General features: G+C 52.6%; 3 protein-coding genes across 3 annotated transcripts; 1 reads left to right on the plus strand and 2 right to left on the minus strand.

Annotated features, from left to right (window-relative positions):
- Nucleotides 1-2,099: 2,099 nt before the first annotated feature.
- LURAP1 (leucine rich adaptor protein 1) lies at nt 2,100-9,149 on the minus strand. Its single transcript, XM_043963635.1, has 2 exons — nt 8,668-9,149; nt 2,100-3,562 (listed from the first exon to the last, which is right to left on the minus strand). Exons 1-2 carry the CDS (start codon nt 8,869-8,871, stop codon nt 3,035-3,037), a joined length of 732 nt encoding a protein of 243 aa, XP_043819570.1. The 5' UTR covers nt 8,872-9,149; the 3' UTR covers nt 2,100-3,034.
- A 4,278-nt stretch (nt 9,150-13,427) lies between these two features.
- POMGNT1 (protein O-linked mannose N-acetylglucosaminyltransferase 1 (beta 1,2-)) lies at nt 13,428-32,071 on the plus strand. Its single transcript, XM_043962881.1, has 22 exons — nt 13,428-13,567; nt 13,752-13,931; nt 14,592-14,706; nt 14,800-14,918; nt 17,334-17,399; nt 17,486-17,599; nt 17,747-17,864; nt 18,095-18,193; nt 18,710-18,837; nt 19,608-19,678; nt 20,072-20,147; nt 22,660-22,743; nt 22,847-22,888; nt 23,011-23,069; nt 23,491-23,563; nt 23,660-23,788; nt 23,995-24,120; nt 30,180-30,244; nt 30,385-30,429; nt 30,505-30,640; nt 30,882-30,991; nt 31,362-32,071. Exons 2-22 carry the CDS (start codon nt 13,812-13,814, stop codon nt 31,453-31,455), a joined length of 1,989 nt encoding a protein of 662 aa, XP_043818816.1. The 5' UTR covers nt 13,428-13,567; nt 13,752-13,811; the 3' UTR covers nt 31,456-32,071.
- A 9,377-nt stretch (nt 32,072-41,448) lies between these two features.
- Nucleotides 41,449-52,495, minus strand: TSPAN1 (tetraspanin 1). The gene is made up of 8 exons (XM_043963246.1): nt 52,327-52,495; nt 52,076-52,140; nt 46,273-46,479; nt 45,856-45,930; nt 42,851-42,949; nt 42,254-42,397; nt 41,810-41,893; nt 41,449-41,511 (listed from the first exon to the last, which is right to left on the minus strand). The coding sequence occupies exons 2-8, from the start codon at nt 52,130-52,132 to the stop codon at nt 41,458-41,460; spliced, it is 720 nt and encodes a 239-aa protein (XP_043819181.1). The 5' UTR covers nt 52,133-52,140; nt 52,327-52,495; the 3' UTR covers nt 41,449-41,457.
- Nucleotides 52,496-68,848: the final 16,353 nt, after the last annotated feature.

Consider the following 68,848-nt stretch of genomic DNA (forward strand, 5'->3'; position numbering starts at 1 on the left):
GCCCAAACCTGAGCAGGATTCCTCCCTGTGACATCCCAGGCCACTGGGCATCCTGCCTCTCCTTGGAGACCTGGATGGAGCAGGGGCTCACAGCCTCACCTCCAAGAACTTGCAACTTGTACCAGTTTGGATAACTGTAATTCACTATAATAGATCGACTTCTTTGGTAATCTTACATATTTCACTTTGTGCCTTAGAAGACTTTCTTCTAAGGACTCTAAAGGCTTCACCAGACTGCTCAAGGTATAGCACAAAACCGGTGAAAAGCCTCTGCCCTAAAGGGAAGCTCACTACCTCTTTTTGTGGGGAGGCAATTGGGGTTAAGACTTGCTCAGGGTCACACAGCTATTAAGTATCTGAGGTCGGATTGGAACTCAGTTCCTGGAAGCTCACTACCTTTTAAGGAAACCTGTTCTACTTCACTGATGGCCAGGACTAATTGGCACATTTTTCCTTGCTTGTGCCTCTCTCTAACTTCCCCACCTAGTCCCTGGTGTCGGATCTGCTCTTCGAAGCCAAGCAGAACAAAGTTAATTCTTCTCCCACATGACAGACCTTCAGATATTTGAAGCCCCTCCTCCTCCCCCACCTCAGCCCTTCTCCGAGATGGCTGAATGTCTCTAGTCTCCTCCCCTCATAGGGTCTAGTGTCCAGCCCCCTCCCCATCCTCGCTGACTTCATGCCACTCAAATTTATCAAAGTCCTTCCTAAAATATAGAGGGTGGACTAGAGTGGGGAGTAGTTTAAGGGGGGTGGGGAAGGCAGGAGATGGGAGAGGGGAGGTAGGAAATGGTTGGGGGGAGGAAGCGGTGATATCACAAACTGTCTGTCTCCCAGGCTCTGACCCCAAACTATTGCTCAGAAAAGATAGCAAATGGTGCCTGCCCCCTGGTGGCCAGACTGTGCCATGGCAGGGGGAAGGGGGACGGAGTTAAAACCCAGCCGGGAAACCCCCCTGACACCCACAGGCTGACAAGGGAAGGGAAAGGGAATAAGCATTTTTATTTTTATTTTTTTGGCAGGGCAATGAGGGTCAAGTGACTTGCCCAGGGTCACACAACTAGTGTCAAGGGTCTGAGTCTGGATTTGAACTCAGGCCCTCCTGAATCCAGGGCTAGTGCTTTATCCACTGCGCCACCTAGCTGCCCCCTGGAATAAGCATTGATATAGCACCCACTTTGATATAAGCACTGCTATAGCACTGTGCTAAGTGATTTTTACAGCAATTATTTCATCAGATCCTCACAACAGCCCTGTGGTGATTGGGGCAGTTATCACCCCCATTTTAGAGTTGAGGAAATTGAAGCAGAGGTGAAGAGACTTGCCCAGAGTCACACTAGTCAGTATCTGAAGCTGGATTTGAACTCTGGTCTTCCTGATTCTAGGACCAGTCCTCTATCCACTGGGCCATCAGCGGCCTCTCCTGCGAGCTGAGGCTCTTGTCTGGGCCCTGTTGGGACTGATGGAGTCAGAGTCAGGCTTTACAGGAACTGAGTTCGGTCCCATGGCCAGAGGAGTCTCCTCTATTCTCTTCCCCTGCCTATCTCGAAGATGAGGTGAATTGTCTAGGCCACTTCCCCTCTTGCACAGTGCCAGCCTTCCTCATGGGCACTAAGCTCAGGTCTGCTCCAAATTAGCCCCATATACTATCAAACAAGGAAAGGGGGAGGGGGATCTAGGCCCTTGAGTCCTGGCTTCCCATCCTCCCTTGGGAGGTGTGAGTTCAGCACCTTCCCCTGCCTCAGTCTACTTTTTGTTGGGTCCCCATTGGAAATTTATGGGCAGAGGTTCTTCCTTCAGGGTGTGGTGCTGTCCCAAACATCCTACCAATCCTGAGGAGGGGACTCAGAGTCTCCACCCATCAGAGAGACAGAGACAGATGGACACACTGACCAGAGACAAAGACACACACAAATCAGAGGATAAAAAAACAGATGTGTTAAACGGACCCGAATCACAGAGACTGAGACATCCCATCAGCCTCAGCTTTGAGAAAGTAGACAAAGAGTCTACTGACACAGAAGGAGACAGAGTTGGAAGTGCACAGCAGACAGACAGACTGGGCAGTGGGCAGCTAGTGCCATGTGGGCAGAACAGGCTCAGGCAACAATGGACTTTATTGAAACCGAGGATTGTGAGCCTTGCTCCCTCCCCTCTCCCTCCCCCCACCCTGAGGCTCAAGATCCATGGTACAGAGATTGGACAGAGACACCAAGGGTCATGAATTGGCATACAAATGGGGGGGAGGGCCAGGTTAGGCCAGCCTCAACCACTGAGGCAGAATCCTGCACCTCTTCCCCACCTTCAGCAGGAAGAGGGGAATAGCAGCACAAGGTTCCTTCCCATCTGCTTGTGAGGTTGAGACCAATAGAAAATGAGGCCCCTACCAACAGCAAGCCCTGTGGCATTACTCCTAAGAAGATGGAGCCCGTAGGAGGCAGAAGAGGCCTGTCATTCCCAGGAAGGGTCAAGGAGAAACTTGACCACCAGGAAGTGATGTTGACCTAGTCAACTGTCCCCATCTTGCAGTCAGTGGGAAGAGGTAGCCCCTGGGGGTAGGTTTGGGAGGTGCCCCCCAACTCCTCCAGAGACAGTGATGCTATCCCTGATGCAGGGAAGGGGTGAGTCACCACCCAGTAATCTAGGTGACTTTGTAGAGAGTGGTAAAGAGCTTCCACACTGGCTCTTCCCACCTCCCACTTAGAGGAGTCTAGTTTGGGGGGGGCAATATTAACCCATCTCTGGCTCCCATCCCACCAGCCTCCCCTAAATCAGGCAGGGCCCTTGCTAGACCAATGTTGCCATCCCTGAAGGAGGGGGACAAGACACAGGAGACAGTACCTCTTGTGAGGGAAGAGTTGGGAGGGAGGGAGGCTGGCCTGAGGAGCATCTTAGCGCCTAGTTTCCAATCTCTTCCCCCAGGCCTTCAGGTCATAAATTTAAATCTGAAGGGACCTTTGAAATCATACTGTCTCCTCATTTCAGAGAATGAAAGGAAGGGGACAGATTGGGGCAGATGAGAGGCTTAGAGTTGCTACAAGAATGTCACATCATCTTGACACTGTCCCCAGTACCAGTGGGTCCCATAGTTGAAGCCAGACCTGGCATCCTCAGGTACCTCCTCTCCAGGAGGTTTCCTCCCAGACTTGACCCCCAACGCCATGTCAGTCTCTGTCCAGGGCCTCTCCTCTAAGGGAGGGGCCTTTGCCCAGGCCATGCCAGGCAGAGGATGTTGGGTGCCAGCCTCAGAGAGCCCCTCCTCATCTGGCTCGGGCCCTGAGGCCAGGGTGTCCAGGTAGCTGCCAATGGAGACGCTGTCCAGCCGGTCCACAGCTGCAGCTGTGGTGGTGGTAGGGGTGGGGTCGGGCAGACTCTCCCAGCTGCCCCGGTGGGAACAGGCCCCTGGGCTGCCCCCTGTCAGGCTGTACTGGCTGCTGGTGAGGCTGCTGCAGCGGCTAGCCAGTGCCCCTCGTTCCTCCAACAGCCAGCGGACAGCCTCAATGCCCTCATTCACCGTGACCAGCTGCTGCAAGATCTTCACATCGATGGCTCGAAGGTAAGCCTGAGGAGGGAGAAGAAAGGAACTACAGTTGAGTCCAGCCAGGGTGGACAAAGCCAGCCCATGGGGCAGGTCAGGAGTCAGAATCACAAGTCTGGAGGTCTAGTTGTGTGACCTTTGGGCAAGTCACTTCCCTCTCCCCCTTCCTACCCCGTGACTCAGTTTCCTCATCTGCAAAATGAGTGGACTGGGGGCAGCTAGGCAGTACAGTGGATAGAGCACTGGAGTCAGGAGGACCTGAGTTCAAATCCAGCCTCAGACATTTAACACTTACTAGCTGTGTGACCCTGGACAAGTCACTTAACCCCAATTGCCTCACCCAAAAACTTAAAAATTTTAAAATGAGTGGACTAGGCCAGATGGTCTGCAAGCTCCCTTCATGGCCTGGCATTCCATGAATCGAAATCACAGTAACAGCAGCTTGGAGATGGAAGGCACCTTTGTGGTATCTAGTCCAATCTGGGCATCATTCCTTACAAGTGGTCAGCCAGCCTCAGTTTGGAGACCCGCAAGGAAGGGGAGCTCACCACCAAAAGCCACCTCCAAAGGCAGCCACTTTGGGACAGTCCTCAGGGTTAGGAAGTTCTTCCTGCCATCCAGCCTCCCTTGGCTTGTTTGGGACCCATCCTTGTTTTGTAGGCCAGTCCTTCATATATTTGACAATAGCTCTTCCAACAGTATCACACAGATGGCTAAAGCAGACTCCTGAGGATGGGTGATGACATGTCCTATCCTGCTCTGGCCAGACCCTCCGCATGCCCAATATCCCACCTGCTGCTGGGTCAGGACTCAGGGCTGGTCATCAGGTCCAGGGAGTCTAGGGAAGCGTTACTGTCTGTCCATTAGGTTAAGGTTGGAAGTGGAGGCAGGGGAAGGAGGAGTGGGAAAGAAAGAGATGAGCCTAGGTACCAGAAGTGACAGTTACATCACTGAGACAATTGGGATCTGTGAGGGGCAAAGGCCTGGAGGCTGCAGTTCTCAGAGCAGGATCTCTGCTCTTCGGGTCTGGTCTTGGCACATCCCTGGTGACTGGGCAAGGGCTGAGGTGGGATGATGAATGCTGGGCACTGGAGAGGATAAGAGGAGGTGTCTGAAGTTGAAGAAAGAGAGTCTCAAAGCGTTATATCAGCTTGGATATGATCTCCCTGAATGTAGCAAGGATGGGATAGAAAGGAAGACTGATCAAGAGCCAAGTTGTCAAGTCAGTGAGAAAGTTGGGGCAAAAACCAAGAGGTTAGTAGGAGGGGCACCAAGAATGGGGAGAGGGTAAGACAAGAAGATTGGTGAGACCTCCAAAGAGGGAAGGTCAGCTGGGGCAGGGGCAGAGGAGGGGGCTCCCAAGCTTCGGCAGGGGCAAGGCCGTGGAAGACTGGACACCTGTGGAAGACATTGTTAGGGACTGGGCATCTTCAAAGGAGAGCTGGAGAGTGAAGCAAAGTGGGTAAGAAGCTTCAAGGAGGTCCCAGGAGAACCTGTCATGCACCACAGAATGCATGATGCCCAAGGCAAGCTGGACGGGAGTGGGCAGTGTGGTGTGTCCATCCCCCTCCTGCCCCCAAGACCAGCATGGATGCTTGAAATTGGGACTTAACATGCGGTGTGACAGGGGTGAGTGGGGGGAATGGTTCAAGCTGTGCTCCCCTCACAGACAGAGGGAGAGAAGGGCCCAGTGAAGTCACCTTTGTGGTGACCCAGGGGCCTGAGTCATGTCTAGGGCTCTTGCGTCACTACAAAGGGAACTTCATTGGGCCCTTCTCTCCCTCTGTCCGTGAGGGGAGCACAGCTTGCACCATTCCCCCCACTCACTCCTGACACACAGCATGTTAAGCTGTCAGGGCTGTTGTGGGGAAGGGGAGAGAGCTGGGGCTGAATGAGAGGCCTCTAGTCTCAGGACCAATCCAACTGAATCAACATTTCTCCAGTGGCCCTCCCTGTGCCAGGTAGGAATATTAGGCTCATGAGGACAGCCAGGGCCACCAGTAGGTGGTCAAGCCTGGAGCAATGAGGACAGGACTGAGAGCCAGGTTTCAGGTAGGCAGAAAGGAATAACTTCCTCACTCTCACAAAGGGGAATGGGCTGCCTAGGAAGGTAGTGAGCTTCCCCTCACCAGAGGTTTCCAAGCATTTACAGGGTCAGAAGAGAAGGGATTCTGGTTCAGGGCCAGACTGCATTATGAGTCCTTCCTTTCCCCCTCCCTCCACAACAAGAACGTTTCTTGAGTCCTGGACCAGGTTCTGCCCCATTTGGAGTTTTCTTGGCAAAGATACTGGAATGGTTTATGATTTCCTTCTCCAGTTCATTTTACAGATGAGAAAACTGAGGCAAACAGGGTCAAGTGGCTTACTCAAGGTCACATGGATAGGAAGTTATCTGAGGCCAGATTTGAACTCATAGGAGTTCCTGACTCCATGCCCCGTGTTCTATCCACTGCACCACCTAGCTGCCTAAAGTCGAACACAGTACCTATATTTCTTTTCTTTTCTTTTTCTTTTTTTGCGGAGCAATGGGGGTGAAGTGACTTGCCCAGGGTCACATAGCTAGTAAGTGTCAAGTGTCTTAGGCCAGATTTGAACTCAGGTACTCCTGATTCCAGGGCCGGTGCTTTATCCACTGTGCCACCTGGCTGCCCCCAGCACCTATATTTCTAAGAACCTCCACCCCAAGGAAAAGGCAACCTGAACCAGCGAACACGTATGAATATGTATGGATGTGGGGGATGGAGGGCAGAGAATGACGTCACTGCCCAGGCCCCAAGGGAAAAAGCAGGAGTCTACACATCCTGGCTCCCAGCCCCCTCACCCCCACCTGGAGGCATTTGGAGATTATCAGAAAATGTAATAACATAGAAAGTCCAAGCTCAAAGGAACCTTGGAAATCACCTAGTTTGACCCCATCATTTTACAGAGGTCCCTCAGGTTGGAAGGGGCAGGGCTGGAATATACCCAGGGGTTCTGGTTACCATGGCAACAGCAGGAGGCCTCCAAGAGAGGGAAGAGAACTGCCCCACCCCCAGCCCCTCGAGGGGCCACTTCTGCAGCAACATTCGAACTCTGGGTCCGGAGGTGAAGGTGGTCAGGAAGGGGGGAGGAGGCTGGGGCTTTCTGAGCCTGTGCCATCCCATCTTGAGTGGGACAGCTGGGTCGGCAGATGGAAGCAGCAAGGGCAGAGCCATCCTCCCTTCCCACACACAGATTTGATTTTAGGGAGGTAATGGGGAAACTTAAAGGGCCAGGGCCCTGAGTAACAGAATCTCCAAGCTGGAAGGGACCTGATAGAATGGTGGACTGCCTACGCTCCTTAGACAGAGAGGGAAACTGAGACCTGGAGAGTGGTACTCACACACAGCTGTAGTAAGGGACAGAGGAGGCACTGGAATTCAGGCACACGGTAATTGTAGGCCCCAGCTATTCTGCCACCCCAGGGGAAGAGAGACAATGAGTAGGTGAGACTGCATACCAGAATGCTCCCTGGGGAGCCAGACTGGAGGCTGTAGGAGAAACTAGAGGGGCATGGCTCCCCATGGCACTCCCCATCCCAGTCAAGCAGGCTTCCTCAGGAAGGGTGAAAACATCCCTTTCCCTAACACTACCTCCTCTGCTCGGGTACCCTGAACCCTCCACTTTAGCTGAGAGAGGGAGAAGTTAGAAAGTGTTAAGGCTGAAGGAGAAAGAGCCTGGGACAGCATTTCTAGGCCTCCAACTAGCTGTGTGACCTCAGACAAGTTCCTTCTACTTTGGGGCCTCGGTTTCCCCATCTGTAAAGTGGGGTAACAGCTGGCTCTTAGAGAGGTGAGGTGGGGAAGAGCTTTGTAAACTTTTTTATAGAGAGGGGGCCAGAACTATTATTAACCCCATGAGGTCATCATAGATTGGAGCCCAGCCATTCCATCCCAGGTAGCCTTTTGAGTTTTAGCTGAAAACAATTCACCTCCCTAGTGGAAAGCCTTGCAGGCTTCTGTGCACTTAGCCTCGGACAGCCGACCCACAGTTTACTGATTGGTGGAGAGTTCTCTAGAGACACCGTGGGGCTGGATGGCTCTGCGCCGGCCTGAGAGCTCTCCCCTCTCCTCACCTGAGCTCCCTCCGAAAAAACTGCAGGATCGCATAGAGGCCACCAGGAGGCAGCATATGAAATCATCAAAATAAGGTTCTCCCCATTTCCCCCCAAGTTACAGAGTGGAAAACTGAGACTCATAGGGTTGAAGGGACTTGCCCAAGGTCACAACGAGGACGAGTGGCCTCCACTGCTGTCCAATTCAGGGTCTTCTCCACCATGCTCCACCTGCCTGTTTCTCACTGGGCCCTAAGATGTTGGGGAGGTCTTTGGCAGAGCCCGGGTCCTCCAAGACGTCAGTGGCAGCTCTGGGAACCTTCTGCCCAACACAAACACACCCAGGAGTGAGCAGATGGCTCCTCGGAGCCTGGCTGCTTTCGCCGCACCCCGCCCCCTCACCCTAGTGCAGGGGCACCAGTGGATAGGAGGTCACCAGGGTCTGATAAAGAGGAGGGCTGGGGAGAAGGGAGGGCGATTTGTCGCAACGCGCGCAGTGGCTTCCCGGGAACCTTGTCTAGTGAAAAGTATGGGGTCGACGGATAAGAGATGGAATGGAAGGTGTCCGTGCACCCCTCTTTTCCAATCCCTTCTTTGCACAGAAGAGACCGGGTCCCACTGGGGGAAGGGTCGTGTCCAGGGTCCTGCAGCCTGCTGACCGTTAGCGTTAGAACCGAGGCCAAAGCAGCGGTGGTGTTGGATCAGGGCGGGCGTCAGGGGTGTGAGGCAGATCCCAACATTCCTCACGAAAAAAAGAAAACAAACCTGACCTTTTATTCTTGGAACCAGATGGGGAAAAAATAGCGACGGAAAAAATCCCAGAATGTCCTCTGCCCGGCCCTGAGGGTGGAGGCTGGACCAGACTCGGGCTTACAGCCCCCCAAAGCCCCATCCAGAGGTTCAGCTCCCGCCTAGCAGGGATTTAACCCGGAGGGCGGTGGGCGGTGGGCGGTGTAGCTTTATTTAACCCTCCGGGTAGGGGGAGAGACCGCCTGGAGGCGGAGACCAGACTTCAATCCAGGCGGGGGAAGGGGGGAAGGGGGAGGGGCTCACTCACCAGCTCCAGCCTCAGCGCCGTGACCTTGTCGCCCAGTCCGAGGCCGCGGCCGGCTTCTGGCGGCTCTCGGGGAGGCGGCAGCGGCGCGGAGCCCGGCTCTCCCTCGCTCCGCAAGCTGCGGAGCAGCCCCTCGGGCGTCTTCCGGCCCACCTTGCCCTCCACGTCCCTCAGGTCGGGAGCCGAGCACTCCGGGGTCCCCTCCATGAGGGGGCACGAGGGGCCCAAGACGCTTGGTTTCCCCCGACCCCCCCCCCCGACCTCTACGGGGCGGGGCGCCTGGACGCCTAGTTTTCACCCCCCTAGACACACTTAATGGTTCTGACCCCGCCGCAGAGGAGCTTCAGATCTGCGAGCCCAGGAGAGGTCCGGAGCCGAGGGGCGGGGCCTGAGCAAGGGGAGAGGGACGGCTTCGACTCCCGGCTCCCTCTCTCCCTCCCTGTGGGAGCAGCCGAACCCGGCAGAACCTAGCTTGGAACTGCCAGCCCGGGCTAGGAGCGGGCGCGGGGGCGGACCCGACTGCGCCGTAAATATCTGAGCAGAGCTCAGCCCCCTGCGCAGTTACTTTAGAAGCCCAATGCCCCTTTCCCGCGCCATGAGACCCCGCAGACGGGGTTCTAGTCTTCTAGCCTCTGAGGTTTCCTAGCTGGAAGGCTAGCCATCTGTAAAGGAGGGTCGGAAATATGGATAGGGGACTGATCCTGGAGTCGGGAGACCTGGGTGCAAATTTTGCCTCGGATAGGAGGCTGCGGGACCCTGGGCAAATCCCTTCTCATTGGAGCCTCACAACAACTCAAGTGACGTTATCTCCCTCATTTTACAGTTATGGAAACTGAGGCAAACAACGGTTAAGTGACTTGTCCGGGTCACGCAGCTAAGTCTAAGATCGAATTTAAACTCAGGTCTTCCTGATTCCAGGGCTATGGCTCTAACCAGTTGCACCATCTAGCTGCCTCAATGAAGCTAACAATAATTACTGGGGTACCTCTTGCTTACTTGGTTGTTAAGGTGAGGCCCCAAGGAGATAGATAATTCTGGAGGGGAAAATAGAAAAGGAAAGAGGTCTATCTATGTCTGTATAAAGGTCTACCAGTGGTAGTGGGCAGAACATGCACTAGAGAACCTCTAAGGTTTGTTCTAGCTCTGACTTTCTCTGTTCTCTATTCTAAGCTCCCTTCCAGCTCTGTCCTCGGTTCTCTATTCCAAGCCCCTCCCTGCCCCACCCCAGTTCTGTGGTTCTCTATTCCACAGCTTCTTAAATTTTTTCCACTCGTGGCCCAAGAAATTTTTACCCATCCCTGGGAAGATAGGTATATAAAATAGGTATCCATAACCTTTTCCTGTTGCCTAATTTTTCACAATCCCCACATTCACGTATGTGACCCCATATGGAGTCTCCACCCACAGGTTAAAAAGCTTTGCTCTATTCTAAGTCCCATTCTCTCCCCATCACCAGTTCTGACATTGTTTTCTAAGGGCCCTCCCAGATCTGTCTTATATTCTCATTACTACCTTGTTACATTTCCTTCAATTCTACCATTCTCTCCTCCATGTTCTAAGATTCCTTCCAGCTTTCACATTCTGTGTTCTATGTCCCCAAGAGTACAAAAGTAGAAGTGGAAGATTCCACAAGCCTTTGATTCTAAGTCTGAGGTTCTAGCATCCTCATGGGCTGAGTCCTCTGCTCTGCAGTGCTGAATATTCTAAACTTCTAAGAAATAGATTCTAAGGTTTTGAGAATGAGTCTAATCTAGGAAAAATCCAAGATTTCCCAGTCTGCCTTTTAGCTTGGATACTGATTTCCTTCCCCTCCTCCCCCCCAGTCCCCCCCCCACACACAACATGGACAAGACTGGAGCCTTTGGGACAGGACAAGAGGCTCTGAACTTGATTCCAAGGGGCCTCTGGATATAAAGAACCCAGAGCATAGATCTCCCTGCCCCCACACCTATTCCCCACCCCCTCCTGTCCCTCTTTTCTCTCCCTAAAATTTAATTGGCCCTAGAAAAGGGAGTAGCTAAGCAACAGCCTAGAGGGGGTGGAGGAGGAAGTGTTGACTGTGGAATCCTCTTCCTTCTTCCTCCTCCTCTTCATCATTTAAAATATGTATACCCCCTGGATTCCTGTATCCTACTCTAGACCCTGGGGTACCTAGCCTAGGACCCAAAGTCCTTCCCACTAAGGCCATGAGGATCTAAAAATAATGAGAAAAGCACCACCAACTGTCACTTGTATATCTACAGCCTAGCTGGGAGTGGCAGGGAGGGGTTGTGGGGAGAGTACTGGGCTGAAAGTCAGGAAATCTGGAATCTAGTGTGACCTGGGCTAAGTCACTTTAGCTCTCTGGGCTCTTTCAAGTAAGAGTAAGTCTACTTTATGCTGTCGCTATAACACTGTGAGAGAAGGAGTCATAGCACTTCTACCACATCTCTACAATTGGACACAGTCCCTTTCTCAAGCCAAGTGGACCCTGGATAGTTCAGGCCCTCATCACCTCTTCCCCAACAAATAACAGTAACATTTACAAAGCACTTACATATCTTAGTGGGTCTTCACAATGACCCTATGACTAGGTGCTCATATAATCGGTACACCTAGTTTACAGATAAGGAAACCGAGGCAGAGGTGGTAACTTTGTGACTTCCCCAAGTGTCTGAGATTGAGATTCAAACCCAGGTATTTCTGACTGCAGATCTGTGAACTCTACCTACTACTTTATGCTGCCTCAGTTGCTTGAATTTCCTTGTTCTCCCTGGCAATGTTCTCACCCCTCTCAGATCCATTCATGAGTAGACATCATTTTGTAAAACCCTCACAGGTTACTCTCCATCTTAGTTCTCGCAAAGTCTTTTCCCAACATAAAGATTTTTTTTCTGAAGTAAGGAAAATCAAATTAATTCCCCCCCACCCCCCCCACCCCCGCTCCTCCCCACCAGCTTCCAGAAACCAAGGGTGCTTGGGGCCAACTGCAAGTCACCTTCTGGTGAGAAGTCAAACTGCCTGAATAAAAATCATCACTTAGGGCACCAAGGCAGGTTAAACTAATTCTTGAACAAAAAAAAGGCTTAAGAATTTTGTAAAATGATGTCTGCTTGTTAAAATTGTGTGACCATGGATTGAAATATATGCACACACACATATGTATATTTGGTATTCTGTGCTTGACAAATACCAATTAAAATGAACATTCTGTAGGCAAAGAGGATTATATATGAATCAATGAATCTCTAGAACAATTTAAAAAAATAATTAATTAATTAATTTTGCTGGGCAATGAGGGTTAAGTGACTTGTCCAGGGTCACACAACTAGTAAGTGTCAAGTGTTTGAGGTCACATTTTAACTCAGGTCCTCCTGAATCCAGGGCTGGTGCTTTATCCACTGAGCCACCTAGCTGCCCCCTGCTATATAACAAATTGGTGCCTTTTTAAAAAGCACAAACAAAATTCCCATTGTGAGATCCTTCTGTTGCTGTCCTGCTTGTCTGTGATGTCCTCTGGACCTGGTGCTTCTGATGTTCCCTGTTTTTTCTGTGTTTTAGCCTGCTTCAATGACCCCCTGTTTTTTCTTTTCTTTTTTATTGATATCAGGATTGCTCCTTTGCAACCCCCAACCCCTTAAAAAAGAGAGAGAATCCTCCCTTATGATAAACATAGACAAGTAAAACAAATTCCCACTTGAGAAAATGTAAATCTCTTGCATGGGGTAGGGGTGAGAGGGGTGGGCATGAGATGGGTAGTAAGTGGGATTCTGAGCTTGCACCTTTCTATCTCAGAACCCTAATAAGCGGCATATCGAGTTTGTAGGACATGGCATCTACACTGGCATTTCCCTTAAGTCGAATTACTCCCCAGTACTCTTGGTATTTTCTCTATTTGATAGCCGATGGGAGGCTCAGAGAGGACCAGGGACTTGTCGGCATAGTTTGGAAGTGACCCTGGGTAGGATTCAGACCCAGGACTTCCCTGACTCCAAGGCTAGCACTTTAGCCACTTTAGCTGCCCCCACTGCTCTCCTCTTCCAACTTGGAGCCCCTAAACCTCCCTTTGAAGATACGCTCCATCCAACCCGGGCTCTTTTGTGGAACTTTGGGCAAGTCATTCTCCATCCGTGGGTCTCCGGTAGGCTCCCCTCTCCAATGGAGGGAGGTAAAAATACCAGTACGACTGACGCTTACTATGGGTGTGACCTTGAGCAAGTCACTTTCCCGCGCCAGGGAAGCCTGCGGCTCTCCCAGGAATCCCCATCTCTAGATGTGTAAAAGGGGGCGGGGGTGAACGGTTCCAACTCTCTGGGGTGTCAGGGCGCCTCGGCAAGAGCCGGGATCCTGGCTCGGAATCAAGCGTTTAAATGTGGACAATAACGGACACTTGGTTACTATGGAAACCAACGCCGGTGATGCAGTCAGTCCTCTCAAGATTTAAAAAGCCCGTTCAGGAGGCCAGGATAAAAGCCCTCGGAAGCCTCAAAGACGATGATGCCGGTCCAGGTCGCTCCTCTCGGAGCTTCTCCCTCCCCGCACCCGCCTCCTCGAGCCTCAGTTTCCTTGTCTGTAAGGCTCGGAGTTCCAGGTCCCCGCCTCCCCCGGCCCCCAGGGGCGGGGCCGGGGTCTTGACAGCTCGTCGAGGCTCCTCCCCCTCCCCCTCCCCCTCCTCTTCTCCCGTCCCTCCCGCTCCGCGGCCCCTGTAAGCCCCGCCCTCCTCCGGCCTCCGACCCAGCGGAGACCGGAAGCTACGGGACGGGACGGGGCGGGGCGGGGCGGGGAGGGGCCGGGAGGCAGCATGGAGGAGGCAGCCCGGAGCGGGCCCACCCGCTGCTGCTTGTGCCGCCGTCGCTGCCGCTGCTGCCGGCCCTGAGCCTGCCGGGGCTGCGCTGGGCAGGTGCCGCGGCGCCCCCTGACGGCCGTGAGTGCGCGAGGCGGCTATCGCGGGGGCGGGGCGGGGGAGGGGTGCTCCAGGAGGGGGCCATGGGGGGCGGGGGCCCGGCCCGCACCCACTGCACCCATTGCGAGGGGGCCTGAGCTGTCCAGCGCGGGGTGGGGGGGGGACGCGCTGAGCCCCTCACGGCTCCCCCCTCCCATGTCGCCAGGTGCAATGACGGGAGCCCCCGGGAGGCCCCAGTGAGGAGCCGGGCCCGGCGGCTCCGGGCATGGACGAGTGGAAGGCCGGCCCCTCGGGGAAGCCCTTCGGGGCCAGGAAGAAGCGGGGCTGGTACCTGGCCTGGAAGTACCGGCTGACGAACCAGCGCCTTGTGCGGCGCCTCTGCCAGGTGAGGGTGCAGCCCGGCCCGGTGCCCCCATCTCGTTTGGTCTCCCCCTCCCCGAAGAGCCTCCTCTCCAGGCCCCCCTCTCCCGGGAAGCCTCCCCGGCCTCAGTCGTGCCCTCTTAGTGTGGTCCCCTCATCTCAAGTGTCCTCACATCTCCCCAGGGGTTTGGGCTGTGAGACAGTGTCCGCCTTGGTCCCCATCTTTGTTGAGCCGCCCCTGTCCCATATGGGCCCAGCTGGGTTCCGCTTGGGCTTCAGGGAGCAGCGGACAAGAACAGCCTCAGGGCCCTGCCTTCTGGAGGGCTGGGGAGGAGGGCAGGGGAGTACAGAACCTTTCCCTCATAGGGCTGCCAGGCTGGGATTGGGGGGTAGAGGAGGAGCCCCCAGTCTGGGCAAGGGGACCCAGGCTCTCTAAAAACCAGTAAAGCAACATTGTAGCAGCTGAACCGTTCTGTCTGCCCCAGCATGGCCCTGGGGCTGCTCGGCTCTGGGTGCCACCCCTGGAGGGTTGGTAGGGGCTGCCTCCCAGTCCTGGACTCCTCTATTCAAACCTAACCACCCCTCTCGGCCTGGCCTTGGGGTTTGCCCGAGCAGTGATAGCCCCAGGGCCCGGGGCCTTCCCTTCTGTCTGACCCTTGGCTCCAGCTGCCCCCTTCTCCTGCAGACAGGGGCCGTGCTGTTTTTGCTGGTGACCGTCCTTGTCAACATCAAGCTGATCCTGGACACACGCCGAGGGGCCGGCGAGGATGGCGAGGACCTGGAGTCAGAGCAGGACTACGGTTTGAGGGGACCTTGTGGAGAGGGGGGCCAAGAGCTCAGTATGTGGGCCAGGAGAGGAGGGGGTGATCCTGACCTCTCACCTTATCCCCTAGAAGAGACTCTGCAGCACCAGGAGCCGCCAAGGCGGGGCGCCCCTGGCCCCCACAGGGTGGTGGATGTTGAGGTCTACTCCAGCAGGAGCAAAGTATATGTGGCTGTGGATGGCACTACGGTGAGTGGAGAAGTAACCTCGCCACCACCCCCCTTCCCATGGCCTGGGCGGATCTTCTTGTCCCCCACTTCATCCAGGTCTTAGGTTCGGGGCCAGCTGCCTTCCCCACAAAGGTCCACAGGCTGCCTGGGAGGAAGTTCGTTCAGTGAAAGAGACAGACCTCGGGTTAGACCTTGGGACCAGGAGCCCAGCTGGCCAGGGTCCTGGCAAGGCCTAGGGGAGTTCCCATTCTGACTAAGGGCACCCAGGTTCTTTATAAAAACCAGCAAAACAACATTGAAGCAGCTCTGGAGGCAGAGGAGGGGCTTCTGTCTGCTCAGGAGAGCACCATCTGGGAGACCTTCCCAAAAGGACTGGGTGGGCAGGAGGAATGAAGGATTGAGTGTCATCCCTGCAGCACCTTGTGAGGGTTGGGGGGGCAGATGGGGAGAAGGCCTAGGCCTGGCCCTGGAGGAGCCTGGGGGTAGGCAGGCCTGCGCTCTGACCTGCCTGGCTGGCTATGTCACTCCAAAGCAGGCCCTTTCCCTCTGGGAACCTCAGTTTCTTCTTCTAAAAAAAAGGGAAGGATGAACAAGCGCATTGAACCAAGGAGGGGTTGCTAGAGCTGGAGCCGAGGACTCAGAGACAGAAGTGAGAAGGAAGTGTATTCCAGGAATAGAAAGCAGCCTGGCAAAGACCTAGGGTTGGGAGTGGAATGGCATGCCCAGGGAGCAGCCAAGAGGCCCTTTTGCCTGGAACATAGAGCGTGTCAGAGCAGTGACAGGAGATGTTTGCAAAGGTGTTTGGGAGCCAGGAGGATTTCAGTGTCAGAAGTGTGTGTTTTCTTCTAGCAGTGGTAGGGAGTCACAGAACCTTCTTGAGCAGGGGAGTGAGGTAGGTGCTCAGGGGAATCTCCAATAGGAAGATTGTTTTGGCAGCTAAGAGGAGGTTGAAGAGTCAGTCAGTCAGTTAATAAACATTGATCAGGTGCCTTCTGTGTGCTAGGGAGAGAGTGGAAACAGGCAGACTAATTAGAAGGATATTGCAATAGCCCAGGTTGAGGGGAGGGAGAGGCTGTGAAATTGGAGGAGAAGGGACAGGTGGGAGGGGTGCTACACGGAAGGGATTGACCAAACTGAGCAACTGATTGCCTTGTCCCTTGCCCTGTCGCTGTCTCTGAAGTTGAAGGGGTGGCGGGGAGGGGGGGGGGCACCACATGGTTTGATAAAGATAAGCAAGCTTTGAAGAGTCTGGTGTTATCTGTAGTGCTCCTCACCCTTGGTCCTCCACCTCTGCAAGGGAGGGAAGGAGGGAGGCAGATGCCTTGTCACTGCCCAGCTTTGGGGCCCAGCGAGGCCAGCTGTTGTAATTGGGCAGCGCCTTATTTCATTTGTTCCATTTATGTGATTCCATTTGTGGGCTGTGGTGTTTGCCTGGTCCTTCAGACCCACCCTGCATCGGTCCATAGGTGTCTTCCCACAATTATCTACAATGGATGTTTCTCACCTTACAGGGCAATAATGTGCCCTTAACATTTACATGACAAGGTGGGAGCAGATAGTGAGCTCCCAACAAGAATCTGGGTTCAAATCCTTCCTCAAGGGGGCAGCTAGGTGGCTCAGTGGATAAAGCACCGGCCCTGGATTCAGGAGTACCTGAGTTCAAATCTGGCCTCAGACACTTGATACTTAACTAGCTGTGTGACCTTGGGCAAGTCACTTAACCCCCATTGCCCCACAAAAAAAAAAAACAAAAACAAAAATAAATCCTTCCTCAATCTGCTCTGTACTAGCTGTGTGTCCATTTCCCCACTGGTAAAACAAGATAGATAGCTTCTCGTCAGTGCTCCCTCTCTCTTGGAGTCTGGGGTTCCGAAGCTCAGTTCTGTCCCCTTTTCTCCCCTGCCGTGTCACTGGCACAAGGCACAGCCTGGTCCCCTTCCCTGTTGGTGTGCAGGCCAGACAGTTGGTTGGCTTGCTATCCTGGCTCCAGCCTCAAGCTCCCCAGTGGAGGCCCCCCCAAAGGAAATGGGCCCTAAATTTGCCCAGGGTCACACAGCAAATAGAATTATGATGGTAGCAGCAGCAGTAGGAGTAGTAGTCCTGATGTTTACAATACTCCTCGCCATTTCCACGGCACTAACACATTAGCAGAGTGCCTTTGTGCAAGTTATCCCATCCCCACCCCCAGTCTCACAAAGACAGTGGTGTCAGGCAAGGTGGTAAAATAGTAAAGGACAGAGAACTGGAGACAGGAGATCTGGATTCAGATCCTGATGCTCCTGCTTCTCACTAGCTGTGGGACCTCGGGCAGCTTACCTCAGTTTTCCCACTCATGAAATGGGGTGGGGGGCAGGCTGGAGGACCTCAGGGGCCCTTCAGCCTCAGCTGGCATCTGTCTGGCCCACCTCATTGGTTCCCAACCCCTCCCCCCCAGGTCCTGGAGGATGAGGCTCGGGAGCAGGGACGAGGCATCCACGTTATTGTTCTCAACCAGGCCACGGTGAGACCTGGGTCCGCTGGGGGCTGGGGGGCCCCGGGGCTGGGGGCTGGAGCCTCACTGGACTCTCTCACCTCACGATCCCTCAGGGCCACGTGATGGCGAAGCGGGTGTTTGACACATATTCCCCCCACGAAGATGAGGCCATGGTTCTCTTCCTCAATATGGTGGCACCTGGCCGGGTCATCATCTGCACTGTCAAGGTCAGTGTGACTGCCCTGACCTCGGTCCTGACCCTGTCTCCTGCTGGTCCTGGGCCTCTGCTGGGCTGGGAGCAGGGAAGGAGCCAAGGCATGGGACGGGCTGTCTGAGACTCAGGAGATTCTTGCCTGACCCCATCTGACCCCCAGGATGAGGGCTCGTTCCACCTCAAGGATACAGCCAAGGCCCTCCTGCGGAGTCTGGGCAGCCAGGCGGGGCCAGTGCTGGGCTGGCGGGACACCTGGGCCTTCGTCGGCCGGAAAGGAGGTAAGGTGCAGCTCTTGCGGTACTGTGGTCCCCCCACCCTTTCCTTTCTCCCCCACCTCTGGGGTCCAGGGCCTTGGCTGGGGGCAGTTAAGGTTGCAGAGAAGCATTGGGTTTGCCCAGAACAGGGTGGGGGGGCTGGGGGCAGGGGGACCAGCCTGGAAGGAGGCCCCCAGATGCCTGGGCACCTTTTCCCTCTTACCCCCTGCCCACACACTCCTTGCCCCCACCAGGTGCCGTCCTTGGAGAGAAACACTCCAAATCACCTACTTTGTCCTCCTGGGGAGAGCCCATCCTGCTGAAGACGGATGTCCCGCTGAGCTCAGCTGAAGGTAGGGCTTGACGGGGCGGGGGACGGGGGGAGGTGCAGCTGGGCTAGGGCTGAGATCGGGGTGTTCAAGGCTGGAGCCTGGGAGATGGAGGAGGATGATGGGGAAGGAGGACCTTGCCTAGAGCAGGGCTTCTTAAACTTTTTCCACTTGTGGCCCCTTTTCACATTTTTACATGACCCCGCACATAAAGGGATATAAAATTGGGATACAAATCAGACGTTACTGCCAAGTTTTTCACAACCCCCACATTTAGTTACATGGGGTCATGCCCAGCAGTTTAAGAAGCTTTGGCCTAGAGGACCGTCAAGAGCCTGGGAGCTAGGAGGGTTACTGGAGCTCCAGGAGGGTGTGGGGCCCCGGGAGAAGAGAGAAGCTCAGAGCCTCTAGGGTGCTGGAACCAGGCCTAAGGGTGTTGGGGGCTGGAGAGTCACTGCTGCCTGGTCTGAGGAATGGGAAGAGGAGAGGGGGAAGGGGGGCAGAGGCCAAAATCCCTTCCATGCTTCCCCCCCCCCCCAGAGGCAGAATGTCACTGGGCAGACACTGAGCTGAACCGTCGTCGGAAACGCTTCTGCAGCAAAGTGGAGGGTTATGGGAGTGTGTGCAGCTGTGGGGATCCCACACCCATTGAGTTCAACCCTGACCCGGTGAGTGAGCAGGGAGTCTGTGGCCTAGATCTTGGGCTGGGCTGAGCCTTGGGGCAGGAGCAGGGGCAGAGGGTTACCTCAGGAGGCAGGTGGGGGGGAACGGGCTTGGGCCAGAGAAACAAAGCAAGGCCACCAAGGCCAACCAGAGGACCGGGTACTACGGATATTTGAGGGTGGGATATTGGAGGGTGGGTCTGGGCCCTCCCTGCTGTGGACCTCCCCTCTGACAATGCAGATCTCACCCCATCTATTCCTGCCTAACCAAAGCAGGGCCCTCCCATATGCCTTTCAGGGGCCCACTGCACATGGAGGCAGCTCCCAGTGGACCTCCCGGGCTGGCCACCAGTGTTTGCTAGCTATCACTTTGCATGATACTTGCTGTGTCCGCTGTGGTGACCACGAGTAAAGGAGAAGCCTAGGAAAAGGGAATTTGAGGTTCACAAGAAGCCCAGTGACATGCAAACTATGGGCATTATGGTTATGCCCATCTTACAGAAATGGAAACTGAGACCTGTAAGGGCAGAGTGACTTGCCCAGGGTCACATAGCTGGGGCAAAGGCAGGGTCTGAAACCAGGTTTTGGCCCCAAGTCCTAGATCATAACTGACACCACTATCTTTAGCGAAGTGTTTCCCCTCCCCTCTGAAATGAGAATAATTCACCCACATCACACCCAAAGTTCATATAAGACTCCTTGAGGCCTTTTCTCTTGGGAAGGAGAGGCCTCAATAGGAGCTGGATTGTATTCATCTTTTCACTCCAACCCCCTAGCTTCCCAACAACAAGGTTGCTGATGTGCCTGTGGCAGTCATTGCAGGGAATCGACCTAACTACCTGTACAGGTGAGCCCAGGGTGACAAGCTGGCCCTCTGCCTATACAGGTAAATTCTAGGAAGGGAAATGGGCCTACCTACCTGAATACCTAAGTCCAGAGTGAGGGCATAGCCTCCTTTACCTATACAAGTTAAGTCTAGGGAAGGGGGATGGGGTCCACCTACCTGTCCAGGTGAGCTCAGGGTGTTTAGATGTCTTACCTTACCTGTATAGGTGAGCCTATGGAAGGAATAGGGATCCACCTACCTGTATTGGGGAGTCCAGGGTGAGGGGGATTATTATCCACTTTATTGTGTAGGTGAATCCTGGGGAGGTATCCAGCGTGCCTACCAGCACAGGTGATTTAGAAGCATATTGGGTGGAGCCTTGATGTCTGTTTCCCGTGTGCCTTGTTTCCCTAGGATGCTGCGATCTCTCCTCTCTGCTCAGGGTGTGAACCCCCACATGATAACGGTCTTCATCGACGGCTACTATGAGGTAGGTCCTGGGGCTGGAGATGGAACCAAGCTACTGGACCCTTTCCCCACAGCAGCCTGACCTGGTCAAAGAGTCTGCTCCTGACTAGCTGTGTGACTGTGGACAAGTCATTTCCCCGTTGGTAAAACAGAATCGCTTCTTTTCAGAGGCCCTTCTCACTTGGAGTCTGGGACCCTGCAGCTCAGCTCTGTCCCCTTCTCACCTCTAGACTGGGCTGGTTATGTCACTGACACCAGGGACAACCCGATCCCCTTTCCTTCCTTTGTGGAAGGGTGTTGGATGTACAGACTTAGAATCCCAGCTTCCAGACTCAGGCTCCTCATCCCCCCACTCCTCTCTGGTGCTGCTGGGGAGAAAGCATTCGGTAGCCCTCACGAGGGGCAGGGGCTGGGCCCTGGAAATACCGAGACCCCATCTCCTTCCTACAGGGAGCTTGTATTTCCCATGAGGTGATGTAGCCAGGACACAAATACAACTCAGGGGGCAGCTTGGTGGCACAGTGAATAACACACTGGCTCTGGATTTAGGAGGACCTGAGTTCAAATCCGGCCTCAGACACTTGACACTCACTAGCTGTGTAACCCTGGGCAAGTCACTTAACCTTCACTGCCCCGCAAAAAAAGTACTGAACAAACAAATCCCCCAAATACAGCTGAGTCAGCAACTGTCTGTGGCTAAGTCTTGGTGATCCAGTCCCTGCCTTCAAGGAACTTGCAGTCGAGGCAGGGGAGACAACAGACACACATGTATAAGCAGAGGCAGGATAATCTTAGGAGGAGGCAGTGGCTGCTGGGGGACCAGGCAAAACCTCTCGGAGAAGGGAGAGCTTGAGCTGAGCTCAAGGGATGCTGGGATACAGAGGGGGAGAGGTGAGAAGGGAGAGCATGTCAGGCAGGGGGGACAGTCAGGGCAAAGGCACCCAGGTGGGAGATGGGGTGCCCTGTGAGGAACAGCCGGGAGGCTAGCTTGACTGGACTGCCGAGTGTGGGGATGGGAGTGATGCGTGACCAGGCTGGGAAAAGACATTTTTGTTTGATGCTGGAGGTGATAGGGAGCTACTAGAGCTTACTGAGGGTTGGGGGTGACATGGTCAGATCTGCGCTTTAGGGAAATCACTCTGACAGCTGAGCAAGGGTGGACTGGAGTGGGCCCCCTCAGCAGCTACTGCAATAGCCTGGTTGTGAGGGGATGAGGGCCTGTACCTGGGTAGGAACAGTGTCAGAGTAGAGATGTCAGGAAGGCAGAAGAAGAAAGATTTGGAAGCTGATTGGATGTATGGGGTGAGGGAGAGGGAGGAGTCAAGGATGATACCAAGGTTTCAGGCCTGGAGGACTAAAAGGAGGGCAGTGCCCTGGACATTGTAAAAGGGATGCTGGGAAGAGGGGAGGATTTGGAGATAGCCCCACATTTGCTTCTTGGAAGCCTCATCAACCTATTGATTCATAGGGAGCTTTTGGTTCACTCAGACTCCCAGATCCTTTTCAGAACAAAGGCTGTCTGTCTGTGCCTTCCCCTTCTTGCACCCGTGTTGCTGGTGGTGTGTTTTTTTTTAATCCAAGTATAAGACTTGATATTTATCTATAGTAAATTCCATCGTGTTCGATTCAGCACAGCACTGTAGGGGGTGGTGGGCCCTGTCTTTTTTGGTGTCAGGGCCCTGGAGACAGCGGTCTGCAGCAAAAGTTTCAGGACCTCTTATTATCAGAACCGTGTTGTGAAATGCAGAAGATAAAACTCACTCCCTTAGAAAGGAAGCCAATTCTATTGGAATGCAGTTGGCATAGTAGAGTTTTTTAGAAAGCCCTCAGCCCCCAGGTTAAAGAGCCCTGCCGGCTTTAGCCTGTTCAGGCCCTGCCGGCTTGGGTCCTCCAACAGACTTGAAAAGCAGCTCAGGCCTGCCTTCGGCCTGTAACCAAGTCACTAGGGAGTGTTGAGCTGCAGAGCCCCCCATCAGATACTCCAGCCTGACACAGAACTGGCAGTGACCACTCCTGCAGCATAGCCAGCTCTGACTGAGTCTCTCTTTGGACTTTTATCCATCTCATCTTAGTAGGGAGCCACCAAGGCTTCTTGAGCACAGGAGAGACCTGGTCAGAGTACTGCTTTAGGGAGTTTACTTTGGCTGCAGGGGGGAGGGTGGGGTAGGAGATGGGGGAGAGGAGAGACGTAATTAGGAAGCTGCTGCAGCCATCCGAATGAGGGTCAATGTGGCTGGGGGGGGTTGTCTGTAGGTGTGGGGAGCTCCAATTGAAGGTGGGAAATGTGGAGGTTAAATCACTAAGACCTGGCCTTGTATGGGACCCAAAGGAGAGGTGAGGGAGGATGCTCCCGGGACTGGGGTTGGGGTTCGAGATGTCTGTCCCTTTGGAGAGCTCCAGATTGACACCTTTAGGAGTCTAGAGGGGTCTTGGACCTGGGAGTCAGCTGGGTCTAGCCCATGATTGGAGGTTGGAGGCGAGGTCCCAGGGTTGGGGCCACTACTCAGTGAAGTGACTGCCACCTCACCCACTAGGAGCCCATGGATGTGGTCGCCCTGTTTGGTTTAAAGGGGATCCAACACACGCCCATCAGCATCAAGAATGCCCGAGTGACCCAGGTACTACTCAAGGGAGGGCTGTAATGGGGGGATGGTTGGGGTTAGAATTGGGGCCCGGGGCCAGGTTCCCACTCAGACGCTTCTCCCCTTCCTCCCCACCCAGCACTATAAGGCCAGCCTTACCGCCACCTTCAACCTCTACCCTGTGAGTATGGGCAGCTCCCAGGAAGGGAGGGCCTGAGGGTACCGGGGAGCTGGGGACAGTGGGGCCAGGATGGGGGTCACCCCCGCTCTACTGTCCCATTGCATCTCCCATCCTGTCCCCAGGAGGCAAAGTTTGCTGTGGTCCTTGAAGAAGACTTAGACATTGCTGTAGATTTCTTCAGGTAAGGACTTAGGGGCCTCTGCACATGGCCCTGCCTGGCCTGGGACCCTCATCAGGTCAGCCTGGAACCGCAGGCCTGGGCCAGGGCAGGAGAAATCCCAGAACTGGGCCCAGGCTTGGCTCCAGCTGCTTCACAGAGAGCAGAGCAAACTGCGGCGGGCAGGGAAGGACAGCTTCCTGGGACCCGGGGGGAAGAGGGTGCCTGAGCTGACCGCTGTGGGTGTGCCCAGCCGACCCTCTCTCCTTTCTGTGTTGGCCTGACCCAAGCTGGGGGCTGGGCTGGGCTGGGCTGGGCTGGGCCTAATCCTGCCAGGAACCCTGGGCCTCCCAGCTGAGGGCATCTTGGATGGGGTGAGGGGCTGGGCCAGAGACAAGGGAGGACCTCTGTGGCTCAGAGACCTCCTTCCCTCCATCCCCTTCAGCTTCCTCAGTCAGTCCATCCACCTGCTGGAGGAAGACGAGTCCGTCTACTGTATCTCTGCCTGGAATGATCAGGTGGGGCCCGTCCTGGCTCGGGACTTGGGGGAGGAAGAGGTGCCAGGGAGAGGCTTGGTGTCAGAAGGGAGACTGATGGTCTGGCCTGGCCCCCAGGGGTATGAACACACAGCTGAAGACCCGGCGCTGCTCTATCGAGTGGAGACCATGCCTGGCCTGGGCTGGGTGCTCAGGAAATCCTTGTACAAAGAGGAGCTGGAGCCACGCTGGCCCACGCCGGAGAAGGTAAGCGACCCAGGCCCACCCCCCCACCACAGCCCCCGCTCTCTTCACAGCAGCTAAGATGGCCATGGCTACTGGCCGTCTCTTGTTTCCCCATCGTGCCTTGGTTTCCTCACCATCCCTCAGTTTTCCTGCCACCATGGGTGGGGTGGGAGGGCTGTTGGGAAGGGGCCAGGCTGAGGCACGACTCGGTGCCTCCCTCTCCCCAGCTCTGGGACTGGGACATGTGGATGCGGATGCCTGAGCAGCGCCGAGGCCGCGAGTGCATCATCCCCGACGTTTCCCGTTCTTACCACTTTGGCATTGTGGGCCTCAACATGAATGGCTATTTCCACGTGAGTGAAACCCCTGCTTGTGTCAGCGTGTGCTGAAGGCACTGTGACCCCATGAGATGAATTCATGTCAGTCGGCATAGATGAAGCACCTACTGTGTGCTGGGTGCAGTGATGGCACTACAAAGATAGAGGGCGATAGTCTTTGCCCTCCGGCGGCAGCTTAAGTTGTGCTGAGGGAGAAGACGTCAGCAGAGAACACAGACAGTGGGAGAGAAAGGAGGAAGCCTCCAGGAAGCAGGGCGTCTCCAGCAGGGCGTTAAAGGAGCCTGAGTTTGCTGAAGGGACGAGGGCATAAGGGAGGTGAGGAAGGCATCCCAGGCCTGGGATAGTGTATGGAGGTGGGCAGAATCAGAGCCGGGACAAGGTTGGGATACCAGTGGGAGTACAGGGACTCTGCCCTATCTGGGCTGAGATCAGTGCCGTGACTCAGTCAGACCAGATTGTGTATGTGTCTTAGCAAGATCGGCCTGGCAGCTCGATGGAAGCCTGTTGGAGGCTGATGGGAGGGATCCTGTGCAGGAAGGATGAAGGAGGCTTGGGCACTGATTGGCTGTTGGGGATGGGGAGCCCCAAAGTTGCGAATGAAGCCGGGTGACTGGAAAGGAAGTTGGGCGATGGGATGGGGAGGGTGGGGCTGGGGAAGGGGTGACAGATGACAAGTTCCATTTCAGACATGTTCAATTTGAGATGCCCTTGGGGACAGCCAGCCCAAGAGGCCTAGCAGGCAGTTGGAGAGGCAGGACTGAGGCACAGCAAAGAGAGGTTAGGGCTAGATCTCCACTTGCCATTTTTGTTCTCTCTTTCCCGGTCGAATGATCATTCCCTTAATAGAAAAAAGCAAAATAACAGTTGAGAATTCAATCAATCAGTAAGCATTTATTGAGCAACTACTGTGTGCCTGGTCCTGTGCCATGTGCTGAGGATACAAAAAGAGGCAAAAGAGAGCCCCTGCCCTCAAGAAGCTTCCAGTCTAACAAGGGAGACAACATTGCAAGCAGAGCACCAGTAAGCCGTATGCAGGGTGAAGAGGGGCTGGGGAAGGCTTCCTGGACAGGGTGAATGTCAGTTGGGACTTAAAGGAAACCAATAGTTTGAGCAGAGGAGGGAGAGTATTCCCGGCATGGAGGAGAGCCAGAGAGATGCCCAGAGCCGAGGTGGAGGGGCTTGTTCATGGGTCGGCCAGCAGGCCGGCGTCACTGGACCAGAGAGTGGGGTGTAAGAAGACTGGCAAGGGAGGAGGGGCTCGGGTCATGAAGGGCTTTGAATGCCAGGCAGAGCCTTGTATTTGATCCTGGAGGCCATAGGGAGCCACAGGAAGATATTGAGTAGGGGAGTGACATGGTCAGACCTGTGCTTTGGGGACAGTCATGCTAGTGGTTGAATGGAGGATGGACAGGAGGCTGGCAGAGCCACCGGCAGGCTGTTGGAATAACCCAGGTGTGAGGTGATGAGGCCTGCACAAGAAAGGTGGGCGCAGTGTCAGAGGAGGGCATATCCAAGAGATGGGGCAGGTGGGATCGGGGGAAGAAGTCCTGGATAACCCCTAGATGGCGAGCCTGAAGCACTGGGAGGAAGGATTTGCCTTCTAGACTAATAAAGAAGGTGGGCGTGGGGGGGTGGTTAGGAGAAAGAGGACGAGTCCATTTTGGACATAATTGAGTTTAAGACGTCTATTAGACGTCTAGTGTGGGGTGTCTGAACAGCAGCTGGAGGTGTGAGACTGCAGGTCAGCAGAGAGGTCGGGCAGGAGAGGCTGATGTGAGAATCACCGGCATAGAGACAGGCGTGAAATCCATGGGAGCTGATGGGTCACCAAGTGAAGCGGGAGAGGGAGAGAGAGAGGGGGGCACAGGACAGTTAGGACATGTGATCTGGAGGAGAAGTGGGGGAGAGAAGGGGTGTCCGAATACCCGGAGAGAAGAGAGCGTCGAGATGGGGAGAGTGACCAGCGGCGCCGAAGGCCACAGAGAGGTCAAGGACAATGAGGATGGAGAAAGGCCAAGTGAGAGATCACTGGTAACTTGGGGGGGGGGGCAGCTTCAGTAGAATGATGATGTCTGAAGCCAGACTGTAAGGGGTTAAGAAGAGAGGAAGAGGAGGCACAATCCCTTTCAAGGAGTCAGGCCCCAGTGGGCAGAAGAGACATGGGACAACTGTGAGCAAGAATGGAAGGATTGAGGGAGGGGTTATCAGGATGGGGGAGGCCTACTTGTAGGCAGTCAGGAAGCAGCCCATGGCTCTGTCTGCCTTCCATCCTTGCTTCTGGTCCCACCCAGCCCAAGTAGACATCCTATTCTTGCTCTGGGTCTTCCCCTGATTCCAACTTCACTCAAGAAGTCCCTGTTGGTTGTCCCTGGCATCTGTCCTCAATCTGAGCTTCCTGTGGGCTTTCGGGCCTTGAAGCACCATTCTTTCTTTCTTTTTCTTTGGTCATGCTGATGCCTTTTGTATTTCACCCCACAGTCATTTCCAGATATATAATCGCACCCCCTACATCAAGCCTTGTTAAAAGAAAAAGGAGCCAAACCCAATCAGCTATGGTACATGGTTTATGCCACGTTCTACACACACAGTTCCTCACGTTCCCACATTCTACCCTGCCCCCTGGCGCAGTTCTTGAGGACTGGGGCTTGGTTTTCTATTTGGTCTCTGCAGTTTGTCCTTCCATCTTGCAGACAGTCTTTCAGAATGAGTTGGTCAGTGAGTGCCCTGTGCCTCCCTTCACATCCACTCTTGCCTTCTCCTTCCTCGGCAGAGTCATTTCACCTCTTCCCTCTTAGGCTAATTTTAGGGTGTGAGATCTTATGCAATCTTTGTCTGCACACACTTTAAATCTTCTCCCGCAGAATCTCGGGGCACTTGTCAGACTCTCTCTGGGCTCTCCTCTCCTTGTCCCTTGTTTCTTCTCTTGGCCTTGATCAGGCCCAGAGCAGGAACTCCCTCCTTTCGGGAGATGCAGCTAGAAGCGGTTGAGTTTGTGGGGCGACATCTAAAACTGGGGGATTTATCCCTGGCTTTTTTCTTGGCTATTTTCTCCTAGGAATCACTGGTCCTGGTTTCTGCCATCCTTGATTTTTCTTAAGTCCCAGGTTTGGCAGATCTACTGGGGTGTGTGTGTGTGGGGGGGGAGCCAGCGTTTTCTCCCTTCTCCTCATAACAAAATGGCTCCTGGTGTGGAGGGAATGGCCGCCACTGCTGCAGCAGAGAACCGACCTTGGCTCAGTCCCCAAGGAAACTTTGTGGGGCTTATCAGCAGCTGGTTGATGCTGCAACAGATGCCAGGGCATTTGTCATGCAACAAGGGGTGTTTTGGGTAGTGGCTGGCAGAGGCAGTAACCTCCTGTTGTCCTGCCCACTAGAGGTGGGAGGGGACCATGGCACTAGCCACAGGCTAGTCTGGGGTTGCAGCAGCTGATCAGGGCTATGGTGAATGCTCAGACAGTTGTCTTTCACAGGGAACATTTCAAACAGTAGCTGACTGGAGCAGCAGCTTGGCCTCTCGTCCTGTGTGCTGGGGGTTGGGGTGGGGGAGAGGGTGGCTCCAGCAGTGGCTGCCCCACTTCCTCCTCAGTAGCTGTTGCTGCTGCTGTCCCTGCCCCTGTCCTTCAGAACAACAGGTGGTGGGTGGCTCAGCAGGCTGACCATGACAGTGGCTGTGTAGGCTACTGCACAAGAGCCCTTCTGAATTTGGTGGGTGAAGAGGCTTAGATAAAATGAGCATTTTATTGTCCTCTTCAGAGAGGAGCTGAGTGATGTGCACTGGGTGGTAGTCAAAGGGATGAGCTCACAGCCTTGCCATCCATTAGCCCTGCTGCTGTCCCCTCAGCACTCTGCCCTCTGCCTTTTTTCTGAACTCTCCAGACCTCAGGGCCTTACTCCTCAGCCGGCTACCATACTCTAAGGACCACTGCGTCTTTTGTTTTTTTTTTTTCCTTAAATTAAAGCAAGTTTTATCAGGTGTTTTTTTAACGTCACCAAGATTTTCCTCAGTATTCCTACTCTCCCAGAGAGTTATTCCGTATAACAAACAACATTTTTAAAGGAAAGGAAGAAAGAAAAGGAAGCCGCAAAACTGATTAGTACATTGATTGTGAAGTTTTTATGCCCTAATTCATGGTCAGTTTTTGTGAAGGTGCCAGGTACAGCTGACAAAAAGGTAGACTCTGTTTTATTCCCTTTCAGTTTTCTCTAAAGGTCTATCACGTCTAAATTTTTGAAAATTCTCCTTAATTTCTTTTTTGTTTAATGGTTAGATTTATTTAGTTCTGAGAGGGGAGAGTTGAGGGTCCCCACAAGTGGTCTTTTACTGTCTATTTCTTCCTGTAACTCATTTAAGAACTCAGATGCTCTGCCATTTGGTGCATCTATGTTTCTTGTTGTTATTACATCATTGTCTACAGTGCCCTTTAGAAAGATGTGAAAGAATTAATATGTTAAAAAGTCTTTATGTACAACATACCATGACTGTAGTAGACCTTCTGCCTCTGCAGAGGGGTGGCGGGATAAGCATGCCTTTGGAGCCATGATTGTCCTTTGATCTGTGGCTGTTGTAGTCATTGGGTATGTGGTTTTCTTGGCTCTGCTGACTGCATCAATTCATGTAAATTTTCCCATGATGCTCTGTATTTGTCACGTCAGTCTTTTTTTTTTTTTTGTGGGGCAGTGAGGGTTAAGTGACTCCCAGGGTCACACAGCTAGTAAGTGTCAGTTGTCTGAGACCAGATTTGAACTCAGGTCCTCCTGAATCCAGGGCCAGTGCTTTATCCACTGTGCCACCTAGCTTCCCCGAGTCAGTCATTTCTTAGAGCACAATAAGACCATGTTACATTTGTGTACCGTGCTACCAGGTCTCTGTCTACCCTGCACCCGAACCTTCCTGTTTTGTCTTTTCCAATTAAAGGTGAGCTCCTTGAGAGCAGGCACAGTCATTTGTCCTAGTTGCATTCCTAGTTTTTAGCCCAGTGCTTGGTGTATGGTAAGTGCTCGATAAATGCTCTTTCTTTCATCTCCCTCTCTCTTCACTCTTGGGTCATCTTTGACCCACACAAGTCTACTTTTACTGGCCAAGAACCCATGCTTCTGGATTTTAAACTGTGGTCCAAAACTCCTGCCCCCATTCTCAGGCACTGTCTTCTTGGGCAGCTAGCTGTTCACTTCAGAAGTCTTTGATGGGCAGTAGTCGGGGATTAGTCCCCCCAGGGTTCCTTTGTTTGCCCCCATGTGAATCTGGAGAAGTAAAATCTTGGGAAGCTTTTCACAGGCCCTAGGGCCCATGGTGGGTCTTGAACTTGTTTTCTCAAGAAGACAAATAGTGGCCAGGACAGAGACACCCCTCCCCCCTGCCCACATACACACCTGTTGTTCTGCCTCTGACCCTTCCTGGCAACCTCTTCTGGTTATTTCCAGATGTTCATTCCTTGTAGTACAAGAAGCAACTTCCTCCAGAGATGGTCCAGCCTCTTCTCCCTCCTCCCTTTGGGAAGAACCTTGGGCTTATTTATTGCTTAGCCCCAGATGTTCTCTGGGGTGCATTCTTCCTGTCTCCTGCCTCCTGCCATGGACTGGCTTGCCTTCCCCCCTGCCTCTATAAGATCCCTTTCTTGTCTTTTTGAAGCATTATTTCTGTTCTGTCAAGGAAGCTTCCTTCCCAATTCCCTCTGGTAAACTGGAGAGTAGAGAAACTCTTTTCTTCTGGGATGGGAACCAACCCACTCGTGCATCCCCACGACTTGTAACAAATGTAGCCGGCGTTCTTCCAGGTCCCTGAGAAGTCTTCTCTGTTCTCCATCCCTGCTGGAAGCAAGGTCCTCCCTCCTTTGCTAGCCCTCCAGTAGCTCTGGTGGCCAGCTCTGCCTCCCCGGGGTATCCAGAGCCAGGCTTTTGTCCAAGATGACTCTTGCCCACCTGTATACTAGCTTTCCCAGCTGCCTTTGAGTGGCCTTGAGTGGATCCGGGTACAAAGGCAGGGATCCTTCCATTACCCCAAGGGGGAGGGAAAAGTTGCATGGAAACACACCAGCTGGGCACAGTTTATCCCAGCGCTGACCTTTTTCCCACAGGAGGCCTACTTTAAGAAGCACAAATTCAATACCGTCCCCAGCGTCCAGCTCCGGAATGTAGACAGGTGGGGGCTGGCATGAGGTGGGAGGGGGAAAGTGCCCCTGAGTCCCCTGGGACTGTCCTTTCCCCCACCCCCATCTGACCTTCATGGATCCCCTGAATAGCCCAGGGTGGCCCCTGACCATGCTGTCCCTCTCCCTCCAGCCTGAAGAAGGATGCTTATGAGGTAGAGGTCCTTCGACTACTCAGGTATGACCCTGTGGGCTTGGGGGTTGGGACAGGGGAGGGGCCGGGCCCAGCTCTCATCTGTACTCTGGTCCCCAGTGAGGCCGAGGTCCTGGACCACAGCAAGGATCCATGTGAGGAATCCTTTGTGCCAGACACTGAGGGCCGCACATACGTGACCTTCATCCGAATGGAGCAGGACAATGACTTCACCACATGGACCCAGCTTGCCAAGGTGCCCCCTTGTGCCCCCCGCCGAACACCAGAGCCAGAAAGGACCTCTGAGCCCTCCTCCCCGTCTTCCCTCCTCCCCAGCTTCTGTCCTCTCTGACATCTATCCTTCCCAGAATCAGTTCCTGGGACCTTCCCTCCCAAGCTGGGAATGGAGCAGGCCCCTGGGGCTGCAGGAAGAAATCAGGACCAGGGCCCAGGGCGTTTAGGGGTGGCCTCTGACCCAGACCCCGTCTCCCCTCCAGTGCCTGCACATCTGGGACCTAGATGTCCGAGGCAACCACCGGGGCCTATGGAGACTCTTCCGGAAGAAGAATCACTTCCTGGTGGTCGGCGTCCCAGCCTCCCCATACTCGTCAGTAACTCCTGGTCCCTTCCCCTTGCCCCTTGGGGTCATTGGGGGTGGGGGTGGGGGTGTCAGAGCCAGGAGGAGGGTCCAGGCTTGTTCTGCTTGGCTCTGGATGACAGAACCAGGAGCCCCGGAGGGGAAGGTGCAGAAGTAGTCAGGGGCTAGCTGTCCGGAAGAGTTCACGAATGGCAGGAGAGGAGAGCTGGCCCAGAGCGGCCTGGGCTGCCTGGGAGGGCATGAGTTCTCTGTCCTTGTCTCAAGGCAGAGGCTGGGAACCCCTAGGGGGGGATTTTTGTTCACATCTGGGCTGGACCTAGATTCAGCTCAGGGAGCTCAAGGCCTCCCTGAATCCCGTCCACCTTCTGTCTCCTCTCAGGGTGAAGAAGCCACTGTCGGTGACCCCTATCTTCCTGGAGCCACCAGCAAAGGAGGAGGGTGCAGGGCCCGGAGGAGCCATGGAGCAGACGTGAGGGGCCGCCTGCCAGGCTGGGCCTGGGGAAGCCCAGTGTCCACCCTCCTGAGAGCCTCTCCTGACGGCTGGAACCTCATCTGCTTTTAACCCAAGACTGTTTACTAACTCCCCAGGGAGGGGGAAAGGGAGGAGGCCCCCCCCCCAGCCGGGGGCAGGGTGTGCGGCTGTTATTTATTTACTTTCTGGGACTTCTCCAAGGAAGATACTCTGGGGGGCTAAGATGACATGGGGCTGAGGAGGTTTCCTTGCACAGCTGAGACCTGAGCTAGGCCCCATGGGAGGCGTGTGGGGTGCAGAGGCTAACTTATTTATTGAATGTCCCAGGATATGCCCTCCTTTCTTCTTCCCCTTCCCCAGGTGAGACTGTTGGGGAAACTGAGGCAGTAGTGGGTGCTTCCTGCCTACAGTAAGGGGAAAGGGGGGGTGTTCTGCTCATCCCTGTGAGAGTCGTGTCCAGGGGGGTTGCTGCCCTCTGCTGAGGGTGGAGAGGTCCTCAGCTCTTGGCTCTTACTCAGGAACTGACCTCCCTGGATGGACACAGATAGCCTGAGGCAGCACTGTGCAAGCCTGGTGTCCAGTCAGATAAACTGACCATTGATTGATTAAAAAAGGAGAAAACACCCACGTGTAGTATGTGTGTACACATATGTGTGTATGCGCGTCTTCCTGCTCGCCCCTCTGTGTGTCTGCTTAGCTGGGAGGCAGCTGTGAGCTGTGTGGGAGGGAGAAGGGTGGCCAGAGTTTCCCACTGAGAAAGGAGTTACCTAAATGGGCCCAAAGGGGCTTCAGTGGGCTCCTAGCCTTAGCACAGGAGTTGGGGCCTCAGAGGCAGCTCGGTTCTATCCCCTCCTTTTACGAGTGAGGAAACTGAGTCACAGAGTGTCAAACATTGAGTGTTGTCCCAGAGCAGGACTTCAGCCCAGGGCCCTGCGATCCCACATCCAGCCCTGACCACTGAGCCGAGGTTGGGGGAGGGCCGGCTTCTTCCATCCTCCACAGGGGGCCCTGCCTGAGCTCAGCCGCTTTTCACTTGGTGATGAACAAACTCGCACCCCAGTCACAGCCTGCCCATCTCAGTGATTCCCAACCCCCTTGTCCTTCCCCGCCCCCCAGTTCCTTATTCCCATGCCCTTCCCCTCCCACCACCACAGAGTCCCACCAGCTCCCGCTCCTTCCACTGCAAACCTGCTCCTTCAGCCTTTTCCTTTCCCACTCCGGAGATCCGACCCCACCCCCCACCCCCACGCCGTGGCTTCCCTTGCTCCTTGCTCCCCGTTGCCACTTCTGGGTTCTCCCCACTCCCTCCATCACTCCTCAGTAACTTCCACTTTGAGGCCCATAAAATTTGCATCTATGGCCTGGTAGCTGTTGGGTAACATACCTCCTTCCTTTCCTCCCTTCAGTCTGCCCATCTGTCACACAGCTAGTGTCTGAGGTTCGATTTGAACTCAAGTCCTCCTGCCTCCGGGGCCCCTACACTCCCCTTTCTTTTTCTTTTTTCTTTTTTTTTTTTTAAGTGGGGCAATTGGGGTTAAGTGACTTGCCCAGGGTCACACAGCTAGTAAGTGTTAAGTGTCTGAGGTTGGATTTGAACTCAGGTACTCCTGACTCCAAGGCCGGTGCTCTATCCACTGCGCCACCTAGCTTCCCCTACACTCCCCTTTCTTAACCAGTTCAGTACCTGGATGGATCCCAATTCAACTCCTGCCCTCATTCTTGGGGGTTTTGCCACATATTAACTCTCTCTCAGATGCCCTAACCACTCACTTCCCGTGACCTACTCCCCCCCCCATCTGCTTGTTCTCGCCATTGCCCACAAATGTGCCCCCTCCGTGTTCAAGAATGCCCAAATGCCCATATCTGACCATGTCCTATTGGCTTTCCACTTCTCTCTGTCCACAGTTCTCAGTTCTCTCCCAGGCCATCTCCCCTGCACTAGCCACTCCTCTTCTCCCCATCTTGACCCCTTGGTAAGTCTACATCTCTACACTGTCCCCAGTGCCCTTATCCTACTGCCAACCGCACCCCACTGATCCTCAGCCTTGGATCACTCCCCGTCCACTGATTCACTCCTGCACATACTGGTGAACAAAGGGTGCGGGAAATCACGCCCCTTCTGACCAAGTCGGCTAAAAATGTATTACAGAACTTTAATTGGGCCCTAAGTGCTGCAAGTCAATCCTCTTCCACCTTCCTTATCAGCTCCCACTCCTACTGTCCACAGAGGCCCTTCCAAACCTCCTCATCCCTCCTGGAATATCCGTGGCTCCTCCTCCCCTCGTTCTCTCAACTGAGAACCTGGCTTCATATTTTACTAAAAACACCTTTTTTCTTGGAGGCCCCTCTTCCTCATCTCCCATCACTCAGGTGCCTTCTGCCACTCTCTCCTCCTTCCTGCTTGTTGCCTTAGTCCTGTAAAAAGCCATCTACAGGGGGCAGCTAGGTGGCGCAGTGGATAGAGCACTCAGCCCTGGATTCAGGAGGACCTGAGTTCAAATCTGCCTTCAGACACTTGATACTTACTAGCTGTGTGACCCTGGGCAAGTCACTTTACCCTCATTGTCCCACTTAAAAAAAAATTTACAATAGGTTCCTCCACTTTCCTTTAGCTCTCTTAATTCTACACTCCAGCTTCTGACCTCATCACTCAACCAAAACTGTTCTCTATATGCTACCAATGGCCTTTTAATTGCCCCCTCCAGTGGCCTTTCCTCAAAGCTCACTGCAGCTTTTGACACCATCCATGACTTCCTCCTTGACACTCTCTAGGTTTTTAGGACCCCCCCCCCTTTCCTGGTTCTCCTCCTACCTCTCTGACCCCTCCTCAGTTTCCTCTGCTGGATCCTCTTCCTGGTCACACCCTCTATGGGAGGGACCCTCGGGGCTCTGTCCCGACCTCTCTTCTCCCTCCATACTCCTCCCTTTCAGCTCCGATGGATTTAATGACCCTCTCTATGTTACTGATACTCAAATCTTCCTATTCTGCCCCAGCCTCTCTGCTGACCTCCGGTCTCCCATCTCCGGCACCCTTTCAGACATCTCAAACTGGACGTCCGACAGACACCCTAAAGCCAACATGTCCAAAGCTGAATTCCTCATCTTCCCCCTCAAACCCTTCCCTATTATCAAATGCCTCTGTTACCATTACGGACACGCCTGTTCTTCCAGTTCCTCAGGCTCCCAACCTCCTCACTCTCTTCCTCTTCCTCTCAGTCTTCCTAGCTCTCTTTCCCACTCCCATCCGGTCTATTGCCAAGGCTTATGGATTTAACCCTTACAGCATCTCTGCCATGGGCCTCCCCTCCAACACTGACCCCCTCCAACCCTGGTGCAGACCCTCATAATAATGTAGCTGCCGGTGGGTCGGCCTGCCTCAAGTCTTCCCCCACTCTGATCCACCCTCTGTTCAGCTACTAAAGTGATTTTTCAAAGCACGGCTTTGCCCACCTCACCTCCCCTACTCAGTAAACCATTGGCTCCCTATCACTTCTGCCCTCAAATAGAACATCCTCTGCTCTGTATTCAAGGCCCTGCTAAAATCCCACCTTCTCCAGGAAGCCTTCCCCATCCCCCTTAGTGTCAATACTTCCCCTCTGCTGATTACTTCCTATTTGTCCTGCACACACCTTGTTTCTACATAGTTTGCATGTTGTCTCCGCTTAACTGTGAGCTCCTGGTGACCAGAGATTTTCACTTCTTTTGTATTCCTCGTATTTAACATGGCCCCCAGCACATTGTTCTTTGCTTTTGTTGTTCATTCTTATCAAACTCTTTGTGACCCCATTTGGGGTTTTCTTGGCAAAGATACTGGAGTGGTTTGCCATTTCCTTCTCTAGCTCATTTTACAGAAGAGGAAACAGAGGCAAACAGGGTGAAGTGACTTGCCCAGGGTCACACAGCCAGGAAGTATCTGAGGCTGGATTTGAATTCGGGTCCTTCTGACTTCAGGGCCTCCTAGCTACCCAGTATGTTGCTTAGCAAATGCTTATTGACTGACTATGGGGCAGCTAGGTGGTGCAGTGGATAAAGCACTGGCCCTAGAGTCAGGGGGACCTGAGTTCAAATCTCAACTCCGAACTTACCTTACTAACTGTGTGACCCTGGGCACTTAACCCCAATTGCCTTAAAGCATCTGGGACAATCTCCAGTCCTCCTCTTGCCACTGGCCCCAGATGGTTCTGAAGGACAGAGTGAGATGGGTGATTCACCACAAGTCATGACATCACCCAGATGTCTGTCTCTGCTCCGAGATTTTGTCCAGCTTAGCTTCTATTTAGTGTGTGCCTGGCCACTCTTGGGAAAGGAAGTGGCCACCAGGGGGCTGACGGCTCCTCTCTGGCAGGGTTTTCGGCCTGGCACCAAGGGCAGGGACAGCCTCCCTGTGCTGGCTGGAGTGAGCAGAGGGGAAGCAGCCACGGCGGGGGGGGGGGGGGTGTCAGTGCCTACTGCACCACCCCCCCAGGTCCTCCACCTGCTCCGTCTTGGGAGACTTCCCCTAACAACCTCCTCTCTGCCCCACCCCTCACCTGTGTATCCCTGGTACCAGACAAGCCCTGGCCTGCCTGTTCCCAGGTACCCTTAGGCATCAGGCCTCCCTGGGGCCCATGAAGGCCTGGGGGCTGCAGCTTGGATGACTCACACCCAGAACCATCAGGAACCAGTCAGGAAGGCACCAAGTCAAGGAAGTACAGGGAAGAGAGGGCAGGGGCAAGGGCAGGGCAGGGCAGCACTGTTCAAGTCTGTGGGGAAAGTCCCAAAGCCAGGAAAGGTAACTGCATTTGGTGACTGAGTCATGACAGAAGCAGAAAGCACTAGCAACCTTGGAGAGGGCAGAGATGGGGAGGGGGAAGCCGGGTGAGAGGCAGAGGACTCAGTAAAAGGGACCAGAGGTGATGAAGAGAGGCAGGGGGGCAGGAGGGCCCCAGCACGAAAGGAGGTCCAAACTTGCTCTGTGACCAGCCTGAAAGGGCCCAAAAAGTCACCAGTGAAGGCCGAGGAGGCTCCTGGCCCTCCCTGCCACCTCCAACTTGGGCACTAAGACCACAGCCCATCAGCCCCATTTTCCAACACTTGCTCTCACCCTCCCAGTGACCATTCCCCAGAGGGCAGATCTAAGAGGAATAGAGCTGGGGAGGGGAGTCAAATTCAGGCCTACAGTCATGAAACACTTGCTTCCCCCAAGGACCGTCCCAGAGTGGGGTGGACTGCCCTGGGGTGCTGTGGGTGCCCCCTCCTTGGAGGTCTTCAAGGTGGGGCTGGGGAGGTGAGGCACAACGGGCAGCCAGCTGAGGGCAAGGCTCTGGGAAGCTGAGGCGTACAAAGGTACAAGGGAGGAGGTGGGGAGGGTCTTCGGCAGGGGGCAGAGAGAACAGCAATGGGGATGGCAGGGGGGTTGGGAGGCCAAGGGCAGGAGCAGCTTTGGCCAGAAGGGGGCCAGGCTGTGTGACCTTTGAGTCTGGAGGGATGGTCACTCAGAACAGGCAAGGCAGGAAGAGGAGCCCACAGTGGGCGGGAGGCTCAGTGACTGGGTCCTAGTGCACAGGGAGGGCCGGGAGCCTAGGGCCGGGGGCTCCACCCCTGGAGGGCACTTTCATTCCAGGCACTGGAGCTGGACTGAGCTAGGAGGGCAGTGGGTGGCGAGAATGTGGAGGCAGTCCGTGTAGACCGTTCTTGGAGGGCACAGAAGGCCCTAGGGAAGGGCTTTTTATTGTTTGTTTTTCTAGGCCTTGCACCTGACACCTATAAAAGTATTCCTAATATAACTTCTTATGAATTATGGTGGAACTCCCAGTCCTTCCTCATTGAGTTCCCTGAGCAGGACAGATTCACACTGCTTTTGTGGAGGCTGAATTCAGGGCCCACCCAGGAGTCATCTTGCAACATTAGAGACGTAGAGATGGTTCTGGGGGTCTTAGAACCTAGAACCCAGGAAGTCAGAATTCAGAGCATCCTGAGAACCCCCCCACACACACACACACAGAAGGTCAGAGCTGGGATGGCCCTTAGAACAACACATCTGTCAAAGCTGCCCTCATGTTGGATGTCAGCTTATCTGAACTTCACTTAACGCTGGAAGGAACTGAAACCCAGGGAAAGTTGTCCTGGCCTTGGAGGGAGCCAGGAGGGCGGAGACCCAGAGACCGTTTTGAGATGGAAGAAGGGCAGGCACCCAGACAGAAACGTGACGCCTACTGATGGGGGACAGGCAGAGGGTTAGGGAGAGTGCTGGAGTCTATTGAGAACAGGCTGCAGGGGAAGCTGGTGGCCAATCACATAAGGCTTGTTGGATTGAAGAGGAAGGGGTCTGCCTCTTAATGCCAGGGAACAGGGCTATGGTGGAAACCATGCAACAAGTCTTGCCCCTCAGCTTCTGTTCTCTGGTTCAACTGTAGCCCAGGCAGCCCTGCTGGGGCTGGGAAATGAGCAAAGGTCAGCTGTAGGGCCCTCAGATCAGGGATGAGCCGAGTATCGGAGCATCTCATCTCCGTCCGTCCTAGCTGTCTCCCACCTTCTTGCTTCTGCCTGTAGTTGAGTTTCTCCATGTCTGCCCCAATCTGTCTCAGTCTTGCCTACATCTAAGTCTCTCCATCTCTTTTTAGAGGTAGCCTCCTGGCTCCCCCAGCCAAGCCCTGAAGCCTAGGTCCCAGACAAGATGGAGTTTCCAGAGGAGAGAAGCCAGTAACTGTGTGTTAGGACTGAGGTCTGAAGAGACGGGGGGATGTGTAGCCTGCAGATAATGGGGCTGGGGGTGGGGAGAAGCAGAGGGGATTGTGGTAGCTGGTTCCAAGTAGCCAACGGGCTGTCAAGGGCCCTAGACGGTGGGACCAAGAACCATGGAGGGGAATTGCCATTAGCTGTGGGTGTTGTACAATGTACATGACTAGGGCAGCTAGGTGGTGCAGTGGATAAAGCACTGACCTTGGATTCAGAAGGACCTGAGTTCAAATTTGGTCTCAGACACTTGACACTTAGTAGCTGTGTGACCCTCATTGGCCCACAAAACAAACAAACAAACAATGTACATGATTGGGTGGTGCTGAGGGGCCAGGGGTGCTTTGAACACTCCACTCCCATGTCCCTGCCCCCTACCACATTTAGGAGGAACGGCCCCATGGCTGGGAACCAGCACAACAGGCTCTGGTCTGCGCTATCCCCTTAATGAGGCAGGTGGCTCTGGGCAAGCCCTTTCCCATCTCTGGGCCTCAGTTTCCCTACCCATAAAATGAGAAGGCTGGATACAAGGATCTCTAAGGAGTCTTCCAGCTCGTGTATTGCTGGGTCAGGGACTGGCTCCACCCCACCCCACCCCGGGAAGGTGCCCTCTATCAAGTCTCAAAGTTCAAGATGTAAGGGGAAGAAAGGAGATGGGGTGTCCCCACAGAGGTGAGATGGACCCTGTAGATCGGCTGGCCGGGCCCCCCAAAACCACATTCCTGGGAGAGGTGGGAGGCTGAGGCAGATGTATCAAGAGACACAGATGGCCTGTGAGAGCTGGGGGAGGCCTTTGATCAGGTCAGTGAGTCTCAGCACCCACCTCTCTAGTCAAAGGAAAACCCTCCAAACTGGTACCCTGCAGTGGGGTCAGCCCTGCCTTCTGAGGAAAGACCAGGTGCCAGTGCTGCTCTGTCACTTCCCCCTCAGCAGCCTGTGTCACCCTCCCCTTCTCTGTCCATCAAGTCAAGCCCTCGGTAAACATTCCACCCACTCCATAGCCTGCAACACCCTGGCACATGTGTGTGTTGTTGGGGGGGGGGAGAAGCAGGGAACTCCTGGCCTGGCAGACCTCAGGCAAATCAGCTCCTGGCACCAGACCCATCTGGCAGTGTGGAGTGGGGAGGGGGAGTGGTGCATCCCGTGATTTCTTGTAGGCCCCCTCAGGCCCCCCCACCCATGTCTCTCCACATGACTCTGTCCCTGGGCCAGCCCTCTTTGAGTTCAAGGACACGGGCGAGGGGACTTGGCCAGTAGGGACAAGAGAACAGAATCCCCCTTCTGAGCAACCCTCAGAATGAGATGTCCTTTGACCCCACTCCTTGTGGGGCAGGGCAGGATAGAGGGAAAAACAGAACCAGGAGGTCAGAGGGAGTACAGAGGAGGCATAGAGAAAGCGGGGAGAAAAAGGCCGAGCCAGAGATGGGGGCAGAGCCCAGAGACAGAGCCAGGGAGAGATAAACAAAACCAGAGAGACAGACACAAATTGACAGCCAAGATGGGAGAACCGGTCAGGCCAGCCGCCCGTTGCTGGGTAACAGTGGCCGCTTGCGACCTTCCTGTGACCAAAGCCTCTTCTCCTTGGGTCAGTTCCTCTTGGAAGCACCTCAAGCCCTGAACGCTCCAAGGAAGAGGCGGCTCTGAGCTGCAGCCCTTGGACACCCTGGGAACAGGGTCTCTTGGGTGTCCCAGGAGCGGAGCAGGCTAGGTGCCCACCACTCCCAATTCAGCCCCAGGAGAGGAAGCCGTGAAGCACCCAATAGAGGGACCAGCTTCTCCGTTACCCAGGAAACGCCAGCCATGCCCAGATGGGGCAAGAGCCAAGCCGGGCTTAGCCAGCCTGGTATTTTTATGGTGTTCCAGCTCAATGCTCAGGCCCTGGGGAGGCCAGGCAGCTGGACTAGCTGGGGCCAAAGTCCTCCTGGGAGCCCAAACTGGAAAAAAGGGACTGGTGGGTGGAGAGGATGGCAGGGGCTCTTTCTCGTTATCAGCACTTTGCCACCTAGCTGACCCAGCCCTGCACTCAGGATAAAACCACCTGCCCATTGCCTGCAGCCAACCCCCAACCTCAGCCCCAGAAAGGAATGAGCTCTCTGGGCTGCACTAGAGGCAAAGGAATGAATCACCCTCTGAGGACCGAGCCATCAGTCCAGTGTCCCACCCTGGGAGTGACTAGGACTGGATTCTGATGGCCCAAGGAGAGAATTCCCTCCACCCCCTAGGCCATCAGTGCCTGCCAGCTTCCTCATCAATAAAATGGCCATGAGAACAGCACCTCCCTCCCAGAATTGTTGTGAGAACATATGGCTAGCATGTGCTGGCACATAGTAGGTGCTGACATTGGTTACCATTTCCCTTTCACCTTCCTACCACTTCCTATAGGCATGACTTTGGATGTCCCTGTCTGCACCTCAGTTTCCCCATGTGCAAAATGGATGGGTGGGGAGGGAATCTAATAAATAGGATGTTTCCTTTCAGCTTGACGTCCCTTGGGGGAAAAGACCCCAGCAAAGTGGCCAAGCCAGGATTCAATTCTGGGTCCCTTCCTCCACATTTGAGTTTCTCCTGGGCTGAGCTGGATAGGTTGGAGCCCGGCCTCCAGAATGAGGGTGGCCACAGCTATAATTAAAATGTTCACAGCTGCCACAAGGAGAAGTGGTTCTGGTGGAAGCTTGTCTTGGGGGCTGGGAGGGGCAAGAGTGAAGCAGAAGTGTCTAGGGGCAACTTCTACGTCTGAGCATCTTGGGGCAACATCCCAGTTACCCCACCCTAATTAGAATATTCAGGCTAGGCTGGCAAATGGAAAAAAAAAATCTTTATTTTTGTACAATCAAAGTCACAAGCTTCTAGCCCCCGCCCTGCCCTCAGTCCACCCACCCCTGCCTCCCACCTCCACATCCAAGGCCTGCAGCAACTCCTCTTGTCTGAGGCTCATCAGGGATGGAGGCTGGATGGAGGGGGATCTGAGCCCTGAAGCCTGCCCCTGGTGATCTGGATCCATTGGGCTGCCCTCCCCAGAATGCCAAGGCTGCTCTGGCTCCCAAGAGCCTTCATGTTGGCCCTGGGCCCTTTCCCCCAAAATGGAACAGTGCAGGAGAGGGAAGAGGGACTTGGGAAAGATGCAGCATCTGGGGGGAAAGGGAGCTGGTCGTGGTCCCCCACAGCTGGCTCAGCTTGGATCACCTACTAATCACTGGCAGGAGCTCTGCTCTGCCCCCCAGGGCATTCACACCCACACACAACCCCCCTCCCTCTTCCCTCCCCCTCCCCCCCCACCCAGTGCTCAGCATCAGGCTTTGTCCAGTTTGCAGTAGAGGTACATGGACACCACCATGGCAGCTAGCTGAAAGGAGAGAGAGAGACAGTAGGCTGAGCCAACCAGGGGCCAGAAGGCAGCACAGTGACCGCCCAGGAGGAAGGGAGGCCTGCCTTCCTTCCCTTTCCCCCATCATGGGCCTGAGTGCCTGGAGGAATCCCCCCTCCCCCATCTCCAGGAAGCCCCCTAGACAAGGTGGCTCTGCCCCAACAAGGACCAGGCCGGGCCCTCAGTTACAGCCAGTGGGGGATAAAAGGGGGAAATGTGGGTGCTGGAGCCCTCTCCCCACCCATGCCAGCCAAGCTCATGCCTGAGCCCTCCTCACCTCTAGGGCCCCGAAGCCCGCAGCCACGCCACCCACGACAGCTGAATTGGTGTGAATGCTTTTCAAGAGCTGCCCAAAACAGCCCTGGGGGAATGGGAAGGTGGAGAGAAGGATTCGAAGGGGTCAGCCCCTTGTCAGCGGCTGGAGCACCCGGGCCCTCAGTCTTCCTCAAAGGCCTGAGTCTCCTGCCTTCACTCTGCCTCCCTCCCGTCTCATAGCTGGGCACTTGCCCCCTCCTGGCTCCTCTAGAGTCACCTCCTCCCCTCTATTCCTGCTGCTCCAACCCCAGGCCGGAACCCCCTGACCACCCACCAGGACTTCATTGGCTATAACACCTCCTGCCTGACCTTTCACACCTACTGATCTCACCCTGGCTCTCCTCCAGTCAAGAACCTCCAGGGGCTCCCGGGCACCACCAAGGCCACAGGCTGCCCTCTCTCCTACCTTGACATTGGCTGAAGCAGCCGCTTCTTCAGAACAAGAGGCTTCTGTCTCATTGGTGCAGCAGAACGAGGGAAAGTTGTGGTTCTTTTTGAAGAACGGGGAGTCCAGAAAGTCTGTGTAGTTGTTGAAACCACAGCAGTGGAGCTGGGGGAAGGAAGGGCCAGTCAGGGCCTGGGGGACAGATCCTACCCTGGCTCCCTCAGACCAAGGGGCTCCCTGAGGGAAGAGTTGTCCTCCCTCCCCAGTGTGGGTGCTCCCCAGAGCAGAGCTGTGCCCCCCTCCAGACTGAGGACTCCCCAGGGCAGAGCTGTCCTCCCTCCCAGTGTGGGTGCTCCCCAGAGCAGAGCTGTGCCCCCCTCCAGACTGAGGACTCTCCAGATTAGAGCTATCCTCCCCAGTGTGGGTGCTCCCCAGAGCAGAGCTGTGTCCCCCTCCAGACTGAGGACTCCCTAGGGCAGAGCTGTCCTCCCTCCCCAGTGTGGGTGCTTCCCAACACCAGGAGGGCTGTGTCCTCCTCGAGCCAGGATCTACCTGAGTGTAGGGCCTGTGCTGCCCCCTCTTCCCCCACACCCTACTCAGAGCAGGGGCCTCACTCACCCCTTCCATGGTGCTGTTCCACACTTGAGTGATGTCTGGTTGTTCTCCATAGTCCTTCTTGAGCACAGGGACAACCAAGGTGTTGAGCAGGTTCTCAGCCTGGAAGGAGAGGCCCCCAGCTGTCACCTCCCAGGTCTGGCCCCATCTGGCTCCATCTAGCCTTGTATGTTTCTGAGTCCCCGGCCCACATCCCCCTCTACTCTTCCTCCCTCACCAAAGCAGCATTTGCAGGCTAGGAAATCAGGCTTTCTTGTGCATGGTCTAGGCCTGCCTCTCCTCAGCTCAAACACCTTCAGTGGCTCTCTAGTGTGTGCAAAGTAAAATCCCAACTCCTTTGCCCAGCATCCAAGGCCCCTCCCCCCAATCTGGCACCTCTCCCACCTTCCAGGCTTATCTCAAAGTACCCTTCCCCACTCAAGGCTAACTGGACAACTACCCTCTGTCTTGCCTGCTCCCCTCAGCCTAGAAGGTCCTCTCTCTCCTTTACCTGCTGAGTCCTACCCAGGCTCTCAAATGACCTTCCTAACACACAGGCCTGACCAGGCCTCCCTCCCTGCCACCTCCCCTGAACCAGACTCAGAGTCTCCCTGTTGCCTTAAGAATTTTTGTTTGGTTTGGTTTTGGTTTTTTTTGCAGGGCAATGAGGGTTAAGTGACTTGCCCAGAGTCACACAGCTAGTAAGTGTCAAGTGTCTGAGGCCAGATTTGAACTCAGGTACTCCTGAATCCAGGGCCAGTGCTTTATCCACTGCGCCATCTAGCTGCCCCCTGCCTTAAGAATTAAATACAAACTACCTGGCAACGAAAACCCTTCATCACATGGGCCAAGCCTGCCCTTCCACCTTTATTTCACATTAGAGTGGGAGCTCCCTGAGGGCAGGGACTGCCTTTGGCCTTCCTTTGTACCCCCTGGGCTTAGCACAGTGCTTGGCACATAGTAGGCGCTACCATCATTATTAGTAAGAGTAATAATGGGGGCAGCTAGGTGGCGCTGTGGATAAAGCACCGGCCCTGGAGTCGGGAGGACCTGAGTTCAAATCCAACCTCAGACACTTGACATTTACTAGCTGTGTGACCCTGGGCAAGTCACTTAACCCTCATTGCCATGAAAAAAAAAAGAGTAATAACAATACCTAGCATTCATATAGTGCTTTTAGGTTTGCAAAGCATTTAACAGATATCTCATTTACCCTCACAATAACCCTGGGAGGTAGGGGCTCTTATTGGCCCCATTTCTCAGTTGAGGAAACTGAGGCTGACCAAGGTCAAGTGTATTGCTCAGTACCCAGAGTCCCACAGCTTGTAAGTGTCTGCAATGGAGTTTGAATTCAGGGCTCTCTGGGGTCCAGGTCAGGAACTCTCAACATTGCCCTTCCTTGCCATCAGCCACCTCCTGCAGGGATCTTGCCTTCCTCCCAAGGCCCTGTACTTGCTAGTCTCAGATGCGCTTGTTTCCCTATGATACATAACATTGTAACTCAGCATGTGAGTTTGGGGCTCATGCCCTCCCCACCCCCAGTCTGTGATGTGAGCTCCTGAAGGATGGGGGCCTGGACTGTTCTCTCCTGCTCTGGGCATGGGGCTTAACCCACAGTGGAGGCCCAATAAATGGTTGGCAGATGAACTGAAAGAGGGAAGGGCCCAGGAAGTAGAGTTTGGAGTCTGCCCCACAGTGGAACCAGGCCTGGGAAATATGTCGCCTCACCATAGGCCGCCCGCTCCTTCCCAACCTGGGGGCCTCTGCTCCTGGAGCCTTGGGCCCACCTTGCCTTCCAAGCCCTGCCCCCAAATGGGTTTCTTGCAGGGAGCCTTCCCAGCCTGGCTCAGCACCACCCTGCGCGCACACACACACACACACACACACACACACACACACACACACACACACACACACACACACACACCCCTCCCCTGTCCCAGTAGCACCTCGGGGAAGCCCATAGTTCACCGTTTCAGCTGTTCTCAGAGGTTTGGGGATAGCAAATCTCCTTCCCCTAAGCAGAGGGTGAGCCTCCTGAGGACAGGGCCCCCTTTCCTCCTTCTCTTAGTGGGTTCCAAGGACACGGTGCACTCAGAGAGTAGGGCACAGCCTTCCCTCAGAAGTGTTGGCAAATATTTGCTGAATCTTATTTCCCTTGGCCCCCGTGATCCGTCACCTCGTAAACATTCTGTTCCAGCTGAGGGGGCAGGAAGTGGGTCCAGGCTCTGACCTTCACTCCCCAAGGAGTTTTCTCCTCTCTTTGGAGTATGGAGCTCCGGAGCAGGGGAGGGGGAGGGGGAAGCTTTGGAGACCAACTCAGGACCAGTGGCTGGTCCAGCCCCTTCTTTACAGACTTTCAGAGATGAGAGGTAGCTCTGAGGCCCTTACCAACTCGCCGTCAACTCCCCCCCCCCCCCCCCCCCCCCCCGCAACTGTCGCTAGTCCTGCCAACTGTAGCCAGCCAAGCAAAACAAAGCTGACCCTCCCTCGGCCTGGAGTGCCTTGCCCCAAGTCTCCTTTTCTATAGCATTTAAATGGCGCTTTTAGGTTTGCGAAGCATGTTATAAAAACATCTCATTTCCCTCTCGCAATAACCCTGGGAGGCAGGGGCTCTTATTGGCCCCATTTCTCAGTTGAGAAAACTGAGGCTGACCAAGGTCAAGTGCACTTACCCAGGGTGCCACAGCTAGTAAATGTCTGAGCTGGAGTTAGAACTCAGGGCTTTCTGGCGAGTCCTGAGCTCCTTGGGCTTTGTCCAAGGTCACACATGGTGAGTCAAGGCTGGGCCTGGCCCCCCTCCTGCTTAGAGGGATGCTATGGAGTCCTGGATTCAAAACCAGGTCTGCTGCTCATTAACTGGGAGGCCCAGCCAAGCCCAACCCCGTCAGCTTCTCATTTGCATGGTGAGAAAGCCAGCCTGGACATCTCTGTGGGCCCCTTTCTGTTCTCTCTCAGAGGCACTGCTGTCCCAGGCACCTTCCCTGATCCGGCTGAGCCACCCACCCACCCTCCCTACCCCAACTCACCATGGAGGTGTAGACCAGGGCCACCACGGCCGCCGCGATCTCAGCGATAAATATTATCAGGAGGATGGAGAAAAACTGGAGGAAGAGGGACACAGAGAGGGAGGAGAATCATGGACTGAAGGAGAAGGAGTGGGAGGGGAGAGGTCTGGGTGAATCTGGAGACAGGGCACAGAGCCTGGACTCACCAGCTTCCTCAAGGCCAGCAGGGGAGGGGCATTCTTCCCCACCCTCTGATAGGGAATGTCCCTCAACAGCCCCTGGGTTTGGGGTACAGGGTGATGCTATCCCAGGGGCAAGACACTGAGACTGGGGGGCCATGAGCCAGAGGGGAAAGGCGTCTTAGGCCACAGGCTGGGGAGGGATGTTATCCTACAGCTCTGTGTGTGTGTGTGTGTGTGGGGGCTCTGGGGTCCTTACCATTAACAGCAAGCATTTACTCTCCTTCTGGGCTCCATAGCACCCCAGGAAGCCAAGCACCAGCAAGGCACAGCCCGCAGCAATCAGGAAGTAGCCCACGTTCACAAATTGCATGGCACTGGCCGACACGGGCCCGAAGATCTTCAGGAAGGAGGGCCCGTCCACAGACACCCATATTCCCACTCCCAGGAGGGCTGCACCACACAGCTGGGGACCAAAAGGGGCCTGAGTGAGGGGAGGCCCTGGCCACCCTCCCGCCCCCACCCCGGGATGGAGGGGCAGGTCTCCAGCCCCTTCTACCCCCTTGCCAAAGCTGGGCTGAGGCGACCTAAGTGGGTTTCCAGCAATCTCCAGTATAGCCCTCCAGATTGGGGCTCCAGGCTCACCCTTGGGAATCCAGAGAGCTCAGAGAAGTTTAGCTAAGCTTCTGCTGCCCTCTCTGAGTGAGAAACTCACAGGTATATAGAGCCTACTATGCACCAGGCACTGTGCTAAGCACTTTACAAATATCTTGTTTGATGCTCATAACATTATTATCTTTAGTGTACAGTTGAGGAAAATGAGGCTGACAGAGATGAAATGACTTGCTCAGGGCCACACAGCTAATAAGTATCTGAGATCATATTTGACCTCAAGTCTTCCTGACTCCAGCACCCTATCCGCTGCTTAGCTGCCTAGGAGAGGGAGGGTGGGGGTGGGAAATACTCAAGTCTCCTCTTCCCAAACATTTGTGACTCACAGGATTTCTGAGCTGTGGGCATCACCCAGCCACCTGTGCCAACCTGTACTAGAACAAGGGACTCTTTCCACCCACTTTCTCATAGTATCTCTGACCAGTCGGCTTTTTTTTTTTTTTTTTTTTTTTAGTGAGGCAATTGGGGTTAAGTGACTTGCCCAGGGTCACACAGCTAGCAAGTGTTAAGTGTCTGAGGCCAGATTTGAACTCAGGTACTCCTGACTCCAGGGCCGGTGCTCTATCCACTGTGCCACCTAGCTGCCCCGACCAGTCGGCTTTTAGCCCTCAGTTTAAAGGTCCCCAAGTGATGGGAAACTCACTACCTGACTCAGCCAATCCCAGTCTTTTTCTAGCTTTCTATTCTCTGGGCCAAAGATTTCTGGCTGTTAAGTGACCCTCACTCAGTCTGGACCTGACCAAAGCCCTCTGCCTTCTCTCCACTCCAGAAGCCATCCCAGGGCTGCCTCACAAGCCAAGACCCAAACTCAAGCTGGTCTAAAATATAGAATCAGAGCACTAGACTCTCCATGCTGGGAGGGCTAGAAATGGACTTCATGCTCCCCCTCTAGGCACTCAGACATCCTCTCTGGGGCTAGGGCATCCTTGGGCACAAGTTTGAACATATACACTCACATGCCCACATTCACACCCACCCACGAGGACAGGACAGGACACACAGAGAAACAAAGGTGAAGAGTGGAGAGAGTCCAAAGCTCAGTCAGAAGACATGCATTCCAATCTTACCTCTGTCCTCCATAATCCAAGTTCCCATTTCTAGAATTCTTCCAGGTTCACTTGGCTCAAAATAACCATTCAAGTATGGTTTTACAGAAGAGGAAACTGAGGTTAAGTGAATGACCCAAGGTGAAATGGCCAGTGGGAAGGGCCAGAGGTTAAGCTCTGCTCACAAAGAAGTCTTGGGTCACTCTCTTTCTTCACTGAGCCTCAGTTTCCACATCTGTCAAGTGAGGGAAGGGGTTGGGCCCTCTCCCAGTGTTTCTATCTGCTGAGAATGACACAGAAACCGAGAGAGAGGGGAAGGGATTGGCCACTGACCAAACCCATGCCTTCCCTTTTCCCTGGCACACCCAAGCCCAGATTAGCACCTTATCTACATAAGTGGCACCCAAATGGCTGGTTGCCCCACTGTGAAGTTAGGAAAACCGAGGTCCAGCTCTAGTGGGGTGCCTGGAGAAGGGGACCCCCAGGCTCGGAGTTGTAGCTCCTTAGGGAAGTGGGGAGGAGGTTCTGGGGATCTGAGCTGGTGACAGGAGGAAGTTTGCTGGGCACTAGCTGGGTGGGCCCAGAGCTGGATTAAGATATTTGTCTGAGAAAGAAAAGAACCAAGAGGCAAAGGGGTCAGGTTTCAAGGGTGCCAGGAATCCTGTTCTTCCCCTCTGGCTCTGAGGGCAAACCGGATCTGCTTTTAACCCTGGCTGGGCCAAAACCCCAGTGGGGCCCTGCTCTATCCCGAGCCTTCCCTGAGGGCACAGGTGTCCTACAAGGAAGGGGCAACATCCCACTTGCTGAGGGCCCTGGCCCCCAACCCTCCAATGCCCGCCTTGCCCTGTCTCCCCAAAGCTCCCCGGCTGAGCATTCTCTCCCCCAACTCCATCCCACTTGACGTCTTCACGGTCACGAGTGGTACGATGTGACTGAGCAGGCGAATACGCTAAGTGGGAAATGGAAGCCCTGAGCTTACTACTTCCTACCAGGGTCTCTCAGCTTCCTCATCTCCAAGATGGAGACAGAGACACCTGCTTGCCCTCCTTACTTCCTTACAGTGAGGTTACAGAAACAGAAGGCTGCGCTGGTCCTCTGGCTTCTCCCCTCACCCATCAGGACCCACCCTGGCCGCGTTGGACAGGGCAGCCCTGGGGGACTTCTGGAGTGGCATCTAGTCCAAGAGGCACCCAGGCATTGGGGCCAGGCCAGACTCAGGCTGACTCCTCTTCCTCCTCCCAGTATGAGAAGGCTGCTCCTGTTCTTCTTTCTCCCCCCATACCTGCCACCAGCCTCTACTTCTTCACCTTATAGTACCTTCTCTAACTCCCATAGCCTGGTCTATCCCCCCCTGCCCTCCCAGACTTCTCCCTCCAGATTTAGGAACAGTCTCACAACGGCCTTTTCTCCACCCTCGCCTACTTAAACTTACTCCCCTCATGACCCGCCTTTCCCCGAGAACCTTCCGCATGACCCCGATATAGGTATATAACATCGGTATACATAACCTTTTCTGTTGCCAAGTTTCTCTCAACCCCCATGTTCAGTTGGGCGACCCCCAGTTTAAGAAGCTAGGCTCAGGATCTCTCTACAGCTCTCCCTCGGTTGCCCAGCCTCTTCAGCTGCCTCCTTGCCTCCTCTGGCTTCTGGGATTGTTATGATAAAGCCTTTTTCTCTCCCTCCTAGGTGACCCATTTCTTTCTCATTCTCCTTACCACCCTCCAAGCTTCTAGCATCTTCCCCTGTCCTCTCCTGTCTCAGAGAATGAGGTGGCCCTTCTCTTGTCTGGCACTTGTGCCCGTGCCCCCCTCTGCTCCTGGCTTTCAGGAGAACATCTGCTGTCCTTTAGCATCCCTGCTGTCTATAAACATTCCAAGGTCCCCCCATACCTTCAAAAACCTCCCCTGCCCCCTAACGCGAGCTCAAGCTCCCAGCACCTCTCCCCTTGCTCTCACCCCAACCAGTGCACTCATGACCTCTGTCTCCTCCCTTCTCACCTCCCTGCTTCTGACCCTTCTCTGGGCCCAAAAGGGAACAAGCTCATCAATGACGTCTTGGTGTCTCTCACACCCTGGGCCTTCTCATCTTTCTCGTTCTGCTTGACCTCACCCCCATTTTTGACTTGGTTGGATTATTCCCTCCAGGAGATTCCCTTTATTTCTGTGATGCTTTTGTCTCTTCTCATTCTTCTCCTACCTGTTTGGTCATTCCTTCTCGGCTCCTTTGCCGAATCTTTCTCCCACTCCCCCACTGGGCATGTCCCCCAAGACTATCCTCAGCCCCTTTTTACTTCTCTCTCTAGTTCATCTTTCTTGGTGAACTCGTGAGCAGCATAGATAGGGTAGTGGAAAGAAGGAGGCTTGATTTGGGGGCAGAAGACCTGAGTTCAAAATCCTGTGTGACCTCGGGCAAATCATTTAAACCTTTGTAGGCCCTAGTTTCCCTCAACTCTAAAATGAGGGCGGGGGTGGACTCAATAGTCTGAGGTCTCTTCTAGTTTAAGATCTGTGACCCCGTGCCCTCTCTGCCGATGATTCCCTAATCTCTATGTCTTGCCTCCTGGGTTCCCTGATAAGCTTGCATGCAGTAAGTGCCTAATAAATGACTGCTGACTGCCTAAGTTGGTACCCTGTGATACCAACACAGAGGACTGAAGAAGCACTTAGGATAGCCAGGGACCTTAACAACTGTCCAGGCCAATGCCCCTATTTTACATATGAGGAGACTGAGGCCCTTAAAGAAGTGACTAACCAGTTTTGACCACAGGTGGCATACAGCAGGCTCCAAACCCAGCTTCCCCGACTCAGAAATCTGGTTGTTGGTTGTTTTTTTTCTACCACAGAACAAATTTCTTCCTAGATTTCGTGCTCACACCTTAGTTCCAAGGGGGCCAAAGGGAAAGCAGCTCAGTTATCATCTACACTCAGCCCTTCTCCCAACTTCCTTATTTCTGGAAAAGGCAGAGGGCGGGGCTGTTCTCCCCAGCACCCAGGCTCCAAACTTCAGGACGCCCCGATTCTTCTCTTTCTGTTGCCCCACCCACCCACCCAAAGAGATGCCAAGGTCTGTGGGGTCAAAGACCACACCAGGGTTGCACAAGGGTGCAACCCCCTTCCTGCCATAGCAATCTTCTCACCAGCATCCCCAGATAGGAGTCCTCTGTTCTCGAACCCTTCTGGTCACAGGGAGCTCACCACCTCATGGTGGACTCTTTCCCTTCTCCCTGACTTTCTAGGATTCTCTACCTTCATCACCTCTTGCCTGGACCGCTCCCTACAGTCTATCCTTTTTGATCTTGACAAAGTAAATTTTGCTGGAGGTTGGCATGAGGAGGGTGGGTGGGGAGGGAGGGAGGATTAAAGGCTATAGAATCAAGCCTATTCTAATGACTGTGGCATTCAAGGCCCTCAACAATCTGCCTTTCTTCTCCTTTCACCCCTGTCTCAGCTCAGCTCTAGTGTCCCCCTCCCCTCCTCAGTTTCCCCTGTCCCTTAGGGGAGCTAAACCTTCATTCACCATTCTCCCCCTCCCCTCAGCCCAGCCCACTGCCCCACACTCCCTCTATTACCTTGCCCTTTTCCCTCCCAGCCCCATGTCCCAGCCACATCCCCCAGCTCAACAGTGAGGGCAGGGCACACAGTTTATCTTCCTGGATTCCATGGAAGTATGGGGGAAGGGAAGAGGGGAGAAGGGCAGGAAGCTTTGGGGGAAGGTATGGCCATGGAGTCAGGCCTCTTCTCTTCCTTCCCTTCAGTAAGAGGAGGGGCCAACAGGCATGATGCTGCCAAGGGGCCCTTCATCTGACTCTCTGGACCTACATTCGGGCTTTCCCATGAGCATTCAGGGTCCTGCCCCTTGTGTTGGCCAAGTCCCCAGGCCCTCTGAACCTTGGTTTCCCCTCTAATGGAGATAGTGGCATTAATCACAACTCCCATGGCTTTAGAGGTGGGATAAAAGAGGAAATTGAGGTTCTTGGTCCAGCTAGGATGTCAGAGCCAGAATTTACCCTTTCCCCAAGTCCAAATTCGGAAACTCTTCCTCTCCCCTGTCTTGGCAGGCTCCCTGATCTCAGAGGTTCCCACAGACCCTCCAGCTCTAAGAAGAGGATTCTGGGATTTCATGGCTCTTGCCCCAGGTGGGGAAGGGGCCCCTCCAGGCTGCCAGACTTGGCTTTCAACCTTCAGCCCATCTTCCCTCCTCCTCCTCCCTCGTACCACCTGCCCCAGAGGTCAGAGCAGGGAAACTGAGCCCTGGGAGGAGGGCGCTGGTCATTTTCCGCTCCTCTGCTCCCTGGGATCTCGCCTCGGAAGGAGCCCTCCCCTACCCCCGGCCCCCAAGACTTACAAAGATGAGGAGGTTAAAGATAACCATGGTGACCTTCAGGAAGGTAAAGCAACTCATCTTGGCTCCTGGGGGCAGAGCAGGGGACATTTAGGAGTTGGACGGCCCCTTCCCAAACCATCCCCCTCCCTCTATAGTCTACGATGTCCCTAGCCGCCCCCTCCCCCCAAGCCAAGCCCCACTCCCGCCCCTGCCCTAGTTCCGGCAGCTGTGCCCTCCCTCCCTTCCTCTCTTCTCCCCTCCCCTCCCCGCACCTGTTCAGGGCCCCCGTGGGGCAGCAACTGGGGCTGGAGCTAAAGTGGAGGCGGGCACTGCACCGGGACAGGGGCTCGGACCCGACCCCTGTAGTGACTAGCCTGGGACAGCGCGCAGAAGACTAGGATCTCTGCCTCTCTGAGGCTGCGGTGGCTCACCTGAGCAACCTCGCGCCCGAGGCCGCTTTTAATGGACCCCGCCCAGGCCCGCCCCGGCCCGCCCCGCCCCGATCGGCCCTGGGCTCCGGACCCCTGCTGCCCCCTGCTGTCCCTGGCCGGAGGCGCAGGCCTGGCCGGCCGCGGGGCACTGGGCGCTGGGCGCGGTTGAACCACCGCCAGTCCAGGCAATCGGCAGCACTCAGCCACCGACCCATAGCACGGAGGGGAAGATTGAGGTCGGGCGGCACTCTAGTGGTGTGACCCAGGGCTGGTCGCTTCTTCTCTTCTCCCGGCTTCCTCAGTTTCCCTTGATGGAAAAAGACAGTTTGGGTTTGCATGACTCCTCCGGTCCCTCCCAGCTCCGAATCCAGAGATTCAAGGTTCCGTGGGCAGAAGGTCGCGCGGCCAAGCGAGACAGAATTTCCGCTGTCGGGAGCGGGAAATGGAAGCCCAGAGAAGGAAGATGACGTGCTTGAGGTTACACAGTGCGAGTTCAGCAGGGATGAAAAACGGGGTCTGCTGATCCCAAGTGACCCTTCACCCAGGGGCTCCAGGCCACCGACTCCCTGGGCTCGTGGAGACACATGACGCGCACAGATACCTGTTCCTCACCCTGAGGACACACTCAGTGACCCAACACCAGCCAGCCACACTCGGACAGACCGCCCCCCTTCACACACATCTGCAAACACACACTCCTCAGACACCCCGCTCAGACATACCCAGATACCTACCCTGCTCCCCCCCCCCCGCCCCGAGCTACATCCGGGCATAGGATTCTATCTTCCTCACGTATCCCATATCCCACCAGCACTTCCCACGGGGCTATCCCCTAGTGCCGGCTTTCATCACCTCCCCCCTGGACTATTGCAACAGCCTCCTGGCGGAAGTCTCCCTGTCTCGAGTCTCTCCCCACTCTAGCCCATCTTCCAGTCAGCGTCAAAGTGATCTTCCTAAATCCCGAGTCTGACCATGCGGTCCACTGGGAAAGTCCTGCTGGGTCCCTATGCCCTCTAAGAGCCAATGTAAGATCCTTGGTTTGAAGCCCCATCGTAACCTGCTCCACCCCCAGTCTTCCTACGCCTGACTCGCCCACACTTAGTTCTGTGACCCCGGGACACTGACCTACTTACACAAGACCCTCCATCAGGGCTTAGGGCATTGTCTCCGGCTGCTCTCCCCCCTCATCTCTGCTTCCCGGCTCCCATCCTTTCCATCAAGTCTCAGCTAAAATTTTTTCTACAAGAAGTCATCCCGCCACCCCCCAGACACTTACCAGCTGTGCAACCATGGGCAAATCACTTAACTTCTGTCTTCCTCAGTTTCCTCAACTGTGAAATGGTGATAATAAGAGCATCTATTTTCCAGCTCAATGAGGCTCAAATGAGCTATTATCTGTAAAGTGCTTATCAGTGCCTAGCACATAGTAGGCACTTCATATATCCTTCTTTCCTTCCTTTCTCTTCCTTCTCCCCTCCTTCCTCCCTTTCCTTCCCTCCCTCCCTCTCTCTATCCCTTCCTTCCTTCTCTCCTCTCCTTCCTTCCTCCCTCCCTCCTTACTTCTTTCTTTCCTTCCCTCCCTCCTTTCTTCCTTCCCTCCCTCCTTCCTTCCGTCCTCCCTTCCTTCCTCTTCCTCCCTCCTCTCCTTCCTTCTTTCCTTCCTCCCTCCGTCCCTTCCTTCCTTCTTTCCTTCCCTCCTCTCCTTCCTTTCTTCCTCCCTCCTTCCTTCCCTCCCTCCTCTCCTTCCTTCCTTTCCTTCCCTCCCTCCGTCCCTTCCTTCCTTCTTTCCTTCCCTCCTTCCCTCCCTCCTTTCCTCCCTTCCTTTCCTCCTCTCCTCTCCCTTCCTTCCTTCCTTCCTTCCTTCCTTCCTTCCTTCCTTCCTTCCTTCCTTCCTTCCTTCCTTCCTTCCTTCCATAATGGTGGGAAATGGGGTACGGGGTTGGGGTTCTTAGGACTTCCTCTTTAAAGAATTACACCCTCTTGCACACAACACTTAGTTAGAATAAGGTGATAGTTTATTTAGGAGCAAGGGAAGGGAAGGGTGGGGGGAGGGAAACCATGAAAGAAATCCTTGGACTTTTCATGGGGAGATTAGCACCAAGCACATGGCTCAGAGGTACCAAATCTCCTCGAACAGGAGACTGGAAGGTACTTTTATAGAGGACTGATGGGGGTGGACCATCTGCCCGTGAAAAGTTCCTTTAGTGAGGGAGGACTATCCCCCACTGGTGGTAGCTGGGGGAATTGGGTGAGGAGTAGAGGACCATCTCCCACTGGTAGTGACTAGAGGAATTGGGTGAGGGGTGGCTATGGATCCCTCTTCAGAACACAAAGGCCGCAACCACACCCAAACTTATCTTCCCAGGGTAAGGGAGACCAGAATGAAGGGTAAGAATCCCAAACTAGCTCAGTTCAATTTGGTTCAGCTTATTTTATCTGTCCTCTGGTTTAGTTTCTCAAGGAGAAGCTTCCTTGATGTGCCCCAGAGAACTTCTGGGGTGCTCTGCGCCCCATGACACTTCCCTCCTTCCTTCGTTCCTTCGTTCCTTCGTTCCTTCCTTCCTTCCTTCCTTCCTTCCTTCCTTCGTTCCTTCCTTCCTTCGTTCCTTCCTTCCTTCCTCCCTTCCTTCCTTCCTTCCTCCCTCCCTTCCTCCCTTCCTTTCTTCCTTCCTCCCTCCCTCCCTTCCTCCGTCCCTTCCTTCCCTCCCTCCCTCCTTCTCTCCCTCCCTCCCTCCTTCCTTCCTTCCTTCCTGCTCCCCCCCTCAGTTTATTACCTCCAATTTATCTGCTCCACATTTTGTTTGTATCTCGTTTACATGTTGCTCCCTCATGAGTCTGTGAGCTCCTTGTGAGCAGGGACTATGTTTTTGCCTTTCTTCATATCCCCGGACTTAACACAGTACCTGAACCATAGTAAGAGCTTAATAAATGCTTGTTGACTCAACTAGACACACCCCAGTATACACACAGTCCCACACTCAGACACCTCCGCTACACACACACATACACGAACCACAGAGAGACCCAGTACTACAGGGACGGATGGGGAGACCCCAAAGTGGGGGGGGTTCCGGAAACAGGTGACCAGTCCCTGGCACCTGCCCACAAAAAAATAACACGCAGGGATGCACAGGAAGCCGTTGACCCAGATACAGATAGATGGAGGCAGGCACCGCTGATCCTCCAATGCAACCGAAGATACCCAAGCTGGAAGACATAAATGCACCTCCCCCACTCCGTGGTCAAGCCACAGCCCGGGCTGGGGATAGGAAGTGAGAGTGTGTGTGGGGGACTAACTCCTCCCCTGCCAGCCCCGCCCTCAGTTCTTCTTTCCTGCCCCCCCCCCCTCCATGTCTAGCTAGGTCAGCAGGAGGCACCCAGAACCTGCTGATGGACAAAGGAAGAGTAGCCACCTGGCCAGAGCGTCCCTCCACTGACCAGCCTAGCTTCCAGTCTTGTCTCTGGGAGTTGTTGCTGTGGGTCTTACGTTACCTTGGGGCCTCATCTCCCTCTCTCCTCCCTACAAGAGACCCCCTCCCCCAAATTCCGATCCATCCTGAGGACTTGGAGCAAAGGTCTTGGGAATATGGAGGCAAACCCCTCTATTTTCACACAGGTGTCCTAGAGAGGGTCTTCCTGAGAGGGAGCTCAGAGAGGGGCAGTGACATGGTCATCCATAAGCCAGTGGTAAAGCTGGCATTTGGCAGGGGCCCCAGACTCCAAATCTACTGCTTTTTCCTTCACTAGATCCTTCACAGGATGTCCAAGTCACGGACCCATGTAGGACCTTCCTACTGGGGTCTGTGACCTTGTCTCCCTCAGAAAATTCTAGTGGTTCCTTCCTGCACAGAGGAGCAAGTTGAATTTCTGACCCTAGCATTCCAGACTTCTCCAATCTAGCTCTACCCTCTGTGGTGCAACCTTATTTCGGAAGACCCCTTTCGGGTGCAATCAACCAACCAACTTTTCTTAAGTCCTCCTAGAGCCAAGCACAGAGGAGATGAATATTCACAGATAAACAGAGAGATCTGCATGATAATGGACGGGGTAGCTGACAATTGAGGGGAAATTTCCCTTGTCAGAGGAGGCACGTGATCTGAGCCTTCCAAGAGAGTGCATTCCTGTCTTGGGGACAGACTGTGCAAAGGCCGGAAGGGCAGAGCTGGCATGTGAGGAATAGCAATTGTTCATTCTTGGATGGAGGGAGCATAGATTGGGTGAAGAAGAGTTATGTGCAATCAGTTTGGAAGGGAGGCTGGAGCCAGGTTGAAAAGAACCTTAAATGCCAACTAGAGGAATTTGGTTTTATCCCAGAGGCATGGGGGTCCAAGGGAGCTTCTTAAGAAGATGATGGTATAGGGGGCAGCTAGGTGGCATAGTGGATAAATCACTGGCCCTGGATTCAGGAGGACCTGAGTTCAAATCCAGCCTCAGACACTTGACACATACTAGCTGTGTGACTCTGGGCAAGTCACTTAAACTTCATTGCCAAGAAGAAGAAGAAGAAAGAAGAAGATTATGATGACATGGTGTGATCTGCACTTAAGGAAGATCACATTGGCATATGGGTGGAAGAAGGAATGGAGTGGAGACAGACCTCAAGCAAAGAGACCATTCAGGAGAGTTTATTGCAATAAATGGGCTGGGTGAGAAGGTGTTGGGAGCCTGCACTAGGGTGGTGTCTTTGTGAGTGGATTGAAAGGATTTAAAAGTGGAGGTCAAAAGGATAAGGTTGGAGAAGCAGAGATTTAGAGCTGGGGGGCGGGGTGGGGAAGGACTTTGGAGGTCAAGTCCAACCTTCTCTCTCTCTCTCTCTCTCTCTCTCTCTCTCTCTCTCTCTCTCTCTCTCTCTCTCTCTCTCTCTCTTTGATGAGGTAATTGGGGTTAAGTGACTTGCCCAGGGTCACACAGCTAGTAAGTGTCAAGTGTCTGTGGTCGGATTTGAACTCAGGTCCTCCCGAATCCAGGGCCAGTGCTCTATCCACTACACCACCTAGCTGTCCCCAACCTTCTCTTTTTACTAGGGGGGAAACTGAGGCAGCCAGAGAGTAAGTGATAGTAAGTGGCTGAAGTGGGACTAAAACTCAAGTCTTCCTGATTCCAGGCCAGCCTTCTCACTTCTCACTGCCTCTCAATATGGCAACTAACTGAATATGGGCAGTGAGGGGTGTCAGGTCCTGAAATAAATCAAAGCCATGAGTTGAGGAATAAAGGGTTTTGGATTGAGATAACAGGGTAGCAAACTACCACCTTTGTGGATGTCCTGTGAGTGCAGAGCACAGTGGATTTCCCAACTCCAAGACCCACACAAAGTTTCTTATTTTACCTTTAGGAGGACAGGGAGAAGAGGTAGTGTGAGGGAGCAAGGTCTGGTCATGAGATCCCAGTGGCCCTTGGCAATCTGGGCAAAGAAAACCACGTCATTCTGACTGTTTTGCCTTTTATGCCATGAATCCCAAGGAAAGGAGGCAAGAATGTTAGAAGCTGAGATCCAGAAGGTAAAAGCTCTGGGGGTGGGGGAAGACTTAGAGTATGGTTCAGCTCAACCTAATCAAGAGTTATAATATCTTTTTTTTTTTTTGCAGGGCAATTGGAGTTAAGTGACTTGCCCAGGGTCACACAGCTAGTAAGTGTTAAGTGTCTGAGGCCGGATTTGAACTCAGGTCCTCCTGAATCTAGGGCCAGTGCTCTATCCACTGCGCCACCTAGCTGCCCCAAGAGTTATAATATCTTAAGAGTAGGACTATAAAGATATTACAGAAAATCTGACATTACTAGGATCATTAAGGGAGTGGCAAACAACATTTGATAGTAACACTTTTCTGTCATATTAACAATTTTCTATGGGGGGGATGAGTTGAGGATAACATGGAGGTTAGTGTTCTTTGGAAAAAAGAAAGAGGTTGCTAAGTCTTTTCAGTCGTGTCTGACTTTTCATGACTCTGTTCAGGGTTTTTTTGGGCAAAGATACTGGAGTAGTTTGCCATTTTCTTCTCCAGCTCATTTTACAGATGAGGAAACTGAGGCAAAGAGGGTGAAGTGATTTGCCCAAGGTGACACAGCTAGTAAGTGTCTGAGGCCAGATTTGAACTCAAGATGAGTCTTCCTGACTCCAGGCCTAGCACTCTATGCACTGTGGTGCCACCTAGCACCCAAAATCCAGAAGACATGATTAAAGTTCTGCATAGATTTTGGACAGGGGCAGCTAGGTAGTGCAATGGATAGAGAGAACTGGCCCTAGAGTCAAGAGGACCTGAGTTCGAATCTTATCTCAGACACGTGGTAGCTGTAGGACCCCGGGCAAGTCACACACCCCTATTGCCTTAAACATCCAGGGCCATCTCTAGTAGTCTTGTATATCTTGCCACTTGGCTTTGGAGAAGAGAGTGAGATTGGTGACCTCGCAACAGCCCTCCCTCACTTAAATCTAATGCAGTGCAAGTCATGACATCACCCCAGTGTCAAAGGTCAGAGTACAGAGTTTAGGAGTACAGTGGAAAGTGTCAGAAGATATGAGTTGTGTGACTTTTTTTTTTAATCTATAAGAGGAGAGGGTTGAACTAGATATCATTTAAGGTCTCTTCTGGCTACCTTCCTATCCCATGAGTTTGGGGGTGGTGAGCTTCCAGGTTGAGAGAGGGAAAAAGGATTCAGGTCAAAGAAGTCAGTGGATGAAGACTGCCCAGCACTGTCACTGCTTGTGAATGACAGAATGGATAGTTGGTTATTGTTCTTCATTCTTGAAGAGGAGCCAAATGAGATCACTATGTTGGGGTCAAGTGCAGTGTGTCCTCCTGAACAATAGGAACTTGGAAGGCTCTACTACAGGTTGGGTATAAAGAGTCCACATGAACATCTGGAGTGGAGATGGCTCCAGATTGGTGCATCTCACATTGCTTTTGAGGAGCTGCAGACACACATGCTGGGCAGTCCTTTGCCAGTGTCTCCCATGAGACTCAATCAATTCCAGACAGAATGGATAAATGGATGGGTGAGTGAATGAAGAAATGAAGGAGTGTATGATAAATCTTTCAGCTTTCTTTTATGTGTAGTCTTCCTCCATTAGAATATAAGCTCCCAGAGGACGGGGAGTGGGTTTTTTTACTTGTATTTTATCCCTAGCACCTAACACATTGCCTGGCACATAGTAAGTACTTAATGAATCTTTGTTGACTAACTAAATGAATAAATTAACAAGGAAATGAAGGAATCAATTGAGTGAGTGAGAGAATGGGGAAGTAAATGAATGAAGAAATGAATGACTCTTATCACCTTATCTGAAATAAAAAGAGGAAAAGTTGAAGAGGACAGGATGAAAGGAAATACACACTTAATAATCATAACCAGGAATAGAAATGGGATGAATTCACCCATAAAAGAGAAGATGATAACAGAGTGGATTAGAAAACAAAATCTACCTATATGTTACTTACAAGAAATACACTTGAAAAAGAAAGTATACATAGAGTAAGAATGAGGGGCTAGAGCAAAATTTGTTATGCTTCAGCTAAATCCAGATAAGCAGAAATAATCATCATAATGTCAGATAAGGCTAAAAGTCAGTCAGTCAATAAACATTTATTAAGCATCTACAATGAGTCAGGCACTGTATAAGCACTGAGGATGCAAATGCAAATGCAAAAAAAAAAAAAAGACTGTTCTCGCCCTCAAGAAGCTTTTATCATATAATTGGGGGAAGATAATACACAAAAGGAAGATGGAGAAAAGTGGAAGGGGAGGTGGAGAAAGGCCTGGTGGAAAAACCAGAGAAATCCCAAAGTAGTGCTGCCAGGCGAGAAATGAGAGGTCTGAGCTAAGCTCTCTCCTTAAATGGAGGGTGGGGAGTTCCTGGCTCCACTCTCAGATCAGAGAGACAGAAGGCAGTGATAAGATGGAGTACAGAGGCTGATGGTACCGTAAATAGAGATAAAATAAAGAGGTAAGCAAGGAACATCCATTATGTTTAAAGGCACCATAGATAACAATAAATATCAATGCTTAATTTTTACCCAGAATAGCATAGCATTTAAATACTTAAAGGAAAAGTTCAACAGATAGGAAGACATGGGTAGTAAAATGGTAATAGTGAGGGACCTAAATGTACTCTTTTAAAACCTAGATAAGTTTAACCAAAAGATAAAGAAGAAATATGTTAAGGACCCAAACGGAACTTTAGAAAAATTAGAGATGATAGGTCTGTGGCAATTAGTGAATGAGAACAGAAGTTGAACATGCCTCCTTTATAAAAATTCAAGTAATAATCGGAAACTAAACGACATAATTCTAAAGAACTGGTGGGTTAAAGGGCATTTAATTAGAAGCAGTACATATCATCAAAGAAATCATAGTAACGAGACAACATATCAAAACTTATGGAATGTAGCTAAAGCAGTTCTTAAGGGAAAATTTACTTTTTTTTTAAATTTTTTTTACAGACAATGGGGTTAAGTGACTTGCCCAGGGTCATACAGCTAGTAAGTGTTAAGTGTCTGAGGCCGGATTTGAACTCAGGAACTCCTGAATCCAGGGCCGGTGCTTTATCCACTGCGCCACCTAGCCGCCCCAAAAATTTACTTCTAAGTAAATACATTGTAAAGAAATAAATACCACGTTTTCATCAATAAAAGAGAGAAAGAACAAATTAATGAACTGAGCACCCAGCTTAAAAAAAAAATTGAAAAACAACAAATCAAAAAACCCCAACTATGCCACAAAATAGAAGTTATAAAAATCAAAGGAGAGGTTAATAAAATTAAAAGAAAAAAAACCCAACCCTATTGAATGGATTTTTTAAAATCTAAGAGCTTATTTAGTTATTCATTGATTCCTTCATTTATTTATCTATTTATCTATCTACCTATTTATTTGTTTGTTTGTTTATTTATTTGGTGAGGCAATTGGGGTTAAGTGACTTGCCCAGGGTCACACAGCTAGTAAGTGTCTAGTGTCTGAGCCTGGATTTGAACTCAGGTCCCTCCTGATTTCAGGGCTGGTGCTCTATCCACTGAGCCATCTAGCTGCCTAAGAGCTTTTTTAAAAAACAAAAACAACAACAAAACAATTGTAACGGGAAGGCTGGAAAATGCTCACAGTGCCTCAGATGGAGAACATCTCCCTGTGGAAGACTCTAGAGAGCAGATGGCATCTCTCCACTCAAGAGCTGCTTCTGGGGAAATCATGGAGAGACGCTGGAGCTTGGATAAGCATTCTGTACCTGTTTCCAGTTGACTAACTACATAGTTGGAAGGAGTCTTTTTCAACAGGCAAAACTGTCAGCATCTTCCAAAAGGTCCAAGTCAGCATTGTCTATGTTTCATTATCTCCAACTCAACCCTGTTGGTGTGAAGGGTTACACTATGGTATAAAGGGGAGATCTATGGAGACTTCCCTCTCTGGGGAGAGAAATGGGACCTTCTTGGCTCTTTCAACTTTCTTTTTCTATTCTAGGTAGAGGAAGTGGAGCATCCAGGGCTTGGGGAATATAGAAGTCAGAATTCAGAATCCATATTGCCATATTGCAAGACAACCCTACCATAATGTCCTGAGGAGCAAGGAATAAACTTTGGGACTGACCTTCGGGGGCAGTAGCTGGAAACATCTAGTAATGTTTTGTTTGTTTGTTTTGTTTTGTTTTTGGCAGGGCAATGAGGGTTAAAAGTGACTTGCCTAGGGTCACACAGCTGGTGTCAAGTGTCTGAGGTTGGATTTGAACTCAGGTACTCCTGAGTCCAAGGCCAGTGCTTTATCCACTGCACCACCTAGCTGCCCCAGAAACATCTAGTAATAATGCTGCTTTTGGATTCCAATTTGGTGGGACCAAGTGGTGTGTAGAAATTGGGCTAAGTTTTGAGCCTCTTCCCTCAGAGAGAGATATAGTATAGTATGGTATAGTATAGTATATAGTATATTACAGTATAGGATAGTAAAGTATGTAGTATAGAATAGTATATAGTATAATATGGTATACTATAGCATAGTATAGTACATAGTATAAAATATAGAAATATAGTATAGTGTAGCAATAATATAGTAGAGTCTGTAGTAGAGTATAGTAAGTAATATAGTATGGTATGGTATGGTATAGTATAGTATGTACTGTAAAAATATTATTAACTAACTGGGCCTAATCTGTGGACTTTTGGCTGGCTAGCTGACTGCTTTTAATATAATATAGGCTGTTTAAAATTCCCCCACTGCTTCTCCCAAATTGATAAGCAAATGCCTCTTTTTAAATAACAGCATAAGGATTGATTTAGATGAATAAACTTAGGGATAAAGGCAACAAAAGAAGTAGGATAACAAAATTAAAATAAGACCTGTTAGCTTTTTTTTGTTTGTTTTGGGTTTTTTGGTTTTTTTGGTAAGGCAATTGGGGTTCAGTGACTTGCCCAGGGTCACACAGCCAGTAAATTAAGTGTCTGAGGCCGGATTTAAACTCAGGTTCTCCTGACTCCAGAGCCCATGCTTTATCCACTGTGCCACCTAGCTGCCCCAACCTGTTAGTTTTTTAAACTTTCCTGTGGGCATGTCCCTCTCACCTGTGGGTATGCTGCCCATCTGCCATTCTGTGCTTACAACCTGAGCCGCATCTCCTTCCCTGGTCTGGCCCTTTTCACTGTCCGCCACACCTGCAACTTTGTTAGCATCCTCCGCTCTCCATCCCGTCTCTCAGTCTCCTTCCCATCCTTGTACCGACCTCCTTCTAGATTCCCCCCTTCTAGCGTTTCCTCACTGAAAAGCCTCCCCCTTTCTTTCCATACCGTCCCTCAGTCTCCTTAGTGTCCTTGTAGCATCCTCCCTTCTAACTCAAAAATCCTCTGCTTCACTGCTCCACTCCTTTCTTCTAACTCAAAGCCCCCTTCACTTTGTCGACCCCCCTTTACATCTCCCTGCGTCTCTTTTTATTAACCTCCTCTCTCAGGTGAAACTTGGGCTGGTCCCCCTGGGCTGTGGAAGAGCCCCCGTGCTCTGGGGCTGGGAACTGGGTGAAGCAAGCTTCAGTGTCCCTCCATTTTTTTGTGTGCATTTCCGCTGTGCGCATGGGCCATGCCATGCCATGCCCAGGGCCTGGAGATTTTTGTCCACACAGCTTAGCCTGGCTCAGAGACCACTCCCCAGCTGAAATGGAGGGGGAGGGGCAGCTCTGCTTGAGGAGCCTGAGGCTAATTTTAATGCCTACAGTACTATAGCATGTGGTATAGTATGGTATAGTATAGCATACTACATAGTATAGTATGCATTATAGTACAGTATGTAGTTTAGTATAGTATAGTATAGAATGTAGTATAGAGTAGTAAAGAATGTAGTATAGTATAGTAAGTATACTATAGTACAGCATAGAGTAATATAGTATAGTATACTAAGTACACAATAGTAAGTACAACATAATATAGTATAGTATACTATTTTATAGTAAGTATGGTATAATGTAGTGTAGTAAGTATAGTGTAGTATAGTAAATATAGTATAGTATAGTATAGTATAAAATATAGTATAATAAGTATAATAAAGCAAAGTAAGTATAGTATAAAATAGTATAGTTAGTATAGTATACTACAGTATAGTAAGTATATTAAAGTATAGAATAGAATAGTATAGTATAATATAATATAGTATAGCATAGTATGTAATGTAGTATATAGTATGGTGTGGAATATACTATAGCATAGTATAGTATCCTTGCTATACTATACCCTACTGTGCTATATACTATGTTTACTAAGTATAGTGTAGCATAGTATAGTATAGTATAGAATAGCATAGCATAGGTATAAGTATAGTGTATTAAAGTGTATAGTAATAGTATAGTATAGGTATAGTGTTCTGTAGTATAGTATAAATATGGTATAGTATAGTGTAGTAGAGTAGAGTAGAGTAGAACACAGGTATAGTGTAGTATATAGTATAAGTGTAGTATAGTATTAGTATAATGTGGTATAGTATTAGTATGGTATAGGTATGGTATAGTACAGTATACTAAAGTATACTATAGTATAGGTATAAGGATAGGTACAAGTATAGTGTAGTGTAGTATTAGTATGGTATAGTATAGTATAGTATAGGTATAGTGTGGTGTAATATAAGTATAATGTAGCATAGTATAGTAAAGCATAGGTATAAGTATAGTGTAGTATAAATATAGTTTAGTATAGTACACTATAGTGTAGGTATAGTATAGTGTGGTATAGTATTAGTATAGTATAGTACAGTATTAGTATGATATAGTTTAGGTATAATGTACTATAGTGTAGTATAAATACAGTATAGTATAGCATAGGTATAAGTATAGTGTAATGTAGTATTAGTATAGTGTACTATAGGTTAAATATAGTGTAATGTAGTATGGTATAAGTATAATGTAGCATAGTATAGTATAGTATAGCACTGTATAGTATAGTATAGTACAGTATAGTATAGGTGTAGTGTTGTACAGTATAGTATAATTATAATGTAGTAGAGTATAGCATAGGTATAAGGATAGTTATAAATATAGAGTAGTGTAGTGTAGTATTAGTGTAGTATAGTATAGGTATTGCTAAGAATAGCTAAGTCATTCATAGTTCTTCATTGAACAATATAATGTGTACAATGTTCTCTTGGTTCGGTTCACTTCACCATACATCAGTTCATACATCAAGTCTTTCCAGGTTTTTATGAAATCATCCTGCTTGTCATTTCTTATAGCACAATAATATTCCATTACAATCATATACCATAGCTTGTTTAGTCATTCTGCAATTGATGGGTATTCCTTTGGTTTCCAATTCTTAGCCACAACAAAAAAGAACTGCTATATTTATTTTTGCATAAACAAATCTAATGCAATTAAAATGAGAAGGGAGACAAGTAACTAGGGGGAAAATTTGCTGTAAGTTTTTCTGAAAAACCTCTAATATCCAAGATATACGAGGAATTGATTTGAATTCATAAGACTTAAGATTCATTCTTCAGTAGATAAATGGTCAAAGTATATGAACAGGCAATTTTCTTTCTTTCTTTCTTTCTTTTTTTAGTGAGGCAATTGGGGTTAAGTGACTTGCCCAGGGTCACACAGCTAGTAAGTGTTAAGTGTCTGAGGCCAGATTTGAACTCAGGTCCTCCTGACTCCAGGGCCGGTGCTCTATCCACTGCGCCATCTAGCTGCCCGAACAGGCAATTTTCAAAGAAGACATCTAAGCTATCAATAACCATATAAAAATGTTCCAACTTACTAGTAAATGTTGTTGTTTGGCCATTTTCAGTTATGTCTGACTCTTTGTGACCCCATTGGGAGTTTTCTTGGCAAAGATACTAGAATGGTTTGCCATTTCCTTCTCCAGCTCATTTTACAGATGAGGAAACTGAGGCAAAGAGGGTGAAGTGACTAGCCCAGAGTCATACTGCTAGTAAGTGTTTGAAGTCATATTTGAACTCAGGAAGACAAGTCTTCCTGACTCTAGGCCAGACCAGGTACTCTCTCACATTGCACCAACTAGGTGCCGCACACTAATAAACAGAGAAATGCAAATTAATGCAACTCAGAGGTTCTCCCTCACACTCATCGGACTGGCAAAGATAACGAAAGAGGAAAATGATCAAAGTTGGCGGGATTGTGAGAAAACAGGCACATTAATGCATTGTTGGTAGAGCTGTGTCATGGTCTGGGTGATGAACTTAAAATACAGACAAGATTTAGACTTTTGGACATGGGTAAGGTGGGAATTTGTTTTGTTGGACATCGTCTGTTGTGAGGTTTTTGTTTGGTTTTTAGTTGTTTAATGGGGAGTAAGTAGTGGGAAGAGAGATAATGAATATTTGTTTTAAAAAAAAGTGGTGCACGGGGCAGCTAAGTGGCACAGTGGATTCAGGAGGACCTGAGTTCAAATCCGGCTTCAGACACTTGACACTTACTAGCTGTGTGACCCTGGGCAAGTCACTTAACCCTCATTGCCCCGCAAAAAAAAAACTAAAAAAAAAAAGTGGTGCATGGAAGTGAATGAATGTGTGAATCAAGAAATGGGTGTGACTGAATGAGTAAATGAGTTAATGAATGAATGGAAGGACGTGTGAGTGAAGGTATGTGGGAGTGAATGAAGTTCAACTGGGCCAGGTGGGTGCAATCCAACCTAGAAGGCAGGGACCTTGGGAGAAGTTGAGGAGGTTAGCTTGGGGGGGATGGGCCTGGCTCACTTTCCCCGCCCATCCTTTATGTAGGCAGCCCCCGTGTCATAGACCTCCCCCCCTCCCCCGTGGCCTTTGTTTTGTTGAGGTCTGAGAAAGTAGTTGCTGGGAGCTGTTGGCCTGGATGGGCCCTCTACACCCAGCCCGTGCCCCCCGGCCCCGGGGGCTGGGCTCCCGCTATCCCAGCCAGGGCCTGGGCAGGCGGCGTTCTAGCCTCCGACGCCTCCGACTGAGAGCAGCACCCCAGAGAATGTTCAAGCCAAGCCGGCCGAGGTACCGGACTCAGCGTGGGAACCTTCCCAATTTATTGGCTTCCAGCACCAGCTTGTGGCTCCTTCCCCATCAGCCCCTGGGTCTGTGTGGGCCTGGGATGGCTGGGCTGTGGAGGGAGGGAGGGAGAGAGGGATGGGAGGGACAGACAGGTGCTCAGCTTAGTCATGACCTCCTTCTGGGGACATCCAGTGGGACACTCAGAAGGGACCTTGGAGATCAGAGGACTGGATCAGAATTAGAGCTAGGAAAAGACCTTGGGAAAGAGACCTGCTAGTTAAACACCCTTCCCTGCCTTATTTTACAGAAATTTTACAGGAAATTGAGGACCAGAGAAGGGAAGGGACTGGTCCAAGGTCATATAGCAAGTAAGTAGCCAAGCTGGGATCCGACTCAGGGCCTAGACCTTGGCTGTTTCCACTTCCCCAGGAGCAGTCCTCCCTCTCCCCAAATTTGGCAGCTTCTCCCCATGATCCCCAAGGAGACCCTCTCCTGATATCCATGGCGGGGCCCCCGAGGCTGGTGACTCCTGAACAGGCCAGGACAAGAGAACCCTGGGTGGGTATAGGAGAAGAGACCATGGGGCTTGCCAGAGTTAGACTCAGGAGGCAAAGGCTTTCAGAAGTGCCCCCAGGTCCAGGGCTGGGTGGGCGAGGACCCCATTGTCCAGTATAGAGGTCCCCTAGCTCAGAGAATCTCCCTGCCTCACCTCAGCCCTGCCAGGAAGTCTTTCCTCCCACTTGGGTTAACTGGAGCTTGTTTGGCTCTTAGAGCCAAGGCCCAGCTGAGATATGAAGTCACAGCCTCCCAGTTCCCAGGCCATGACCCTTGACCCCCTCAAACACCCTGCTCCCCATCCCCTAGTAACCTTCTTGGGCACCCCACTGACACAGCTTCCTTCTCTCTTCCCTCCCAAATGCCCCTGGTGGGGGCCAGGCCGGGCCCAGCCTCACTTAGTGGCCTCAGACAAGGCTGTCTCCTTATCCATAAAGTGAAGGTCTCCCAACAACCTTTTCAGCTCTGACTTTCCATGTTCTCCAAGGCCCCGGTCTGAGGCGAACATAGGCCTGTCCTCAGGGAGCCCCCAGTCTAAGAGGGAGCTCTAGCCCAGCTTTGGGGAGCCCCCGGTCCTAGGGGCCGCAGGGAGTCCTTTTTCTGAGAGGGGTCGCCCAGACTCGTCCCGGTCTGAAAGTCTCGCGCACACACACACACACACACACACACACACACACAGAGCCCCATCCTGGGAGGCTCCTAGTCTGAGGGGAGAGGTGACCTTGTCCTGGGGGGCCCAGATCCGAGGGGGCTTTTCAGCACAGCTCTGACAGGGCTGGGAGAGACAGGGGGCAGCTATGTGGTGTGGGCAAGGGGCTTGCTCAGAGTGACAGAAGGCCTCCCCCTCTCTTCCTCCAGCCTTTAGACAAGTGTATCATCTGGGGAGATTGCTCTTCTTCTGAGGAAAGCCCCAGGGCCTGCACTGCGTGTCCGGATACCCAGAAGCCCAGCTGTGGAGCAGTCGAGTATATCCACTTCAGCCCTGTTGGTCTCAGCTTCCTTATTTCCTGGGGGGGCCTGGGAGAGGGGGTGGTTCAGGCACACAGCTATAGGCTGGCAGAGCTGGAGAGGCCCTAGAGCCTGCCTGAGCCAGTCACCTACCTTACAGGAGAGGAAACTGAGGCCCGGAGCAGGTTGTTCAGGGAGGCAGTAGTCAGGGCTGGACTTGATGCCTGGTCCTCTGACCCCTGAGCCTTTGCTCTTCCTCCTGGGTGTAGGGATGCTCTCTGGCAGTTGGAGCTCCAGCAGTAGCATGGACCGGGGCTGAGTGCAGGACCAGCCCGAGGCCGGCAGCCCCCACAGCAGGTGGGAATGTGTTGTCCCAGAGGGCTCTGTTTGTCCCACCTGGAGCAGGAATGGAGGCCGCCACTGCTGTCCC

This window comes from Dromiciops gliroides, chromosome 4, assembly GCF_019393635.1.
Source record: "Dromiciops gliroides isolate mDroGli1 chromosome 4, mDroGli1.pri, whole genome shotgun sequence".
NCBI lineage: Eukaryota > Metazoa > Chordata > Mammalia > Microbiotheria > Microbiotheriidae > Dromiciops > Dromiciops gliroides.

Excerpts from the sequence above, each read along its gene's own strand:
- LURAP1 (XM_043963635.1), bottom strand. The coding sequence starts at position 8,871 with ATGGAGGGGACCCCGGAGTGCTCGGCTCCCGACCTGAGGGACGTGGAG. Across the intron at positions 3,563-8,667 it reads CGGCGCTGAGGCTGGAGCTG|GCTTACCTTCGAGCCATCGA; the intron begins GTGAGTGAGCCC and ends CTCCCTCCTCAG.
- POMGNT1 (XM_043962881.1), top strand. The coding sequence starts at position 13,812 with ATGGACGAGTGGAAGGCCGGCCCCTCGGGGAAGCCCTTCGGGGCCAGG. Across the intron at positions 17,865-18,094 it reads CTTCGTCGGCCGGAAAGGAG|GTGCCGTCCTTGGAGAGAAA; the intron begins GTAAGGTGCAGC and ends TGCCCCCACCAG. Across the intron at positions 30,992-31,361 it reads GTCCCAGCCTCCCCATACTC|GGTGAAGAAGCCACTGTCGG; the intron begins GTCAGTAACTCC and ends GTCTCCTCTCAG.
- TSPAN1 (XM_043963246.1), bottom strand. The coding sequence starts at position 52,132 with ATGAGTTGCTTTACCTTCCTGAAGGTCACCATGGTTATCTTTAACCTC. Across the intron at positions 46,480-52,075 it reads TCTTTAACCTCCTCATCTTT|CTGTGTGGTGCAGCCCTCCT; the intron begins GTAAGTCTTGGG and ends TTTGGTCCCCAG. Across the intron at positions 45,931-46,272 it reads GTAAATGCTTGCTGTTAATG|TTTTTCTCCATCCTCCTGAT; the intron begins GTAAGGACCCCA and ends CTCTTCCTCCAG.